Here is a 64,036-nt window from a genome sequence, read left to right as displayed (position 1 = left end):
GCAGGCGTCGCTGCAGTGCGCCGCCGCACCGAGGGCGTTGGAGCGCCGGTGCCATGGCATGTGAAGTGAGTGTGGCGCTGCCTTCCTTCATCTTCTCGCTCGTCGTTGCAGAGGATGAACACAGCCCAGAAGCCCGAAAATCCAGCCAACGCCTGTCCCTCCCCACGGACGGTGCCAAAATGTCGTGGGGATTCTAGGGGTACCCACAGCCGGGTGGCGGAACGCACCCGCCTATTCCCAGTGAGGGAGTACTCGGGGAAGTACTAGGCAATGGGGCTAGATCTACGCTGAGAAAGGGGACTCAAGAACACACGATTTAGAGTGGTTCGGGCCGCCGGAGCGTAATACCCTACGTCCACTGTGAGATGTATTGTTCTTGGTTGTGTATGAACCTATCCTCTGCTGGCCTTGGTTCTTGCTCAGCCTGAGGTTTTCTAGCGGCGTCCTCCCCCTTTTATAGATCAAGGGGGAGCGGATACATAGGGCGTGGATGCCCCGACAGGTGGGCCCAACGTGACTGTGGCTACAGCGGTAGCGAATCTTTACTGCTGCTCTCCTGACTCAGGGGGGTCTTTTCTTGTCCCGTCAACTAGGCGCTCGTTGGAGTAGCGTAGCTTGCGGCGTGGCCTGCTGAGGCTATTATGTAGCGTCATAATGGGCGAAGCTGAGCCGTCGTATCCATCTGGCAGACGCAGTATGGGCGGCGCCAGCGGCTCCACTGCCTTGGTAATACGCGATCAATAGTATCCCCTGGTCAATGAAACGCCTCAGCTTCTGTCATATCAATGCAGACGTTCACCTACTGCAATAAATGCAATGGTGGGTGAACGTTGGTATGGAAACCCAAACGGCCATGTCTTGCAGACACGTGGCGGCCCCGGACCACCCCGACGCGGGGCGTCGATCTCTTCCCTTAGCGAGGGGTCCGGTTATTATACAGGGGGTCCGGGACCCCATGTGGGGTCCGGGACCCTGCGGGTGTCCGGTCTCCTCGGGGAGGTCCGGAGTCCCGACTGCTTGCGCACATGTTCCTGCCTTTTCCGGGACACGTGGTGTCTCCGGACCTTTCCCAACTCGTGCGCAAGCAGTCGGGACTCCGGACCTCCCCGAGGAGACCGGACCCCCGCAGGGTCCCGGACCCCACATGGGGTCCCGGACCCCCTGTATAATAACCGGACCCCTCGCTAAGGGAAGAGATCGACGCCCCGCGTCGGGGTGGTCCGGGGCCGCCACGTGTCTGCAAGACATGGCCGTTTGGGTTTCCATACCAACGTTCACCCACCAGTGCATTTATTGCAGTAGGTGAACGTCTGCATTGATATGACAGAAGCTGAGGCGTTTCATTGACCAGGGGATACTATTGATCGCGTATTACCAAGGCAGTGGAGCCGCTGGCGCCGCCCATACTGCGTCTGCCAGATGGATACGACGGCTCAGCTTCGCCCATTATGACGCTACATAATAGCCTCAGCAGGCCACGCCGCAAGCTACGCTACTCCAACGAGCGCCTAGTTGACGAGACAAGAAAAGACCCCCCTGAGTCAGGAGAGCAGCAGTAAAGATTCGCTACCGCTGTAGCCACAGTCACGTTGGGCCCACCTGTCGGGGCATCCACGCCCTATGTATCCGCTCCCCCTTGATCTATAAAAGGGGGAGGACGCCGCTAGAAAACCTCAGGCTGAGCAAGAACCAAGGCCAGCAGAGGATAGGTTCATACACAACCAAGAACAATACATCTCACAGTGGACGTAGGGTATTACGCTCCGGCGGCCCGAACCACTCTAAATCGTGTGTTCTTGAGTCCCCTTTCTCAGTGTAGATCTAGCCCCATTGCCTAGTACTTCCCCGAGTACTCCCTCACTGGGAATAGGCGGGTGCGTTCCGCCACCCGGCTGTGGGTACCCCTAGAATCCCCACGACATTTTGGCGCCGTCCGTGGGGAGGGACAGGCGTTGGCTGGATTTTCGGGCTTCTGGGCTGTGTTCATCCTCTGCAACGACGAGTGAGAAGATGAAGGAAGGCAGCGCCACACTCACTTCACATGCCATGGCACCGGCGCTCCAACGCCCTCGGTGCGGCGGCGCACGGCAGCGACGCCTGCTGTGCGTCGCCACTGCGACACCTCAGAGCCGGCGTGGCAGCGCACAGCGGAGGCGCCGCTGCGCGCTGCCGCCCCTACGTCGACTCAAGGTTTTCTCTCAAGAAACGGCCACGCCTCCTCTGCGGTGGCATGGCGTCGGCTCGAGGCTTTCTCTCAACATGGAGCCTGGAGCCGACGGCCATCCCGGAGGAAGTTGACCGTGTCGTCCTGCTGTCTCCAGCGCCGGAGATCCACCTCAGCGTTGCTCGGCGCTGCTGCAGACAGGACCCCGCCTCCTCGTGCGGGGGCCCCTGGCGCTAGCACCAAGGACAAGCCGGCGAACGACCGCACTTCTCCACGCGTCGCACCGGCCCATCTGCTGCGCAAGCGCTCTTTTTTCCATCGGCAACGGCGACGGCAGGGGGAGGGGGCCTCTCCCATTCAAAGCCAAAGAATTTGTCTCATGCCATGTAAGCATGTGACAGCTCTTAGGCAAGAAGGGGTCCCCCGAGCTCCCGAAGTGATGCTGGATGATGCGGTTCAGGCATGTCCAGGGCGCCTTCACCTCCGAAGAACACGCTGTATAGCATGCAGCCGTAGGTTACTCCTAAGAAAAAACTAAGAGAATTCCTCCTTTGTAATAGCGTGGCGTCTACGTGTGTGCCCAGAGCGGTCAATGTCCGACCTTGTAAACCCGACCTCTGGCCCTATCACACAAACAGGCAAAAGCGGTCCGGAGCGGTGGAGGTCCGACCTCGTAATCCCGACCTCCGATGTATACCGTGACAACCACAATAATAAAGGAGACTTTCTTATTCAGTTTTACCTAGGCTCCACCCTGATTACATCTATTCGCCTTGGTTTAACTATTCTTTTCTCTTGACCGGAGTTTCCCTTATTGCTAACAATCCAAGTTAAGTTGCTGGCTTGTGGTCAGGTGAAGACACCCCTTCTAGCTAGAAGGCGGTCCGGACCCCTAGGGACCTGCTCTGGGGAAGTGGTATTTGTATCCTGGGGTAGAGAAGCTCCGCGTGGCTTAACCTGGTAATGTACCCTAAAGTTTACGTACTTCACTACCCTGTTACAAGTACTCTAGTATCCAAGACTGCTGTCTTTAGAGGTCCCGGGCTCTCTTCTAGTATAAGGCTTGGTTTCTTTGCACCTTACTATGAGGTCCGGTAACAAGCTTCATCGGATTGTCAGCAACGGTCGCTCCAAGTCCACTCCGGTGGCCCGCTCCGGCGGAGACCGCTCGCCACGGTCGCTCCAAGTCCACTCCGGTGGCCCGCTCCGGCGGAGACCGCTCGCCACGGTCGCTCCAAGTCCACTCCGGTGGCCCGCTCCGGCGGAGACCGCTCGCCACGGTCGCTCCAAGTCCACTCCGGTGGCCCGCTCCGGCGGAGACCGCTCGCCACGGTCGCTCCAAGTCCACTCCGGTGGCCCGCTCCGGCGGAGACCGCTCGCCACGGTCGCACCAAGTCCACTCCGGTGGCCCGCTCCGGCGGAGACCGCTCGCCACGGTCGACAAAAGCCAGGTCCGGGAAGCGGTGCTTGCTCCCTGGGCGATCCGAAGTCTGTGTAGCCGCTTAGCTTGGTTCCGTACCCTAAGCCTACACCTTCGTCGCCCCATGGAGAGCACTCTAGTACCTAAACCTAGCAACAGGCATACCGGCCTCAGGGGTCCGGGATGCCCGCTCTCTCCGTGGGCACACCAACGCAATCAACTTGCGTAGGAACTCATCACGATGGTGGCCCCACCTGCGGGTTCGTACCTCACCCGAGGCGGGCCCGGGGGCCACTGTCGGTACCCCAGGACTGGGGTACCCCCTCTTGCTGTGTCTAGGCAAGGATCTTATAGTTATCCTTAACTACATCCAAACAACCGGACCCCTGCGGTCCGGAATCCTGTTCTCCCAGCAGCGGCCTGGGCAGTTCCTCAGTTGGGAAAGGTCCGGAGACACCACGTGTCCCGGAAAAGGCAGGAACTCGTGCGCAAGCAGTCGGGACTCCGGACCTCCCCGAGGAGACCGGACCCCCGCAGGGTCCCGGACCCCACATGGGGTCCCGGACCCCCTGTATAATAACCGGACCCCTCGCTAAGGGAAGAGATCGACGCCCCGCGTCGGGGTGGTCCGGGGCCGCCACGTGTCTGCAAGACATGGCCGTTTGGGTTTCCATACCAACGTTCACCCACCATTGCATTTATTGCAGTAGGTGAACGTCTGCATTGATATGACAGAAGCTGAGGCGTTTCATTGACCAGGGGATACTATTGATCGCGTATTACCAAGGCAGTGGAGCCGCTGGCGCCGCCCATACTGCGTCTGCCAGATGGATACGACGGCTCAGCTTCGCCCATTATGACGCTACATAATAGCCTCAGCAGGCCACGCCGCAAGCTACGCTACTCCAACGAGCGCCTAGTTGACGGGACAAGAAAAGACCCCCCTGAGTCAGGAGAGCAGCAGTAAAGATTCGCTACCGCTGTAGCCACAGTCACGTTGGGCCCACCTGTCGGGGCATCCACGCCCTATGTATCCGCTCCCCCTTGATCTATAAAAGGGGGAGGACGCCGCTAGAAAACCTCAGGCTGAGCAAGAACCAAGGCCAGCAGAGGATAGGTTCATACACAACCAAGAACAATACATCTCACAGTGGACGTAGGGTATTACGCTCCGGCGGCCCGAACCACTCTAAATCGTGTGTTCTTGAGTCCCCTTTCTCAGCGTAGATCTAGCCCCATTGCCTAGTACTTCCCCGAGTACTCCCTCACTGGGAATAGGCGGGTGCGTTCCGCCACCCGGCTGTGGGTACCCCTAGAATCCCCACGACACTGCCTTTTCCGGGACACGTGGTGTCTCCGGACCTTTCCCAACTGAGGAACTGCCCAGGCCGCTGCTGGGAGAACAGGATTCCGGACCGCAGGGGTCCGGTTGTTTGGATGTAGTTAAGGATAACTATAAGATCCTTGCCTAGACACAGCAAGAGGGGGTACCCCAGTCCTGGGGTACCGACACTTACGTCAACATGGGCCAAGCCGTTGGCCTTGATTTTGTCTTTTAAAAACAATCATGCCAAGATTTTATTTCGAATTGAATTGCAGTCGACACTCGCTACTTTCGGCATAAGTACGTGTGCCAAACCATGAAGTAAAGAAAACTCACTTCAAAATTAACATCTCAAATCAATACTATGAGATAACAAGAAATGTGCCTAATTGACTGAAGACTGAACACTAGAAATATAAACTAATCTCAATCAAACTCAGAAAACGTAGCAAATTGAATCTGCTCCCTACAAATACAAGGTTACAATAAAGAGGTTAGAATGTACCCTACGCTAGGATGCATGAATTTCATGTGGTTTTCGAAAAAGCTCTGAATTTCTAAAAATTAAGGAAAATCTCAATATTCATTGGATATGAAGCAGTGCCATAACTTTGTATATGCCAAACTTGACGGCTTAATCTGTTACATTACATGGATATAAATTGGAATCTCGCCTGAATATCTAGTACGCACTATGATCATTAAATTTGGATGCTAGTATAAATCATTACATGAGAATAAGCATTGATTATGGCACAACCCAATATCGACCGTTGGATTGCAGATCATATGGCGCGTTGGATGCTTCACCAACGAAGAACGCCCGGATATGAATTGGAAATCTCGCATGAATATCTAATATGCACTACATTCATTAAACTTGGGGGTACTATATCATTGCATGAGCATTATTAGCATTAACTACGGCACTACTCAACATCGACCATTGGATCGCTGATCAGACGGCTGTGCTGGATGCATCAGCAGAGGTTCCCCATCCAAGATCCAATGGCTCCAAACCACCGGAGGTGTCTATATAAACCTCCTCCCGGCCCGGCTTCCTCTGCACTGGTAACCTCCACGCCTCCTTCCTCGCGTCTCTCTCGGCAGGCGAGCCTCGCTAACACACCACTCTTTGGCGACGCGATGAAGCACGCCGCGAAGCTCCCGTCCCGTGGCTCAGCGTCGTCGTCGCCCGCGACGTCCGCGCACAGGCTCTCCCACTCCATCGCGAAGCAGCCGCCGCGGAAGATCAGGATCATCCACGTCCTGGCGCCGGAGATCATCAAGACGGAGGCACGGCACTTCCGCGAGCTCGTTCAGCGGCTCACCGGGAAGCCCTCCCCGAACGGCTCCGGCGCGGCGGCGTCCACCGAGGACGCGTCGTCGTCCCCGCCGCCTCAGGACTCGTGCGACTTGTCGGCGCGCAACGAGGGCCCCGGCGCCGGCGCCGCGTCGCGGATCGAGTTGGAGGTGAAGGAGGAGCCCGAGACGTCGTCGGGTGACGAGGGGGGAGGGTTCCTGCGCGCACTCGAGTTGGACGGCTGCAACAACATGTTCTTCCAGGGGCTGGAGGATTTCCTCTTCAGCTCCTGTGACATGGAGTCCGGTTTCAATTTCTGATCAGGTGCATGCGTTGGGGAAGCTGGGCATTTTTCTCCAACCTCTTGATCTGTCATTCTCTTCCTGCATTACAGAAGAATTTGTAGTTATGAGATGAGGATCTCGAGTTTGCTCAGTCTGCAAAGATAAATCATCAGACATGCTTTCCTCTGTTCGTTTGTTTCTCTGTTCCAAAGCTGTTTTTTTTATCGTATCATGAGTAGAATGGAATGCCATTTGGTTAATTTCTTTCGATGTATTTAGCCTTGTTTGATTCCAACATTGTTCCACTACATTTTGGTAGTAGGGGGAGTGATGGTGATTGGAGACGCTGGCTCTGATCTGATTCTGAGGCCAGTACAGGGAAATCTCTGCACTTTTGCAGTGTCAGTCTGTCAGGAGTCAGGTGTCTGAAACAGAAGCACGAAACTTGCCCCGCACGTTCAGAGGCAAAACGAAATGCCCACATGAAACAGAATGCACAAGTTCGCATCTTGCTGTCCAACATTCTTCCGAATTCATCCTTTGCCGATCAAACATAATGAATTTTCCTTTGATTCTTATACACAAGATGGCCACTGTTTGAGGCGTCATTCAGCCTCTAATGTTTCAACAGAGTGGTTGCAGCGGTCCCCACTGTTGCTGCACATCTGCCCTGCTGATGGGAGCACAATAGCCTTTATATAAGACCATGATAGGACAAGGAACAAACGGGCATTTTGATGTGCACACTAATCAGTAATATCCAGCTCTTAGCTTGGAATCCACCAAGAAGATATATAACAATACAGCTGATTTAAAAAACCTGGCAAGGAAACCATCCTGTAAACTTAAAATGCAACACCTTACTTGATTACTTCAAGAACTACTGATAGCCATTTAGAGTTGATTGCACTTAGAATTGCTGAAAGGAACGTGAGTAAGAATATTCAAGTGTTTGTCAATGTGCAAGACAGAAAATAACCAAAAAGGAAGAACAAAGAAACCATAAACAAGAGCTATGGGTGCAGTTCGGTTAGTGCTGAGGCATTAGCTTTCATATTCTGATATCACTGCATCTGCTGCGCCATCAATTGGATTTGGTTGTGGCCCCTCCAGTCTGGTTAAGACATCAGGTGCTCCAGCAGCATCTCTGATAATCTGAAAAAGATGACAGCACAACCATGAGAAATTCTTTTTCCGTACTTCAGAAATACTCAAGGAAAACAACGTGAGATTTAAATAGTTCATTTGTGTATTCATGCAGCATGGGTAAACAAACAATTCAAATCAAATACTCCGGGGCATAAGTTGTGCCCATCAATCTGGTGGATAATGATTGACAGGAACAGTTTGCACCAGAAAGACAAGAGCAGGCAATCGATAGTTAAGCTAAAAGGCCGATAATTACAAGCATCTTATCTGTGGCCAATATAATTAAAAAGGCCTGTATTTCAAATGTGCATAATGACAATAAACAATCCTTTGCAGCATTCCGACTCAGTTGGCCATCACCCTTCAACTAAATGTGTTTAAGAATTGAAGTTCGATAAGAGAAGAACCAGAAGCTTAATAAGTGCATGATAATAGTAGGAATTCAATATGTTGTGTTTATTTTGTTTATGAAGAAAACATTTCAATTTTCTTTAAATAAAAGGTAGGAAAAAGTCCATTTTTGACCCCTCAACTATTGCGTTCGGCCAACTTTGACCCCCAACTACAAAACCGGACATAATTAACACCCTAACTTCTAATACCGGGCAACTTTGACACCTGCGCTCGGTTTAGCTGGTTTTGGGCTGACGTGGAGCGGATTTGACCATGCCACGCTGGCGTTGACTACCACGTAGGATGCTCTCTCTCTCTCTCCCTCCCTCCCTCCCTCCCTCCCTCCCCCCCTCCCTCCACAGCCAGGCCACCGCTGACCGCCGCCGCGCTTGCCACTAGGACTGGATATCAAGCCGGCTCGGCTCGGCTCGGCTTAGCTCGAGCTGGCTCGTTAGGATAACGAGCTAGCTCGGCTCGGCTCGTTATCGTTGCGAGCCAGAAGATAGGCTCGGCTCGACTCGTTTGCCAACTCGAGCTGGCTTGTTAGCTCGTGAGCCAGCTTGAATTAGCATCTGGGCGTCACACGGAGGCGGAGCGTAGGCCGCCGCCGCGGTGCGGAGCCATGGTACGGGGGTGGTGGGGGCGTCGCGCGGGGCGCGGAGGCCGTCGGAGGGGGCGTCGCGCGGGGCCGCCTGCCGGGGCGCAGAGGCCGGTGGAGGGGGCAGCGCGCGGGGCTGCCGGCCACGACGCGGAGCGGCGGAGGCAGGCGGACGGGGCGGCCCGCGAGGCCGCTAGCTGGGGCGCGAGACAGGCGGACGGGGCGGCGCGCGGGGTGCCGGCCCGGGCGCGCGGCAGGCGGATGAGGCGGCACGCGGGGCCGCCGGCCACGCCTCGGAGGCAGGCGGACGGAGCAGTACGCAGGGCCGCCGCCCGCAACGAGGAGCCACGGGATGGAGGCGGACGCTGGCAGTCTGTCGCCTGACGACCACCTACCAACCTGGGCGGACGAGTGCTGGACCCAGAGAGAGAGCGCTAGAGAGAGAGCCAGAGAGAGAGCTCGTTTCGGCTCGCGAGCCAGCTCGAGCTGGCTCGTTAATGAGCCGAGCTAAATACTTGGCTCAGCTCGCTAATATTTCCTAACGAGTCGAGCCGATCCGAGTCGAGCGAGCTACCGAGCCACGAGTTTTTCGTCCAGCCTTACTTGCCACCTTAGCTACCCAATAGAGCGGACGCCACCTGCTCCTATGCCTGCATGAGGAATGGGAGGAGTGGAGGAGCAGGGGACGAGGCGGCCCCATGGAGGAGCAGGAGCTGCCGGATCTGCTCGCTCGCGGAGCCGAACGACGACGCCGCCGTCGGCTCATGCGCTGGTGTGCTCCTCTGCTCACCCGCCCGCTTACGCCGCGCTCCACTCGAGCGGCGGCGCCGACGACCCCGCCTGCCACTGGCTCTACGACACGCTCCTCTTCCCCGACCCAGACCTCCGCCTCGCCTCCGCCTCGCTGCAGCCCGTATGGCAGGCCGCCGCCGCCGTGAGCTTGGCGAGCCTATATGGCAGGGCGCGTGCGTCACCGCCGCCGAGCTCGAGACACAGGGCGAGGCGGCTGGCGGACGGAGCTCCAGCAGTGGGGCAACGCAGCCGGTGGCGGCGCTGGCATGCAACAGCGGCGGGGGAGCGGCGCGGGCGTTGACCAGCGACCTGCTCAAGATGCAGGGGAGGGCCACTCCGGCGGCAGGGGATGGCAGGCAGCGGAGGTGGACAGCGGCGGCGAAGGGAGAGAAAGAGATGCTCGAGCTCGGCGGTATCCTTTAGACCCGGCCGCGTCCGACCTGGCGGTCTTTGCCAGCGAGGCGGGTCAAACCCGCTCCACGTCAGCCCAAAACCAGCTAAGCCGAGCGCAGGTGTCAAAGTTGCCCGGTATTAGAAGTTAGGGTGTTAATTGTGTCCGGTTTTATAGTTGGGGGTCAATGTTGGCCGAACGCAATAGTTGAGGGGTCAAAAATGGACTTTTTCCTAAAAGGTACATCAACCAACATTGTCTTGAATGTGAGTGTGCATAGATAATAGTAGATATCAGTGCATATGACTTTGCTATCACTGCAACCATTAAAGAAACATACCAATATTTCTTCATCCAAGTAAGAGATCATGAATAAGCGTTGGAACGTTCCACCTGTAATTGAACAAGGGCATGTAATGTAACTACATGATCCAGGGAATGCAAATGTCATGATGGCATGAAAACGGATGTAACTACAGTACTACACTGACAAACTATAGTCCAATCTCCAATCTCTCATGTCCAAGCCAATCAAATTTTGAATCAACTCAATATTGCAACAAACTAGAAGGAAAAGGCTGTGTTAATAAACAGGGTTCCAAGAACCAGATAGCAAACTGCCAGTTTCAAGAAAGCCAACCAAACCAGACAGGTCTGTTTTTTGGTAACTGTTTCAGTTCAATAGGCTCACCCAAATCAACCTTTGAAATTCAACATATACACCAATAAATTAGTAATCATAATTAGTTTATATTCCATACTTCAACTTCTCAAAGAAAAGGAAGGTATATCCAATTTTTAAAAAAATCATAAAAGGTTTCCTCCTATGACCTTAGAAATCAGAATCAACTGGCTGTGCCTCCAATTTTGGGGCTGGTTCCAGTTTCCTAAACCTGAACATAAGCCATGGAAGTATTGTCACTGTTTAAAGTAGAGAATGTTTTTCCAACTCAAGTAAAAAAGAACAGTAAAACATATTCCTCTAAAATTTAATATTTTGGAAAGTTGGCAAGATTTCCTGACAAAAAGAATGGCCATAACAAAATGGATTACTAACAAAATTGACTGTCGCTTTATCTGAGCAGACATAGGTCCCCAGAAACTGCAAGCATGTGTGCTTAACCTATACAAGTCCAACAGTGGTAGTATCCTAAATAGCATGCAGATACATGAGTGATTATGCAATAAAACCATGTGTACTTACTAAGTGGCAATTTAAGCCCCTCTGAAACAGCATCCCTAATAGGGCTAGGAAGTTGTTGCAGAGCTCCTGCAGTCTGCCCAAGCAAGCCCTTTAATTGCTCAGGCAACGTTTCTTCGCTAATTTTGGGAATCTCTATAAGGCCCTCAACATATTCCTCTTTCATCCTGACAGGGCCCTCAACGGATAATTGTGTGGTGAGGAGGAATTTGCTTTGTATCTGGAAACAGGGTTAAAAGACATTGCCGAATTGTGAGAACGCAGGTGTAACGACAAAGTGATCCCCAATCATACAGAAATATTCAGCTTACAGGTAATTCAGATATTAACAGGCTGCTAATAAATGACCTCAGTATAAATGGAGTATTCTCAGATGATGAAAGCTTTTCCACACAATCTATTACTAACAGATCTAGACAAAGAATGGCATACTGAAAAAAGATTAACCCTGCATCTTGTAAGAGATACTGACTAGCCAGGCACATAAATGCATAGAACGAATAATCTTAAGAAAAATGAAGATAAGAATCCCATTAATTGTGCAAAAGTAGTAGGCACCCTCCTACATCTTCTGACATTACCGTATTTAAGAACTTGAGGTTAGATGAGAATTTGGTGTATCCATCCTTGATCAACACGTCAAGTCCCATAAAGTGTGCAACAGTTGTAGGTGATCTCCTATAAAATATAACACACTTGCAATGGGAAAAGCGAGGAGAATCTTGACAACTGACAAGTCAAAAGAAGTTATGACTTGCACCAAGCAAGGAGCAACAGGGACATACTCAAACAAAAGCCGGGCTGCAAATGCTCCAGGACTGCTGTCACCAAACCATTCAAAGTTCCATCGACCTTCCAGGAAGGGCGATCTGCGAAGTGAACAGATGCTATGAAATCCAGGCCAATGTGCCAACACTTACAGAGTAAGCTTTTTCAGTAAAAAATGAAGCAAGTCCATCTCGTCTTAGTGCTTATATTCATTTAAAGCTTTTTCAGTCAGAAATGAAGCAAGCCCATCTCGTATTAGTGCTTATATTCATATAAAGCTTTTTCAGTCAGAAATGAAGCAAGTCCATCTCGTCTTGGTGCTTATATTCATTTAAAGCTTTTTCAGTCAGAAATGAAGCAAGTCCATCTCATCTTAGTGCTTATATTCATTTAGTGTTGTTGTGAAAAGTATCTCAAATAAGCTGCAGTCATAATTCATCTTCTTTAGCTGTAACTTACGTTGTGGGGCGTGGTGTGGGGTTCAGCCGTTCAAGTCCAACGATCCGCTCGTTGACATCGATCCTCTGCATCTCTGTGGTCTTACCGCTAACCAAGGCCTCGAATCCCCCAGCATCTTTAAACTGATATTGATACTTTTCAGATACCATAGTTGAGAAAAGAGAAATACCTTGAAAGCTGAAAGTTCAGGGTCAGCTACTCTTTTCTAATTGTTGACTCAACTGTCGTTTCACACATCAACACAAATACGGCAAACTACTCTTTTCTAATTGTTAAGTGTGCGCAAAAAAATTGTACTAAAACGTATATGAAAATTGCAGGTTTGGAAAGCGACACTGGCGCCTCCAATCTGGCTGGGCAGTGGTACTCCAATACAACGACCAGTAAGCCAGGTTGTGTAACTAGGGACCAATCATTTCGATGAGAAGACTGAATAGGAACAGGAGGCTCCCGCAGGCACTATCATGGCCTCATGGGAAGGTCAGGACTCGAGGAAGTACTAGGCGAGAGGCTGAGAAGAGGCGGGCGAAGAGAGGGAGAGCTCACGGCTAGGAGGAGCGACTCCTTGGCGGAGAGGCGCTCCATCTCGCGGGCGTAACTGGCGGCGGGCCCACCCTGAAAGGTCTGCGCCATGGCCCTGCAGCTCCCAGAGTAGCGGGGGCGGGGGCGTCGGGGCGAGAGGCGCACCCGGCCATCGCGGCGGCCGCGGAAGGAAGGGAGACGGGCAGGAGAGGCCGTCGTCAGCGCCACGGCGGCCGCCATGCCCGACGAGCTATAGCCTGTAGGTTTCTCTCTCGTGCTACAGTATACCGTCCGCGGTGGTGGTGGCGACCCCCGTGGAAATCGAGAGAATATCTCCGAGGAGGAGATCAAAATGGGCTTCATCTACTTATTTCCCCCCTCAAATATTCTTTCACGATTTACACAAACAGCGGTAGGAGAGTCACACACTCACACGGGTTTGCTGGACAATGGAACCAGTTATATCAAAAACGAACTATGGATGCAGGCTGCTATGTGACCAATAAAATGCTCAAAACGTACACGGGCATGGATTTCTTTCCAAACATATTTCAAAAAGGCTGAAATCTAGAGCTTAACAATCCACTGAAATCGCATTACAGCAGTCTAAGTGCCTAATAACGATGTAAAGAGCAGTAGCAAATGGACAGTCAACACGGGTCGCCCGCCCAAGATGCATGTACATCTCAGCCTAGAGCACCTCAGCTCTCAAGCCGCACCTCTCCGCTGCTCGTTCTCACCATGGGCGAAGTGGCACCGCTCGCCGAATGTGCAGGTACCCTTCACGAAGTTCTCACATAGCTTCGTCTTGTAGTTGCTCCTGCCCCCAGGGGCACCCCCTCGGCCTCCTGCTGGCGCAGGGTTTTTGGGTGGCATGCTGGCGCTGATGGTGGCAATGAGGTCGCTCACCATGTTGCTGGCTTGCTTGATCTGGTCGAAATTGCCTTCCAGCTCGATGTTCTTCAGGTTCGGATCTGACTCGTGGTCGCGGATCGAGAGCTTGACACCCGTAACTCGGCATATCTGCTTTGTGTTGACCCCACCCTTACCGATTATGCCGCCAGCAAGCGAGGCATCAACACTGATCTTGGCAGTAGCTGAGGCGCCAAAGTTCCCTGCTGGAGGACCCATCGCAACTGGCGGAGGTGGTTCAGGTCGGCCTCCAAACCGACCACCCATTGGAGGGGCTTCATGAGTCATGTAAGCTGGCTTGCCAAGTTCTCTCTCGCTATGGGCAAAATGGCACTTATCACCAAATTTGCAGCCTTCAACGGTGTTGTATTTGGTGCACATGCGTGTCTTGCCCGTCGAAGCTGGATGAGAGTTAGCAACAGCAGCATGATCTGCAGGAGCTCTTGCTGGTGCAGATACAGCAGGGCTGCCTAGGTTGAGCATTTTTGCAACTGCTGGGTATCCACCAGGGACAAAGTGCAGAAAATGACATCCCTCACCAAAAGGGCACCCAATGGTACTGCAACATTCAAAACAAAAACAGATTATCTACAAAGCTGCATTTAACAATTTCAAGTATGCAGGAACTTGGGTGAGAATTATAACCAAACTATTCAATAACACACCCTCAAGACCTAAACCATATGTATAGGAATGCTCAAAAACCAATAACGATCCACAAGAAAAAACCATACTCATGAAACACGTACAAATTGAATGTGCTCACGTGAATAGTTCCATTGCTAAATTTAACCTACCACTCGATCCAAAATTGAAATGTTATAAACTATTCAACCTAGGTCTAGAGAGAATAAAAACCATGGAGCAAGAGTGATTTGCAGCGCTTACAAGTACCGTGTTCATCTAAAGTAACCACAGAAAACAGCAAGTAGTTTGATGCAAAAGACTAGCTCATGTATCACAGTTCACAATATTTTTATACCTTCTGCATTGAAGTAAAACTTACATAGAATTTTGTTTGTAACTGTAAGAAAAGGTGAAAATACGAGTTACCATTCTGATGTTATTTCAGGTAGGTTAGGATTATAACCTGAAAAACTTGGTGCAAGGCTTCGATTTGCTTGATTGACCAGTTTGAAATGACTCCGTTTCTGTTGCATAAAATTAATTACATTTTCTCATGTGTTAGAAGTTTGCATTTCTGATCTTCTAATCAAGTAAACATATGTAGAATTTTCTAATGGATAACAAAATTTTATAAGATATAAAGATGATATTCCGTGGTATTTATCCACTTATCCTGCAGAAAATAGTAGTTACATTGAACCTGATTCAAAAACAAAGGACTAGCAAATAGGCTCCCCAGATTCTATACTGGCAGATACCATGTGTCTGCACTTTTCTTCTTGTTGGTTCAATTGGTTATCTGTCAAAAAACCACATTGTCGTTTGATCCATATTCACGAGTGAAAAGGTGCCATGATTTCCAAATATGCTTTCCACTTATTCCTCTTTTCTAACATATAATGTTCTTTCTGAGAAAAATCATCTAGATCAACCTTTGATCATTATAATAAACAAGTTGTTCCGACTTTCAGCTTTCGAGATATAACTACTGCACTAGACTTTCAGCTTCCAAGATATATCTACTGCACTATTTTACAATGGGATAACATGCTCGCTGTGAGAGACAGTCAACACTAGATCCATGGACTAACAGGCGATAGCTGTACCATAGTCACGAAGACAGATGTGGGATATGCCGTATATACCAGTAATCTCAACCCCTCATATCAAACATTAGCAACCTGCTTTTTTCTATCAATGCTCATATGCATTTATACAGGAAACAGAATCTTATCTTGAGGCACCTATCATCGCTAATACATTACTCAAACACAAAGCTAACCTTAGATTCCACTAGACCAGTTTGGGCATTTGGCATAGCCATGGAAAGATACAGTCAAAGTTCAGGCAATCGTAACCTTGATGTGTAAAAGGGAGAAAAATGTTGGCTTGCAAAATCAAACTAGGGCTAATGAGCTAGTATTATTCCACCAATCCACACCATACCCGAAACAAAGCAATTCTGAAACAAAACGAGACCAACTATAGCCACTCAAACCCTAAGCCGCCACCGCCATAATGCGCATCTCGTTCTGCGCTTGTCACCTAGCGGCCACCGCCTGCGCACGCTTTCATCATTCTCACGGACAAACCCATAAAACCTACCCTAACAACATAGGTGCCCGCAGATCCAGTCCCATATCTCACACACGGCATAAAGAACCAAAATCTAGCAGCAAACAGAAACTGAGGCGCACGAGAGGCCGAACAGACGGGAGCACGACGCCTCACCTTTCGAGCGCTTCCCACCGGCTGCGGCCCCGTTGGCCGTCTCCGGCCGGGATCTCTTCCGGGCCGCGGCGGCTCCCTCCATGGCCAGCCCTCACGTCTGGAAGGAGGCGCGCCGGAACCCTAGCTTTTTTTTTTTTTTGAGCAGCGCCGGAACCCTAGCTCCCAACTTGCGACGGAGCAGAGGAGAAAAGAAAGATTGCGAGCTCGTGGGGGTCAGGGGTGGGTGGGTCGACTCAAGACGTGGGGGAGACGGGTGCTGTCTGGTTTCTTATGAAGATTGGGCTTTGGGCCTCGAGTCGGATTGGTGGTCGCGAGGAGTTAGTGTCCTGGCCCAACTAGTGTCCACTGGGCCCGGTGGTTTCCATTAGGAATGCAAGATAGTCTTTACCTATTTTTAAAGAGCGGACCGATTCTGTGATATTTTGACTTTTGATCCGTCCTTACAGGTGGATCCCACCTGTCAGCCACAGTCCACCTTTCTTCATCGTATACGTACGCCGTGACCATGCCTCATCGGTTCGCATCTACAACTTATGCAAGAACAGAGGATAAATCAGCCGCTCGCCGGAGTCGCGGCCGCCTGTTGTGCCTCCGCACCAGCGCGCCGTTGCGTTCGTTGGAGTTGGAGCCACGGCCGCGGCCGCCTGCGCACTCCCGCTCGTGAGATTTGCCGCTCCCACTGTAAATTTCGATAAAATTTTATTGTGTGAACGCAAAAATTTATTTATAGGATCTGGCTCTTGATATGGGATCCACATGTAATTCTAGCAACATTGTTTTGTACAGAGTAGCTACTAGTCATATTGTGTCATCTTCAATAATTTCAATCAATATTGATTAAATTTTATAGCGTGAACGCGAGACTTTATTTTTAGGGTCCCAATCTTAATATGTGACCGATATTTATATATAATCATATTATTTTGTATAAATATCCATTTCAGCTCAGCCCAACCTAAGCCAACTTGTATTTATATAGAACTTCTCCGTCCCGTCCTATTACCTACTACAACTCATTTTGACCCACCCAAATACACTCTATATCAAAAACCAACATGTTAGTCATATTTCAACCCAATCTATTTTCAGAGCTATGTATCACGGAGCAATATTCTACACACATATAGAGACAGAGATACAGAGAGTAAGGAACAGCCCGATCGGTTCCCGTAAAAGTAGAGAGAAAATCTCGCGTTCTATAGATGGCTCATTATCCTATGATTGTTTCTTTCCTACTATCTTCAGCCTATGTGAAATTTTATCCTTGAAACATACAGCAACAAGTTTCACACCACAGCGAAAGCACACATGTTTTTTTCTCGAATCTCGAATCGAAGAAACTAAACAACCAATCGCAAATCGCAAACAGCTGCGCCATGCGTGAAATTACATTGCTGTTCTTCAACCTCGCCGCTGGCTCGACATAACTCGAATTCTACCTAGACTTGCACAGAATTTATTCAGATCGGGAAAACAAATTTTCTAATTTGCATTTGCATCCTGATGCATGCCGCCCGTATGCATCAAGTGTCTACGGGCTTCAGATGCTCCTGGCTATGATCTCCTGACACCTCCGGTCGTACGACTCCTGCTTCTCCAGCAAGAAGTTGGCGCGGCACCTCGCGATGAACTTCTCCGCTAGAATGTCGATCTCATTCCCGCCGCCGTCGACGTCTTCCTCCTCCTCGTCATCCTCTTCTTCGACGACCATTACATCATCCGGCGGCATCTCCTCCTCGAGCCAGCGCAGGTACCCACAGTACTCGGCCGCCGCCGCCGTCCCGTCCCCGGCGGGACCCGCCGGAACCACCGCCGCGTTCCACGCCGACTCCAAGGACGGGTACACGTGGTAGCTCGCGTCCAGCGCCGCCGCTCCCCGAGCTGGCGACGACGACAATCCGCCGGGCCAGGCGAGATGCGGCTTCGTGAAGACGCTGGCTACCTGCTTGCTCCTCTTCCTCGAGCGGCAGCGGATGGCGCGCCTCTTCTTGGCCCGCGCGCCCCTCTTGGTCTCGCCGAGCGCGTCGAGGAGCAAGGACTTGAACCTGGCGAGCGCGCGCAGGACGCGGCCGACGCGCGGGTAGACGTGGGATTGGAGGATGGTGCTGATCTTTGGCGAGATGGAGCTCGGGAGCAGCGCCTCCATCTCAAACTCGATCAGGGTCTTCAGGGACAGGGAGAGAGGTTACGGCCGGGCCGGTGAACGAAGTTGCTGCTCGATGGCGCATGCGCACGCTGGTGCGTCGTGCCGCTTTATAAAGGGCGAAATGTGCCACCGTGGCAGTGCCACCGTGGCAGTGCCACCGTGGCATCTGCCCTTGATCTACATCCATCTACGCGTCCATATCTTGTTCTTGTCCACAATCCCACAAATCACTCTTGATCACCGTCGACTGTTACAGAAAGTAATCACGTTCTTTTGGGTGAGTTGTGCTGTCATCTCGCTCTGTGAGATTGTGACGCATGCAGTTCTTTTTTCTTCCTCTCTGTCCCATTGCCATTCCTTTTCTTTGCTATCTAAAACAGAAACCAGTCATCGATCATTTTCGCTGATTTCTTCCCGTTCCTATTGCTACCATGCACCTGGGCCAAGGCCTTTCCAATTATATTTGAGATTACAATCACTTGGAGTCTGATCCGTGAATGCGTGTGGAAGGCTGAGATGCCGGCCGAACAACATTGTTAGTATTCCAATTAAGAGAAGTAAGTAAGGTTTAGTGTGTTCTTCTCTCTATGACTCGAGAAGTAATAGTATGGCACTGAACCTGAACTTTTTTTTTTTCTGGAAAGGCACTGAACCTGAACCTGGATATGAGATACGGAGATAGTGCCTTTTATTTGTCAGAGCATTGCTATCTGCAACATGGATAGGCATAGGCAAGAGCAAGAGCTCATCATCTGCAGCCTGATAGCAGGATGTGCAGGACAGCTGGACCCCTGGCTAGATGAAGCAAGCAGGCCGTATCAAGTTGCCATCCTCGCTGTGATCTATCCTGTTTCAGGAGCAGCAGAGCTTGATCACGAACCGACGAAGAGTTTCTCCTCCGCGGCATGTGGCGTGGCTCCTCAACACTGTCCGTTTTCAATCCGCTCGGTTCGCATTACCCCGAGACGCCCTGCGCACGCTTTTACAGGACACCGTGGCTCCAGCCTGGCGCTGCTCCCATCGTCTTCTTCCTCCCACTCCTGTCGCGGTCAGTCGCCGGGTGACGGGAGGTGCCTTCACATTATTGGCCATGGCTCGCGCAATTCTTCGGCCGGATAACAACCGGGAGAGGGATCGGCCGCACGCGCGTGACGCCACGGATGCATCCATTTGAGCGCTCATGCTTCTCGTGTGCACCTGCCGAGAAGCCCGGCGAATCCAGTTGTTGGGATACTCGGGCAAGGGGAGCTAGGGAGACGCCCATCCCATGGCAGCGCAAAGCGAATCAATCATTCGTGAGCTCGGCTGTAACGACGCGGGGGGATACCATTGCATCACCCGTGGATTCTTGACATGGACCTCTACCGAATCAACATGCCCTCGGCGAGGTCGATCATGGCTGCCGCCGACGACGACGGGGGAGCCTGTGCGGGGCACACGCCACGGTTACTCGCGGGGGCTCCTATATAATTTCGGGAAGATACATATGCTATACATCTATAAAATCTATTAGATTCAAATTAACTTCAACATTTTGAAAAATAATTCAACATTTAAAAATCGTATATTCAACATTTTTTATATATTATTTCAACATCTCAAGAACATAAATTCAACAAATTAAAATCTACATCAATATTTTTCTCAATCCATCTTCTCCGGCTCCGGCGAGGAGCGGCGCCGGCGACGTGCGCGCAGCAAAGCAGCAGCGCAGCAGCATGTGCAGCAGCAGCAGCAGCCTGCAACAGCAGCAGCGCAGCAGCATGTGCAGCAGCAGCAGCGCAGCAGCAGCAACAAAGCGCGGCGGCGGCGGCGCGCGGCCCGTCGGGCCCAGCACTCGCGTCGACGGGCGGCGGCGCAGCAAGCTCGGAGGGCGGCGGTGGCGGGGAGCAGGAGGAAGAAGAAGATAGAATTAAGAAGATCTAATGGATGAGATGATTTGTACGAATCTCAAACACTGTAAAGTGGGGGAAACAAAATTTCCGAAAGATATATAGAATTTCCGGTTACTCGCACGGCAGCAGCATCGGTGAGAGGTCCCGCCGGATTTTGTATCGCGACACAAATAGGCCCATTGAGAGCGATCCAAATCATCCCATCGTCATTTAATAGCCCAAGAGGCCGAGATACTGCGAGACGGAGCCCAAAGCGTAACTAAGCCCATGTTCCCGTTACGGCCGGAAATCCTATATATCTTCCGCAAAAAATTATTCTACTCATCTTCTACTGTTTGAGATCCGTGCAGAATATGATGAACGGATCAGATCAAAAGCTGATGAAAGAGGGCTGGTTGAGCGCACGTGGTTGCATCAGAAAAAGCGGAACACGTGGTGGCATATGGCTGGCTGTAGCAAGCTGTAGCAGGTTAGTGGTTGACGAACTTTCTTTTGACTTCAAAATTTCAGATTCATTTTTTCTTCAAACCATAAATACGTTTCAAATTCTGTTTGAACCATGATGTTTGTTAGAATTTATACAACAAATCAAGGTCCATTATGAATATATTTAAATGTTTTAAATACTTTTCAAAAATTAACATTCAAAATGTATTATTTCAACAAATTGTGTTTATGTGTTCAACATTCTTGACATACTGCATCAACATTTCACATAAAATGTTGAATTAGTATATTTAAAATATTGAACTAAGTCTACCTAGATGTTGAATTAAGTATTTTTAAATGTTGATTATATTACTTTAATATTTTAAACAAACTGATCGTAAAATCTTTAGCAAAATAACACATTACAATCACATATTCAAAGAAATAACAAAAAAACAAGCATAATATACTTTCATTACTTTGTCGCTGCTGCTATTGCTATTGTATGTCCTGCTAGGTCAGTGGTAGCTGCTTCTGGTTTTCACTTCCACATGTAAAGAAAAATAGCAGGCCGACAACGTGTCTTCCTCACTTAAAGGAAAAATAGTAGGCCGGCAACGACGTAGTGGGCCGTAAACAGGCCGTGCGACATATACCTTATGCATCTTCGGAATATAGATAGGTGCCCCCGTTACGGCGGCTCCGTCCAGGCTAAAGGGTATGGCGGCGCCCCAGAGACCAGACCAGACCAGACCTCACACTTGCGGTTGCCCCCGCCGGACGCGAGCTTCCAGGCCAGGCTCTTGTCACTGCGCCACCGAGGACGAAGCATTGCAGCATGCATCCAACCGAGGAAGCATGTACGCTGGCAGGCGGACGGACGGACACCCGAATCGATCCTCCAGCAGCAATGCGACGGCGGAGCAGATGCTCCGAGAGAGACGACTGCTAATCGCCGCGAAGCCGTCAAGCTAATCCATCCCGCCCGGGAGGATTAACTTTACTTATCCCCAAGGCAAGATGCGATGCGATCGGGGGGATTTGCGTTGACACAGGGGGCACCTGCGCCACCTGGCTCCCCGTGTCGTTTGCGCTGCCGAGCCATGGACGAATCCGAGGAATTAAAAAGGGATTGCACTTGGGAGTTCGGGGAGCCGATGAGCCGAGCAATCTCCCGCAGCAATGGCCCTTGAGGCATTCAGAGGACGACCAGCTCCGCTGCCTTTTTCTCTGCCTCCTACCCTACCCCGGCCCCAACCGGCGAGGCACCAATCCGGCAAAAGATACACACACACATGCATCCGGATAAGGTTGTTAATCGCTTCCACGTTGGCACGCCTGCCCGTCCAAATCCCGTCGTCGATCTGCATAAGTTTCATCGTCCACTTGCTCGATCTCCTGCTCCTGCTCACACTAATTCTGCTCTTCTTCTGCATCCGGCTACATGCGTGGACAAAGCAGACCTACGTCAGCGAATACTTCAGCGCCGCAGGTGGTCTTTTTTTTGTCAGTCAGAATTGAGATTCACAGTCTCATTATATGCTATCTATGCGACCGGGACGGCAGCTTCTAAATTGATCTCTCGTTCTTGTTTCTGATCATGGAGATTCCCTAGGCGCAGGGAGTCCAATGCTCGCCAGACAGCTGCAATTCCTTTTTTTTCACGGATGATTGGTGACCACTGCCAATGGATCCTCCATTGAACGGAAGTGATGATTGTCCCTTCAAAAAAAAACTAAAGTGATGATTAGGTCCATTTTGTGTATTTTAGGCCATGTTTAGATCCCAAAATTTACATCCAAAAACTTCACATCGAATATTTGGACACATGCATAGAGTATTAAATAACGTATATTTACAAAAAAATTTGCACGGATGGATTGTAAATCGCGAGATGAATCATTTTTATGATTTGCAACAGTGATGCTATATTAATCATCTGCTAATTATGGATTAATTAGACTCATTAGATTCGTCTCGCGATTTACAATCCATCCGTACAAAAAAATTTGCAAATAGATTTTATTTACTACTCCAAAATAACAAGATTCTGTTTCAAAATTTCTACCCCTAAAGTTCTAAAGACTGCCTCACTTAGTTACAGGGTTAATAATCCCGACCGGTCCGGTCAAACCGCTGCCCTCCGGTAGCGGTTTACCGGACCGGTTTGACCGGAAACCGGTTGAATTCAAATCCAAATTCAAAATCGCATGTGTAATCGGTTTGAATCTGTATACCGGCCGGTTTGACCGGTTTGAATTCAAATCCAAATTCAAAATCGCATGTGTAACCGGTTTGAAACGGTATACCGGCCGGTTTGACCGGTTTACCGGCCGGTTTGACTAGTTTACCAAGTGGGCCTTAATGGGCCGTCTCATTTTTTCCTTTTCTTTTTTGGTTTAACTTTAAATGCCCGAAAAGTATGTTAAATGAACGAATTTTTGAGAAAATTTGACACCATTAGATTCGTCGCACCTTGAAGTATTTTTATGATTTTTTTTGGAATTTTTCATTTTTTGAATTCAAATTTGAATTTTGAATTTGGGCCGATTTGGTACCGGCGCAAATCGGAACCTGGTTCCCACCGGTTTTGTAAACCCTGCTTAGTTACCGCTTTCCAGCAAGAAAACGGTGAAAGCTCTGCTTAATTTCCTTTCTTTTGTAGAATCTGCTGAAGAATTCTGTCTGTTAGCTACGTTCTTGTATCTCGGCTTAATTTCCTTTCTTTTGTAGAATCTGCTGAAGAATTCTGTCTGTTAGCTACGGTCTTGTATCTCTACATTAATCTGAAGTGCACCTACTGACCTACGTGTGTACATACTTCACCAACCCAGTGGTCATTTGCTGAGACCTGTAATTAAGATTTGACAGTGTCGATGCGTCATTGGCACGACCTGGCGGCAGCTTCGACAATGATTTTTCATTCCTCTTCTCGGATCAGGGAGATTCCAAAAAAAAGCAACCAATCCAGTGAGCGCTGGATACCTGCACATCTTTCTAACCACTGATCGGCGACTACTCCTAATGGGTTCCCCATTGGACTAAAGCTTTTATTGGATCGATTTAATGCTGATTTGATTTTGTTTTGTTATCGGCTAGAGACTGATGAAAGCTAAGCTCAAGAGAAGTGTCGTCTGCGACTGCTTGTGCTTGGATATGTGGTTCAACTCAAAGTTCCGCTATAAGTTGTTATGTCTTCGCAGGAAGAGTTATGATCAGAGGAAGAGGTTACCACAAGACAATTAGGCAGCCAAGGCTTTCGAATTAACAGGATGAACCAATGAAGGGAGTGGTTGATGCTGAACGCTGCACATTCACGGCAGTACTATGGTGTAAAAAAAAACTTCTTTATGCAAAGATCAAAATAAATCATGTAATTGAATTCCACCCAAACAAAGTCCTTGCGATGAATTTTTCTTAATCTGGATTATCCCTTGGAGTGTTTAGTCTAAGCCTACCCCAAGTGACGGAAAACATATGGACCGGCCAGGCATTAATTAGGGAGGTACTAAACAGATACATGTCCATTATCCATTAAAAGATGACTGAAACAAATGAAAGTTCTTCAGCAATAAATGAAAAAAATAAAACAAAAAAGGAGATCGATGTTACCGTGCTATTTGATTGTTCCCCACCAAGAATCACAGGTTATGTATATCCATCCCACATTGTAAAACATATCTATTTGTTTGGCATTTCATTTTTTACTACCTCGTCCTTTTCATGGTAGGTATTGTCCACTTATTTATTTCTGATGTAGGACAAATTAACATCACATCCAAGAAGGTTAAAATCCGAAATTTTGTCGGTTCAGCATAGGGGTGCCTATTCATCTCTTGTTGGGATATCAAAAGACAAACAGGACATAAGGGTTCAGCATAGTGATGTCCCCCCTGATCTTTACTGTAATCTTGTATGCTTTCAGTCCAGCTAGGAATGGGTGTGCCATAAGATCCATGCAGAGACGGTGAAAGCATCAAAGCCCCTGTTTGTCCCCTAGCCTTGTGTCTGTACATGCAAGCTTGCTCTTCATATAGTAGGTGGAGATATCTTTGCATCTTATTATTCTTTGTCAGTTGCTAGCTGCTTGGCTTCAATCAGGAGGCCTTGGCCCCCACAGGGAGGACTCCATATTCCAATTGGGATGATCAGGAGCCCTTTCTGCATCCACTCCTCATTCCCAATTCTCCTGCAGACTCCAATCCTTCCTCCAGATACAGTGCGAGGGAGATAATTGCCAGGAAGTCTTCCGTGCTGGAAGCTACTGCACATGTGATGCCTTCAAGTTGTAAGTTGCTCTAACCACGTCTGCTGATGCACATGCAGCTATTCCTTCCCCCCTACTTGCTTGCATTGCCGTGTTCTTGCTTCCTCCACCTCCGGCGGCCGCGGCATGCTCGTCGGCAATTGCCGGTATTCGTGTGTTGTGCTCCGGAGGCACTCACCGCCGTCGAATTATTCTCATCACGTTGCTCGACACGCCACCGGGAATCTGGACCGGTGCGGGATCCTATTCGGCCACTAGAACCCAAGCTTCCAATGGATGGAAATGGAACCTTTGCATCGGCCCTATTTAAGCATCGCCGCTGCACTAATCCTTCTCCTCTCCTGCTCCAACTGTCGCCTTAATTCGTTGCTAGAACCTGCTGATTGAGGTCTCACATGGATAATGCTTAAATAAGTTCTCTATTTACAATGAACTGTTGATACATTCAAGTTCATCGATCGTGAAACAATTGACGAGTTAGTTGTACTTGTGTTTTTCTGCCAGCTTGTTCAGATCCAAGACTTCGTGATCTAGATGATGAACGCCAAGAAGATTAAGCTGCACGACCACCACTACGGATCGCCGCTGTGCGACCCACAGATGTTCCCGGCCGCCGCCGCCGCCGCTGGGCTCTCCTTCCACCCGGGGCTCGTGAGCTCCTTGCCGCAGCAGCACGGCGGCTCTGGCAGCTGGCTGCACGAGGAGTACACCCCGACTCCGAGGACTGCCCCAGCGACGCAGGGCAGCTGCGTCGGCGCCGACACCGCCGCGTTCTTCGCCACCGAGCACCTGCTGGGCATGGTGCGGTTCGACTTCCCTCTCGGGACGACGACGCTGCCGGCGACGATGACAACGGCCAAGACGCCGCCGTTCATCCGGTCGCCGGAGGCCGAGCAGCTGTACCGGCCAGTCGGCCCGCTGCTGCACCGCGACAACTCGGTGAGGACGTACTACGTCAGGCCGCAGCATCGGGACGCCCCGGAAGCGCCTCCTGCGCTCAAGCTGCCATTGCAGCAGCAGCAAGAGCAAGGGCATGCGCTGTACGGCAACGGTTCCACCGGCAGGCTGCTCGGCGGCGAACCCAAAGCCCACTCATTTTCACCTCATGTAAGTGACACATGGTATTATGGATAGAATTCTTCTCCCAAATCATGCCATGACCAGCAGGTTCTGATACCGATTCCTCCTTCCTGTTTGGCCAAACCCTGAAGGTTACGGCCAACACGCTTCTCCCGGCGATGGAAGCGCCGGGCATGCAGAGCCCAACTGAGAACCCGCTGTCCAGGAGCTGCAGTATCGGTGCGCCGGGGACCCACACCGGGAACGTCGTCGCCGCGCCCGGGCACGGCGCGCCGAGCAAGACGCGGATCCGGTGGACGCAGGACCTCCACGAGCGGTTCGTCGACTGCGTGAACCAGCTCGGCGGCGCGGACAGTAAGCGTCCTTGATCTGAAAAGTCCTCTATTCCTGTCGTCGATTATCGTTGCTGCTTAAATTTGTTTTGCTGGAAAGGCTATTAGTTTCTCACAGTGTGTAGTCTTCTCTTTGTTGTCGTGTTGACACTTGCAGAGGCGACTCCAAAGGGGATTCTGAAGCTGATGAACTCTGGTGTCCTCACAATCTACCACATCAAGAGCCACCTTCAGGTTGATGAATTTTCGCAAATCAAAAGATACTTTTCGGAACTTATCAACTGTGGAGAGTATCAAATTTAAACATACAAACTTTTCGGAACTTATCAACTGTGGAGAGTATCAAATTTAAACATACAATGTTGTTGTTTGACAATTTGTAGGATGACCTAGTTGAATTTATCTAAAATTTTGCTTTTCTTGGATTTCAGAAATACCGCATAGCCAAGTACATGCCGGCATCGACATCCGAAGGTAATCCTGCAAGAATTTAGTACCCACTTGTTCAGTACTATTATTCTGCGAACGTGTCAACGCCAAGCTTTATCATTCCATCATCATCTTGACATGCCTGACTGACACATATTGCCATTGCGTGGCCATTCTGCTTACATTCCGTCCTATCGCCGGCTGACACATGTTGCCATCCTGTTGTCGAATTGCAGGGAAACAGGAGAAAAGAGCCACCGGAAATGACGCGCAGAATCTCGACCCCAGCACGTAACTGTCCTCGTCGTCTACCTTTTTTTTTTTTTTGCGAGAATCCTAATGGCAACCAAGTGCATTAACATGGACTAATAGCAGGACCCCTTTTTCTGTTGCAGTGGAATGCAGATCACTGAAGCACTACGCGTCCAGCTCGACGTGCAGAGGCGCCTCCACGAGCAGCTCGAGGTGCTCTGTCTATCCTTCAAACACTACAGAGAAAAAGAAACCTCGAATCCTACATGGATCCTTTCTAGATATATAAATCTGCGTTTGTGTTGATGGCATCAACCTTTTGCTGATACTTTTTTTGTGTGTGCAGATCCAGAGGAATCTGCAGCTGAGGATCGAGGCGCAGGGAAAGAAGCTGCAGAAGATGTTCGAGGAGCAGCTCAAGGCGAGCAGGACCGTCAGGGAGCCGCCGGAGGAGCAGCCGGTCCAGAGCGCCGGCGCTGCCGCCTTCGCCGGCGTCGGCGAGCAGGACGACGAGGACGCGTTCGACGACGTGCAGCTGCTGTCCGTGGCCGGCAGCGGATATAACGATGCCAGGTTCCCGTCGAAGATAAGCTAGCGTCTGCTGCCTGCCTCGTGCCCGTTAGTCTGCTTTGTAATCGTAGGATTTGACAGCAAATATTGGTGTAGTTGTCCATGTATGATACGCACAATGTCGGGGAAGGAGTGCCTTTGTTTTTGCCAAATCGAGCAGTGAACTTTTCTTTTTTCCTAATAAAAAAAATAAAGTCTTAGGGGATACATGGGAGGATTCTCGTCCTCCGAGAAGTTAAACCCACGAGTAATTTTCAGTTTGCTTTCAGCTTATTCAAATGAGAAGTTCAAATGGCGATATGCTACCATGGGCAAATTGCAAAACTCTATGGTGCACCATACAAACTCAATTGAGTAGTGAATTGTCCATATTTTACTTCAGTTTAGTTTTTTTCTATGTTGTCTGTCGATGCCATGCATAAATTAATTATTTTTATTAGATTTATCTCACGAATTAGCCTAAAGATTCTAAATAATAAGATTTGTCTTGCGAATCTAACAAGTGTAATTAATTTATTATTAACAGATATTTATGTATCATCACTGTAGCAAATCAGAAATTAATTAGATTCATCTCGTGAATTAGCACCCATTTATATGTAAAAAATTTATAATTAAATTTTATTTAATACTTCTAAATAGTAATATCAAGATTTTTTTATGTGGTAGGGTTAAAGTTTTGATGTGATGTGAATGGGCTAAAGTTGAGGCCTGTGTGCCGCATGTGACAGTCGCAGTTGCCGGCTTCGCCGCTGCCCGCTGGGCGACTGCGGAGCTATTGGTTACTTGGGTACAGAGCTCTTGAATAATGTTGGCAACTGAAGCATCGAATAGCCGTTACTTTTTTTTTACTTTGACATTTCCCATCCAACCACCAGGCCCAAGTCAAGCAAGACTCTTGGACGCACAATCTTTTCTAAAAGCAAAAAAGAAGACAAAGAAATCTTATGCTACTCTTGGAAGAAGAGACCTCTGCAAACCACTTGGACTGGTGGGCAGTTAACTCAGATTGCCCTCATGGCCCCAATATGGAAAAACAACAGTACAATTAAAGTTTATAGCATTTTAAGAGTTCAACCTGGCACTCAATTGAAAGCTTAACTTTACATAGTCAGCATGACATTTAGACATTTAGGAACTAACACTACGAATTCAGTAAAGGTTACACCAGTACCACAGCGGTGGCCTGAATGAATAACAAACTACAGGCTACCACAATAATCTGATCTTTGCCTGACAATTCATAATCCATAACATTGAAGAAATACATAAGCTATGCTGTCCATTCTGTCAAGAACACCATATGGTAATGTTAGGCCTATGATATCTGCCACACTGCAAACCTAGATCTGCACACAAGAAAAGAAAATTACCAAATTAGAACAAAACAAAGCACAACCTTATCAGATTATGGTTACAATACTACAATTCAGATCATCGTATAAAAACTCTTCAAAAGCGTCATGCAATCATTTAAAGATATATTACGGATGATGCCATCACCATCCCTGAAGTCTGGGCTGAATGTGGTACTGTGAAAAAACTAACCTGTTAATGAGGATTTGCTATGTCTTCTTGATGAAGTGGTGACCAAGCATTTCTGATAATCCTGACATAGGAATGCTTTCACAGCCAAATAGCTCTTGAAGTTTTGAATCACATAATATCGATCCATTGATGACATCCTGCGCAAAATCAAATAGAGCAATTGATGTTTGTGGTATTAAGTGTATATTTCACTGTTTATAGTCTCATTCACTTGATAATCCCATGACCTAAGGGAAATAATATTAGGAACCTTAGATGCAAGTTAAAGAAAAAAACACACACACCACAATCCAGGCATTTGTTTCCTTGCCTGGTATTTCACAACTGCTAATATAAATTGATGCATTGTGGCCACACTCTTCCAACCTCAATCTAAGATTCCAGGGTATCTGAACCAATGAAGATATGCAGATAAATAAATGTCTACACAATGTCAGAATGGTTGTCTCCTCCCAGGAAGGATGCTCCTAGTTCTCCAGAGAACTTATGAACAACTCTCATACCTCATACGCCCCCCCCCCCCCCCCCCCCCCGCGAAACACACTGTAGTGATGTAGCATACCAAACAGTCAGTTCAGATATGGGGGTCTACAATTCAAGTTTGTAGCACTAAAACAAATGGTGTTGAATGTACCAGGTCATTCTTCAGCTTTCCTTGTTAGACTGCTTTTGAAAACCTAATTAAAAGTGTTTTCCGGAACTGAATTGTCTGCAGCACATGCACTCAATGTACCTCTAAAAATGGACAGTGAATGTAACAAAAAGGTAGGACAGAGCCATACCTCGAGTTGGTTTGCCTTTATGTAATCCCAGAGGTATTTCAGAGCATCCTCTTGAGGGAATGTTCCATCAGTTCCAATAAACTTTGCTAGCGCGTCAGAAATAATCACAGAGGGTTGATTAATGAGTTGTCCATGTTGAGGAGTCTCGGTGGGAGCCTTCATTCTTTTCACGTTGCGAATTTGATCTTCTGCAATGCCATGACAAAGTACTTGAGAAGATTTCCATGGAGCAAAGTTTCACAGATGCAAATATAGATAAGCATATATTGACCAAAAGAAATAGAAGCCTGTACTTGGATCAAGTGGGGTAATGTGCTTAGCCAACAATTTGTTCATCTTAAACATGTCAGTGGTGTCAGTTCCAAAAACCACACGAAGTTCATCATTGCAAATGATCTTTCTTTTGTCATCAGGATCTTGAAGATTATTCTGCCTGATATATGCCCACAGCTGCTTCACAATCTGAATGAAATTTTCTAAAGACATCATTCAAAGAGTACTGAACAGCGTAGAGTACATTTCTATCATAATGAAAAGTAAGCAGTACCTGAGTTCTTGACATAGCAGTCTCGCCAACAATGGTCTGAAGTTCAGGTGAAATTGCACAAACTTTATTTAAACCACCAGGTCCACCCCTTTTCCGCTTAGAAGCACTAGGAGAAATTGCACATAATCAACAATCAGTGTGTTTCATAAAAGGAAAAGCACAGGTACTATAGCAAAGTATAAATCAGGTTACACACTAGAGTAATAAAGTCTCTAAAACTGAACAGTGGTCCTGGCCAGAAAAATGAAAAAACTTCTATATAAATATTGGTCCTTGGGGTACAAGAGCCCAAGAGTTTGGTCAACATATTGTCCAAGCAAAATAAAATAAATTTCGGGACCAGCTTCCATATCAGTGCTGTGTGACATGGTTCTAGGGTACAAGCTAACCAATACCCCTCGAAGAAGAAACAAGACATACATGCAAAAAGGTGCGTGCAAGCACATTAAGTTAGCCAGGAAAATGAATCTAAAAAACAAATCCAAAGAAACAAGTACTGAGGCTAAATACAGCCAGCAGCTGCAAATAGAAATAGTACTACACAAAAACTGAGATGACAGCTTATTGGTACAATATTAAAATACACACATGTACTTATGTTCGAGGGAACAGCTTTTCATGAGAGAGAGGGAGAGGGATTTGTAAATGTCTGCAAATGACAAGAGCAGTCTACAGGGACCATTAAGTAAAATGAGAAATTGGAAAACAAGACTCAAACAGACAAGGAAAACAGTTAGTTATATTCAATTGTTCTCAGGAACCAGGAAGTGGTGATATAAATCAAAATAAATTCATGAAACACAGCACATCTACCTTCCTTGGTAGTTTGTATGTCTTAGTAAACTACTAGTCCACATGCCCTTTTTACCTGAAACGTATCCGTAGAATTGACCTTTTCTATTTCGCAGAAAACTTTTAGAAGCACAAAAGGCATAATACAAATAAAAGCAGTCAACACAACCGTGCCTGGATTCCTATCTGTTTGACCAATACTTTGAGTTAACAGAAATTGGCAACAAAACAACAACAGAGCAGTTACTAGATAACTATCTACAGTCAAAAAAGGCAGAAAATGCCATCCTAAGCAAACCGTCCTGAACACTACAGTACGTAAAAACCACTTGTATAAAGTGAAACCTGACAAATCAGCTAAGAAAGTTTAAACTAAACCCTAACCCTAACTTTGCCAGAATAAAGCCAATTCATGATTCCGAATAGACATCATCTGTATTGGCATTGAATCATCAACATTAGCAAAGCTAGTCAAATAAATCGACCAACTAGAAGTCAAAACAAAGTAGATTTCACCGCCAATTGTTTGAGATACTATAGCCAACTCAATCTGGGGAACGGAAACCCTAATTTCACGACAGCTCACCTTTCCTTGTTGTCGCCGGCGACCTGCGATGCCGCGGTGGGGAGAGCAGTGCCCCCGACTCCAGGGGCCGGCTGTTGGAAGGAGACGGTCCCACCCGTGGCGGCCCCGCCTAGGCCGGTGGTGTAGCGGAAGGCGAGCGGCGGCGGCGGGTAGAAGGCCATGGCTGGTACGGCCGGCGGTGAGGACACCGCAGGGATGGTGGCTGGGGCAGGGAGCTGAGGCATGGCCTGGAAGATGAGCTGCGGCTGGAGCGCCGCGAGCTGCTGGTGCTGCTGCGGCTGCGCCTGAATCTGCTGTGCAAGAGGCGGGGCCTGCGCCTGCTGCAGGACCTGAGCCTGGGGCTGCGGCACGGAGGCCGCGGTTGTAATAGCCTGCGGCGGAGGGGCCGCCTGGGGTTTGGGCGGCGGCTGCGGCTGGAGGCGCGGGCCGAAGAAGAGGTCCATCTGGTCGCGGATGAACTGCGCCTTGTGGGAGAGGTCCGTTCCGAACTTGGCCTCCGCCTGCTGCAGCACGGCGGCAAGCGAGGCCTCCCCGGACCCGCCGGCGGAGCCGCGGAGGAGGGACTCGACGCAGCTAGCGATCTCCTGGTCGGACACCATGGCGGGAGCGTGGGAAAAACTCAAATCTCGAAAAAAACCCCGCTTCCCTCCCGCGATTCCTTCCCCCCTCCCTCTCTCTCTCCTCCGCCCCTCTCTGTGTCTCTGGCGCTTGGTCTCTCTTTCTCTCTCCTCGCCTCTCCCCCTCACCCTTTCTCTCTCCTGGCCCTCGGTCTAGCCTCTCTGCCGATTTGTTAAACTAGGGCACATTTCGTCGGGAGGGGAGGAAAAGATGGGAAAAGGACAGGTCGCTTACGCAGCCGCGGATGGGGAGGGCTAGGGGAGGATGGGCCCACGTGTCATGAGAGTGGGTGGGGAATGCTGCGTGTCGAGACGGGGAGGATGCGACTATGCGAGACGACGGGCGGAATGACGAGAGTGCCCATAGTTTTGGATGCGGTTGTGACTTGTGAGCAGGGATTTTTTTCCGGACCGTTGAGTACGAACCGTGGGCGCCCGGTTCCGGCTAATCGGTCATCGATTACCGGTAAAAATCGTTTAACTCAAATTTGAATTCAAAACCCGCAGTAATACCGGTTTCGAACGGCTAACCGGCCGGTTTGACCGGTTTACCGGTCCGGTTTGACCGGTTACCGGTCGGTTTGAGTGGTAACCGGTCGGTTTGAACGGTAACTGACCAAATTCAATTTTTTTTCTTTTTTAGTTTAAATTCAAATGCCCGCAAAGTATACTAAATGAATGTTTGTATAATATGTTTTAGCCTAAATGAACCCTCCAACCCTTTTTTGTACTACTTTTACATTGTATTTGTATACTTTTGTATGCACGTTTTTTTTAACTTCAAATGCTCGCAAAGTATACTAAATGAACGAATATTTGAAAAATTTGACACCATTAGATTCGTCACAACTTGAAGTATTTTTAAGAATTTTTTGGGATTTTTCCATTTTTTGGAATTCAAATTTAAAATTTGAATTTGGCCCGGTTTCTAACCGTCCGGATCCGGAACCGGGCCGGGCCGGGCCGGTTAGACCGGTAACCGCGGTAACCGGTCCGGTTTCGAACGGTTTTTTTAACCCTGCTTGTGAGTGGGTAGGGGGCGCGGTTTCTGCGCCAGTGGACCCCCCGGAAATTCTATTCATCGCGTGCGCGTGAAACAGCGCGGACACGTTGCAGAAGGCGCCGACGCTCCCTGCAAGTGGGGCCGCACACACTGTTCTTCTTCCTCCTCGCGATTTGTGGTGGCCACCGGGTCCGGGGGTGGTTGGGGGGCGTCGGTGAGGTCGCCGGCGGGCGGGTGGTGGCGGAAGGCGGCGGAGCTTTAGGGTTTTGGGTTGCTGGGGGCTGGGGCGGCCTCCATGGCTGCCGGACTTAGAGGAGAGGGCCGGGGGCGGCGGCCCAGCGGCGGTTCAGCCGGCGGAGGGCAAGACGGCGCTCCGGGCAGGGTAGGACCTCCGGTGGGCGGAGGCCGCCGGCGGGGGCGAGAGAAGGCAGCAGCGGTGGTGGATCAACAGCACGGCGGCGAGATTGGTTAGCGTGGTGGTGGTCGAGGACGGCGGCGGAGGCCGCCGGAGCCGGGGAGGTGGTCGACGGCGGGGGCGGCGGGGGGTGCTCGCCTCTGCGATGGGTTCCCCTAATCTCGCATAGTGCGAGGAATAGACACCCCCGTGGACCCCCGCCCCGGGACGCCTTGGCAGTTGCTGAGAAGAGCGATCGTGGGCTAGGCCGAGACGGGCCGCGTGAAAGGCCGAAGTTGATCGGAGATGGGCCGCGTTTAGGGGGAACCCACATTTCCATCCTTGTTGGGAATCATGCCCAAATAAACCGTGTCAGCTATCAATTATGACTTCACAAAAGAATAACTTCGTAAATGTTTGATAATCTGCTTCCGTTTTAAAATTGACTGGATACTTCATATACTTTAACATGCTTGTTTCTAAATATATTTTATCATGTGTCGTTGTTTAACCTCTTTTTTTAGCATTTGATGCTTGATATAGCAAATATTTTTAAAAGATTCATTACAGCATAATTAGAAATGAATACTACTTAAACAAATAAATACATACGTCTAGAAAATCCCCAAACTTTCTCCATGTCACTAAGATCATTCATTCTTATGTTACATAGACAAAAATGATGATGTGAGATGCAATTTAAGATCAGTTTCAGTGCATGGTTTCATTGTACGGTTACCTGGAGAAAAACTAGGTAACTAAACCGAATAAGTGTCATAGGAATGAAACTATGTCGTATTTCATGAAACTTTTCCATTTCTCCCCTATGAAATATCCTACCACATCAGCAAAATTAAATTCCATAAAACTCTAATAAAACTCCATTGAGATCGATCTAAGAAGAAAGAGAAGAATACAGGTTTAGGTGATGAAACATGGTGTACACAGTTACCAAGAGCTATAAAATTGGAATAAAAACTCTAATGAGAGGATTTAAGTTTCATCTACAGTTCATCAATTTCTATTGGTCACATGACACATTTGATCATTAATACTAAATTAAATGTGACCGCTTATATATGAAACTTTGTATTGAGAGAGGTGGTTTCATTCCATTATCAAGCTGACATAGCACTCTTGGTAATTATGCAATGATACTGTGCACTGAAATAGTTAAAAAAAATCCCAAATAAATCATTCTATAACATATTAGTAACATACTGAATTTCACAAAAAATTCAGTAAGACAACAAAACCCTCCAAATTCTCAAAACCCTAGACCAGTTCAGATCCCATCCCCGCTTCACGCGCCCACCTCTGACCTCCCCGTGCCAGCATTTCGCCACCAACGAGGGGAGCGAGTGGCCATGGCCTCGCGCGGTGCTGCCTCCTCGGCTTCCGCCCTCGTCCGCCTTCCGGGCCGGGCTCACCTGCGCGCCTCGCCACGAAGCGGGTGGCGGGACCACAGGCGGCCCCGCCGCACGACCGCTCGGTGCTCGTTCGCGCCGGTGGAGACGGCGAGGATAAAGGTGGTGGGCGTCGGAGGCGGTGGCAACAACGCCGTCAACCGCATGATCGGCAGCGGCCTCCAGGTAGCGGCGGCGCTCCCTGACCCGTCTCATTCGGGTTTGGGCTTTGCTTTCTATGCCGTTCATAACAGCGTGTAGATCTATTTGATGGAAATTTAGAAGAATATATACCCTCCTCTCCATCCAATTCCATGAAACTGTTCATAACAATGCCATTGTTAGGCATATGATTTTTTCTGGAGTAATACTTGATAATCTGATGGGAACTCTAGAACAGCAGTTTTCGTTCTCGAAAAATAAGTTAGTAGTTTTTTGAAACAAAAAAAAAGACTAAGTTAGTAGTTTGATGCTCGACCTTGCTTATTTCCTCCCCATCCAATTTCATACCTGCCACAGCCCATAGAACAGTGCTTTAGGCCTTGTTCGGTTGGGCATGGATTCATTCCGGGCCGGGAATGATAGAAACAATAAGAGAGATAACAAGAGACCGGATTTCATTACGGGTCAAAAACTAATTGCAACACAATAGACTCATAATAAGTACAACAAGAGACAAGGATTGATTCCACACCTCTAGACTCGTGGATTGACTCCATGTCTTTTAATGTAGCTATCATAAGCATATTTTATTGCAATTAGTTTTCGACTCGGAATGAAATCCCGGTCTCTTGTTATATTTCTGATTGTTTTTATCATTCCCGGCCCGGAATGAATCCATGTCTAACCGAACAAGGCCTTAGTTTAGTGTAAGAGGATTTGCTTAGTCATCTGTTTTTTTTATGATATGCTAATCTGTAACTATTGGAACATCTATGCAATCAATGTTGAGGTCCAATTTATTATTTATGATTTAACGGTGACAATCACTCTATTTTCATCGTTGCCTCCTCAATTCTGATAACTGGACTATATGATTTCAGGGTATTGAATTTTATGCTATAAACACGGATTCCCAGGCCCTTATTACTTCACAAGCGCAGTATCCTCTGCAAATTGGGGAGCAGTTGACTCGTGGACTAGGTAATATTATATGTTCCTCCTTTAGTTATGCTTTACATGTGTAAAAAGAAAGTTTTCATGCAAATGTGGCACCTCTTCAGTTTGTATCATGTAGAAACATGCACCGAGAATATAGATAATGCTTGGAAGCGCCTTAGTATCCTGTTACAGATGTACTGTGTAAATACGTAAATTTCTACTGAAAAATGCTGCGGAGATTAGCTAGATTCACTAAATATGATAGCTCATGACAGGTACTGGTGGAAAACCAAATTTGGGAGAGCAGGCTGCTGAGGAATCAAGAGAAGCCATAGCCACTGCCCTGAGGGATTCAGATCTTGTCTTTATAACAGCTGGAATGGGTGGAGGTACTGGATCCGGTGCTGCTCCAGTTGTTGCCCAGATATCAAAGGAAGCTGGTTATCTTACCGTTGGTGTTGTCACCTATCCATTCAGCTTTGAAGGCCGTAAACGCTCTCTACAGGCAAGTATCTGAGGTCCCCTCTCCTGAATTCAAATTATTTGCAGTAGTAACAATGATAATTTACAGCATTTCTTGCTGTCCATATATGAACTTGAGCATTTCTTGCCAGCACTTCTTGCTGTTCATATATGAACTGGATGTCAGATATAGCATTACCTGTAGTTCCTCTCATCAACTTTAGTTCCTGCCTTTATATAAACTGGATGCCCAAAAGTAATTGCAAGTATCTGGGTGGCTTGTGCAGTGTGAATTCATTTAGCTATTGGGACTTCTGAATTTCTATGAACGGTTTTTTGGCCAATCAACCACAGTTTCATTTCCTAATACAGTTTTTTTTCTTTTCTTTAGTTACTTGACATCATGACTTGTGTATAACCATTTCAGGCACTGGAAGCACTAGAGAAGCTAGAAAAGAGTGTAGACACACTTATTGTGATCCCAAACGATAAGTTGTTAGATGTTGCCGATGAAAACACGCCCTTGCAAGATGCGTTCCTTCTTGCAGATGATGTCCTTCGTCAGGGTGTTCAAGGAATATCGGACATCATCACGGTGGGTGGTTTCTTCCCCGTTCTGCACTAAATTAGTTGCAAATTGTGATAATAACTTATACGGAAACTTTGCAGATACCTGGACTAGTAAATGTTGATTTTGCTGATGTGAAAGCTGTCATGAAAAACTCTGGAACTGCCATGCTTGGCGTTGGTGTTTCTTCCAGTAAAAATCGGGCCCAAGAAGCTGCTGAGCAGGCAACACTTGCTCCCTTGATTGGATCATCCATTGAGGCAGCTACTGGCGTCGTGTACAATATCACTGGTGGAAAGGACATCACTTTGCAAGAAGTGAACAAAGTATCCCAGGTGCATCTACATTTCCTTTAATGTTTTTTCAAAAATTCTGGGAAATGAAGAAATGTTGGGTATCCTCAAGTAGATTAGATGGATCAGATATGTGAATGTTTAATGTCATAGTGATGATGTAGTTTCACTGGGATCAAGCTTGTAGGTGTATGAAGTATTAATTAGCGAACATACATCCTAAAAGTAAGCACTCATTTACCTTTTGCAGATTGTTACAAGCCTTGCCGATCCTTCAGCAAACATAATTTTTGGTGCTGTTGTTGATGACCGCTACACTGGTGAGATACACGTGACAATCATCGCAACAGGGTTTCCACAATCCTTCCAGAAATCCCTTCTGGCTGATCCCAAGGGAGCACGGATGGTGGAAGCCAAAGAGAAGGCATCAAGCATCGCCCATAAAGCAGCAGCAGCTGCGGTTCAACCAGTGCCTGCCTCGGCTTGGTCCCGAAGACTCTTCTCCTGAACTCAGTTCGTTAGGCAAACTTCCTTGTGGAGCTTGTGATTTGTGGGGCATTAGAGGGTTGGCATCTGGCTTGTCATGGCAGCCCCAAAGGCGTTCTTTAGCTATCTGGAGATTTATAGATTGGTTAGTGTTGGATAGTGGTAGGCAGGGTTTACAAAACCGGTGGGAACCGGTCCGGTTACCGGTCAAACCGGACCGGTCCGGTTCGGTTCCGGTTTGGGCCGGTACCAAACCGGCCCAAATTCAAAATTCAAATTTGAATTAAAAAAATGAAAAATTCCCAAAAATACTTCAAGGTGCGACGAATCTAATGGTGTCAAATTTTCTCAAAAATTCGTTCGTTTAACATACTTTTTGGGCATTTAAAGTTAAACCAAAAAAGAAAAGAAAAAAAATGAGACGGCCCATTAAGGCCCACTTGGTAAACCGGTCAAACTGGCCGGTAAACCGGTCAAACCGGCCGGTATACCGTTCCAAACCGGTTACACATGCGATTTTAAATTTGGATTTGAATTCAAACCGGTCAAACCGGTTGGTATACCGGTACGAACCGGTTGAACTGAGTTTTTTGAATTCAAATTTGAATTCGACCGGTACCGACCAGTTTCCGGCCAAACCGGACCGGTATACCGGTACCGGACCCCGGCGGTTTGGTCGGTCCGGTCGGTAAATGAAACCCTGGTGGTAGGTTCAATTTCAGTGTATGTATCGTTTGATTTGTTTGATTTTGAGGTTCAGCACAGTGAGGTGGAGTGAAATGCTCAGCGTTGGACTAGTTCTGCTGAAGATCTTGAGCACTTTTACTGCTCGCTGTCGGGCCAGACGTGGGGGTAACAATGGCTCTTCCTCGCAGAGGAAAGTCGATGACCTCGTTACAGTGCCGTCCCTCCTCTAGGAGGTGACGCCACGATCGCTCCTATCTAACTCGAAGTTTGATCTGTGCGAATGCAAGTTTGAACTGAAAATGCTTCACAATGTTTGTGAAAATCCAATGGAACATTCAGAGGGGGCATGGAGTCTTCGGTAGAGAAACAAGGCGACCGTTCTATGAGGAAAACCAAGTAGCTAGGTAACATGCTACAGCTGAAAGAAAGAAAGAGAGCAACATGAGTCATCGTTGGCAAGTTTGTTACAACAGCACCTACAGATTGGCACACCTAGACTAACAAATAATCTTTCGACATGAAGCCACTGATGGGTTTTTCCAGTTTTATATTAAAGTCACAAACAGGGCAAACGTGATAAATGGCCCATGTGTAGCAGAAAGGCGATAAATTACCAATGTGAGTAGAGTTCGTCATTCCAGACCAGCTCATACTGCATCAAAGGTGAACTTCCACTTCCACAGGGCACGGCAGGAAGAACAGGCGGATGTAAACCACAAGAACGCAAGATAATACTTTGGAGTAAAAGCGTTCCAGAAATAAAATTTTATTTAGCAAATCCTCGTGTCATGACACCCGATGACTCTCAAAATACATCTTTGCTCATCAGATTCGCTCGCCAAAGCCATTGAGCTAATGAGCTGTGCTCGGACCTTACATCTCCCTCAACCTAGAGACTGATCTACTATTTCCTACCTTGCACAACTTATAAAGGATCATCACGAAACGAAAGACGCTGTGATTTCACTCGAATCAGGAAGCAACTTATTGCACATCACCAGCAGATTGCTCAGGGGGAACGCCACTGTTCACCCAAAAAGTGATCGGCTTTTATTCCATTCAAGCCGAGCCTCCCTCTGAAAAATATTGAAACACAAAGGACATGAGATAATCAACATTGTGAAATAAATGAAGAAAAATGCGGGAATCAAACAAGTGTGTATACAGGAGTGTTACTTGGAAAACAGTACCAACTGAAACACTCATGTTTAAAGAAAAGTTTGGATACACTTTAGTTCAGATTAATGAATCAAATAACCTGGGTTTTTAGTACCTGCAAATATGATAAATAGCATTTCGATTTATTAACAAAATCAGAAATACAACTCACTGGGCATGCACAATTATATTAATTATTTGTTTATCCGGACAACTACTACAATAAAATTTGCTACGGTGCATGAGCGGGGTATGATATGAGTTCATCTGTGAGACTGTGACCTTACCCAAACCTAACTTTTTGTGTATGTGTCAAGACAGCATTTACTGCTTTTAACATCGGAAAAGGATAGCTCATAAAGAAAAGGCGGGAGGAGGAGGTGAGGGGGGAGAAAGGAACAATGCTTTTGGGAAGGTCAATAAGCACTATAGGAGACAGGGCCATAAAAATGGTAAAATTGTAAGTAAATGACCATATGATGATTTAGATTTAGTATTCAGGCCATTGCAGTAAAAAATTCAGACTTTGGAGCAGATCTTGGTGGTGGGTTTTATAGCTAAAAGTTACCAAACTCTAGTCCTTTACTTATGTGCATCCAACTGTAAGGTAGTATCCAAGGAGGAACAGAGCATCAGTCATAACTCAAAACATTATAATCGCTACAGTCAGGATACTGGATGGATATGGGGTGAAGCTATATGCAGATGGGGCAACAAATGGAAAAACAAGGCTAAAATCACCGAAGTGATGACCCTAGAAACGTTGGTGCTACCAATATGAAAATCAGCTAAGCTCGTCAATCAAATGCACCACACAGAGTTTTGAACTCAACTAAGCACATTTGGGATGCTACATCTCTGTGCCCAGTTCTGCACGTTGATGCCATCATGCCAAAGTTACTAGCTTACTGCTGATGCATTTTTTTCCTTGAATATCTAAAGAGTAAAGCACGCATTTTACAGCAGCAAGATTTTCTGAAAAAACAGTTCCCCCCATTGGAGTACAGGTAGCTACTGTAGGGATCTCTGTTGACCAATATGACATGGTTAAAAGGCTAGTGAGTCTACTCCCTCCGTCCCAAAATAAATATAATTTTATGGTTCAAAATTTGTTCCACAAAGAATGCAATTTTGACCTAGCAACCATAAAAGACAAGAGTCTCCGAAAACTTCTCATACAAAAGACAAGTCAATGTCTAGATTTTTCTTGCAAAAGACAAGGGGCGATTTAATAATTTTGCACCTAGCATTGTTTTACGTGTCCCGTCCTAGAATTGCATTTATTTTGGGACGGAGGGAGTATGTAGTAATCATGGGTGTCGTTGGGCTGAAGCTTCTTGGACAACTAACAGAGAGTGAGACTGTGTGGAACAACTGAGTCCATCTATCGCGTATCACCACCAAGTTTGCGGAGGAATCGGGAAGACAAAAGACAAACCTCTTTCTTCTTGCACTCCTTGTAATCGTCGAACTGCTGCTGGCACTTGCTCTTGTCCTGGTTGGCCTCCAAACCTTAAGAAACAACGATAGCATCAGCGAGCGACCATACAGTGCAGCTGTACAAAGGAAGAGCTCCCTAAGTCCCTAGTGAACGTGGAAGTGCGAAGGGATCGAGGAGAGGAGGAGATGGCGGCGGCCAGATTGGGGATTAGGGCGGTTGGATATAGTTGGGCGCATACACTTGAGGGAGGCGGTGTACTGGGGGAAGCAGGAGGAGTCCGCGATCCTGGCGGCGCTGGGGTACGGCGGCTGCGGCGGCGACGTCCCCGGGGACGCGCGGTGGTGGGTGGGGGACGCCGAGGCTGCCTGTGCCGTCGCCATGGTGCCGCGTCGTCGTCGTCGTCTCCCTCTCCTCTTTTGGGCTTTGTTACAGTTTGGAGGAAGAGAGCCCCTTTTCTTTCTCTTTTTTCGGATAGGCTTGGAGCAGATCATAGTGGGCCGTGTATGTGCGTATTTCTATTGGTGGGCCGTGCGTGCGGATGGGCCATTGTTTATCTACTGTGGGCCAACAACTCTCTCTCCCTCACACAGAGTGCTGTGACATGGGCCAAAAGGCGCTATCCTCTTGCATCAATCAGAAGCCATCGTTTCACCTGAAGATGTACTAAGAAGGATGGTGATGAAATCTCAAAAAAAAAAAAGAATGATGGTGATGTGAAGTTTAGTTATTGAGGACCAAGTTCAGTCAGGACAAAGATCATGGATAAATGCCACTTGTAAAAAAGAAAAGAAAAAAAAAGGTGGCTTCCTCTAACGTTTAACAACTCATGAAAGTACCCAGCAGGCCAGCAGCTGATCAGCAACTATATTCTATTTCCTAGTCCTAGTTGGCCAGATGCAGAAGCAACCTTCGCGCATCATTTGACTAGGAAATCATTAAGAGAACCACGACATTAGCTTACAAGTAATCTAGATCATATATTCAGACCATCAGAAGACTACAAAGCCCTGAAGCATCCCCAAGAAATAGCCTTGTCTTGTGCCTGAATGGCGTGCATGAGCATCCACACACCTCTGATGGTCTTACAAAGTTACACTGTTATCAAGATTCAGTGTTCAGTAATACGTAAAGCAGATCAGTAACCTATGATCTATCGGCTACCACCTCTTATTCGTGATGGTTTCCAGGTAACTTTGCGTCAGAGAAGGGATCACTTGCGGCGGAGTAAATGTAGATCCCGTTCGCTAGGCCACGATACTGAAATGTCGTCTGGCCGGTGGTGACCTTTAAGAAACGACCTGAACCGGTCCCGATCGGATCTTGAAACGAAAGCTCCAGTTTTTTAAGAGATCAAAGCTCAACAACAAAAGGATGGAATCTAGATCGCTCGCACATCACCATTCCATGTGCATCCGAGGAAAGCACATGTCTAATGCTAACATTTCGCACTTTAAAATTGCACACTTGCTAACAAACTTTTAAGAATTCAGACTTGGGATGCTATTTATTCGGCACTCTTGAGCGAAGCAGGAGAGCAGCCAGAGGGAGGTGACCCGTCCACTTTGCTCCCGTCCCCCCTGGCGACCATGGCGGGGCTTCCTCTCGCCACCGTCGCGTTCCATCTCTGCCTCCTCGCGTCCTCTTCCGCCGCTCTCCGGCTGGCCCCCGAGACCACGGGCGAGGGCCGCCATGTCGGCAGGACGGCCTACCACTTCCAGCCAGCCAAGAACTGGCAGAACGGTAAGCGCGCTGACTTGTCTTCAGGCGTTTGTGCAATTCCTTGATCTAGAACAGAATTAGCTGAACTTTCGATCGCGTGGCGAACTGCTGATCCCGATGGATTCTTGCGGATGATCGCGGCGCCGAGCAGATCCGAATGGTGCGTTCTGCTTCTTGGTCCTCTGTTCTTCTTCCGTTCTCTTCTATTACTACCATGTCTGACACCTATAAGATTGCTTTGCTCTGATAAAGCTAAATTGGGATCACTTTATCTTGTCTTGGGTGTATCTAGTTGAACCGTACAAATTAAACTCCATTAGTTTGGGTGGGATGATGTCCTGGGAGGAACATAGTGTCAGAAGCTTAAACCTATCCATAGTTGATAAGAAAAAGCAGACAAAGAAAGGAAAAATCAGGGAAAGATGCTTGTGTGGCCCCAAGTTGATAGGGTAGATTGGACTGCCAAGTGTGCCTGCCACCCTGCACCTACTTGGAGTGTGGGTGTGTCTCACATCTCTGAAGACATGCTTGCACGTAAGCTTTCTTTGCCTGTTCCGTGACATGAGTGGATTAGTAGCAACCCGGAACAGAGAATATCTTGTTCCACTTCAGTAAAGAACAACAAATCTTTGAAGATTCAAATAATTCAGTTAAGGGAGCTATGCAGCTCTCCAAATCTTTTGCCTAAAATCACCAGACCAGACCATGTCACTCTCAGTGTAAAACTGAACTGCTTCTCAGTGTAAAACTGGACTGCTGCCAAACCTGTTGATCAGTGATCATGACATACTTCCGGATACTGAAAAACTGACGGTTGCTTCCGGCGTTATACACGAACAGGGCCCATGTACTACAACGGCATGTACCACTTCTTCTACCAGTACAACCCACACGGCGCGCTCTGGGACATCGGCAACCTCTCCTGGGGCCACTCCGTCTCCGGCGACCTCGTCAACTGGGCGGCCCTGGACACGGCGCTCGACCCGACGGCGCCATTCGACATCAATGGCTGCTGGTCGGGCTCCGCCACCATCCTCCCCGGCGGCACCCCGGCCATTCTCTACACGGGCATCGACGCCAACAACGAGCAGGTGCAGAACGTGGCGTTCCCCAAGAACCCGGCCGACCCGCTCCTGCGCGAGTGGGTCAAGCCCAGCTACAACCCCGTGATCGCTCTCCCGGCCGACGTCCCCGGCGACAAGTTCCGGGACCCCTCGACGGCGTGGCGCGGCCGCGACGGGCTCTGGCGCATCGCGGTGTCCGCCGAGGTCAGCGGCGTGGCGTCCACGCTGGTGTACCGCAGCGCGGACTTCCTGCGCTGGGAGCGGAACGCCGCGCCCCTGCACTCGTCCCGCGCCGCCGGCATGGTCGAGTGCCCGGACCTGTTCGCGGTGAAGCAGCACGGCAAGGACGGGCTCAACACGTCGGCGAACGGCCCCGGGGTGAGCCACGTGCTCAAGCTCAGCGTGATGGACACTCTCCAGGACTACTACATGGTCGGCCGGTACGACGACGCGGCGGACACCTTCGTGCCGGCGGAGCCCGAGCGCGGCGACGACGTCCGGAACTGGCGGCGGTTCGACTACGGGCACGTCTACGCGTCCAAGTCCTTCTTCGACGCGCGCAAGAACCGGCGCGTGCTGTGGTCGTGGGCCAACGAGTCCGACAGCCAGGCCGACGACGTTGCCAGGGGCTGGTCCGGCGTTCAGGTCACCAATCTGACGCATTCTGCAGCTCCTGTCATCGATGATCCGATCCACTAGCTGCTCACTAGCTTGTGCGATGCAGACGGTGCCGAGGAAGCTGTGGCTGGACAAGGACGGGAAGCAGCTGCGGCAGTGGCCCATCGAGGAGATCGAGACGCTGAGGAGGAAGCGCGTCGGCCTACGCCTTGACACGGCGCTGAACGCCGGAGCCATGAACGAGATCGTCGGCGTCGCGGGCTCGCAGGCGGACGTGGAGGTCGCGTTCAAGATCCCGAGCCTGGAGGCCGCCGAGGCGCTCGACCCCAACTGGCTGCTGGACCCGCAGAAGCTGTGCGGGGAGAAGGGCGCCTCCGTGCCGGGCGGCGTCGGGCCGTTCGGGCTCATCGTGATGGCCTCCGGCGACCTGCAGGAGCACACCGCCGTGTTCTTTCGGGTGTTCAGGCACCATGCTGACTACAAGCTCCTCATGTGCACCGATCTGACGAAGTCATCTACTCGAGCTGGGGTGTACAAGCCGCCCTACGGAGGATTCGTGGACATCGACATCAAGGAGCACAAGACCATCAAGCTAAGAACCCTGGTGAGTTGAGTTCTGCTGCTTCACCGATTTGCTTCTTTAGTAAGGTGCGTAAGAGGAAATCGACAGACACGGTACACTGAAACAGATCGACCATTCGGTGGTGGAGAGCTACGGCGCCGAGGGGAGGGCCTGCATCACGGCACGGGTGTACCCCGAGCACGCACAGACGAGCAACAGCCACATGTTCGTGTTCAACAACGGGACGGACATGGTGAAGGTGACCAAGCTGGAGGCGTGGGAGCTCGCGACGGCGACCGTGAACGTTGCAGACGAAGGCTTCATTCTTTCTGAATCCAAAGACGAAACTGAATCATATTAGCTTCACGTTACGCCCTTCGTATGCGACCGATTGTTTTCCTGAAGGCCGGTTTAATTTCGTGGATAGAGAGAGAGAGAGAGAGAGAGAGAGAGGAAGGAAAAGGTGCATTTCGAATAAGAACACACCGGCGAACAGAATTGTTGTTGAGAACATATTAATTGATTTTGGCAGAAGGAAAAAAGAATCAAATTCTCCTAGGGGTAAAAAAAGGGTGAAAAGTCCGGTTTACACCCTTACCTATCATAAAAGTCCGATTTTCATCCTTCAACTATAAAACCGGATAACAATGGTCATCCAACTGATGAAACTAGACAATTTTTTCCCCTTAGGTGCTTTCCATTTTATGAGAATGAAAAATATTAAAGTTAAATTAAAAAATTTATAAATAACTTAATTTAAATAAAAGAATATGAAAGGTTCAGTTATTCAGCTCAAAACTACCTATCTATTGGCATGATACTTTTCAGTTATTCAACTCAGAATTTTTTATTTCCATAATATTTGGTTGATTGTATTTATATCTATTATTTTTAAATAACCAAGGTTCAAATAGAGCAATAATAGGTCGTTAGAAAAAAAATTGGCAATAGTTTCATTTTTTTATAAATTAGATTTTATTTTTTAGATCTAATTAGATTTTTTATTATTTTTAAAATACAAAACCACTTTGGAAACTATCAAGGACCAAATTTGCCCGGCTTCGATAGTTGGATAGTCTATATTATCCCATTTGTAATTAAAAATTGAAAATCAAACTTCTATTTTTTTTGAGAAAAGGGTAGGATTTTATTGATATAGTAGTTTTACATCCAAGCCCCTGATCGGGTACTTCTTAAAAAAAAGAAAAAATACACATAAGTCCACAGGAGAAGTAGCCGGTGCTCTTCGCCATCTCCGATCATCGCTGCTGCAACCTGGTTCTCCTCCATCTCCCGCCATGAAGAAGCTCCAGGAAGACATTTATGGCCGACTTCCGATTTGATGAAAAGACTTCAAATTTTAAGCCCATCAGTAGCACGATGTGCTGTTGGATCGTTGAATGCCCCGGGCAATCCCCATCATTACCGGAACACAGATGCCAGACACATCTCCAGCAATCTCCGGCCAACAAACAGCAATCCCACGAAGGGGATCCATGAACACCAGCCCCCAACCAGGGGCAAGTGGACAATAAACCTCACAAAGAAAACTCCTTGGAGGTACCAAAATCCGATGAAAACATCACCGGTAAAAGCTCCAATCCTCCAGGCTTTGGATGCCAATTCGTTAGCAGCCAGGCCAGCGACGACGTTGAAGTCGTGGGCATAGCAGGCACAATGAAGCCCACAAAGGATCTGAACACCGATGCGTAAAACAACAACAAAGAAAACATCGTCGAAGCTAAATCCTCCGCATAAATCAGCACTGCCATGCTCCACCAACCCCTCAGCCATCACCAGACTCTCTCCTCTGACACAGACGACAGCCGAAAAACCCAAGAGGAAGCAAAAGATTCCCGGTGAATTCCTCACCGAGAAGAGATCCAACTCTAACCTAACGAAGGGTAAACTGAAGATCCCCAATCCATGAACATAAAGCTGGAGATACACTAACCTTAGAGTAACCATCCTCCAATCATCAGCGCCCGTGATGTCGCTGGGGCTGAGAGAGACCCCCACCGACCGTCGGAGCACCATGACAGAGGAAGCCCTAAAAAAACCCTAACTACACCTAGATCTATAAAACTAGGCTAGTATGCACAACCGGGGGTCAATTCCCGGTTCCCCTTCGTCTCCGGCGCCGAACGGGTCAGTGGAGAAGAAAGGGAACCATTGGAATCGGCCCCGGAAAGAAAATCGCTCTCCTGTCGCCTCCGCTTTACTGTAGCATCGAGAAAGAACGAGAGGGGAGAAGAAGCGCTCGCACTGAGTCTCCTGGTTTGGTTCGCCAACAGGGCCACTGTGGAAGAATTTTGAGGACGTTTTGGGCTGGCCTGTCAGTTCCCATTGCATAAGTCCGGCCCAAAAAGTGGCCTGCGGGCTGACACGGATTTGGGCGCTTTTTATTTTTTTATTTTTTATTTTCGTTTTTTTTAAAAAATATTTTTGATTTGAAAATTTACAAAAATATACCTCGGCCGCCCCGCTGCCGGGCGGCCGGAACCTAGCCGCCCGGCAGCAGGGCGGCAGAGGCATTTTTGAAAAAGTTTTCATAGAAAAAATTACACACAGGTCCCAGGGGCCGGTCGCTTGGCGGCGGGGCGGCCGGCCCCCAGGCCGCCCGTCTGCGGGGCGACCGGCATCCCATCACGGCACCAAGCGCACGGGCCGATGCAGCAGGCCAGCGCTGCCTCATCAGGGACGCACGACCAGGAGCAGGCAGCCCGCGCAGCTTCAAGCTCAGCAGCAAGGCAAGGTAATTTTCTATAGCTAATTCTCATGTCGTGTCTCTTTCATGCTACAGGAATGTTCAGTTATTTAATTGCTGCATGTTTGCTCTGGCCGGCTCTTCTGAGTAATGGATTAGCTTTTGCTCGATAATCTTTGCTAGTTTTTGTTTGCTTAATTAAGAGGGCTCTTTTATAGTATCTAGTCTATTTATTTTGGTGAGTCTCTTAATTGACGTTTTAGTTTAGCTTTGCTTCCACTATTTATCTGTGACCAAGCAGCCTTTGGTCACAGATAAATAGTGGAAGCAAAGCTAAACTAAAAGGTCAATTAAGAGACTCACCAAAATAATAGACTAGATACTAAAAAAGAGCCCTCTTAATTAAGCAAACAAAGAACAGCCTTTGGTCAGATAAGTAGTGGAAGCAAAGCTAAATTAAAAAGTCAATTAAGAGACTCACCAAAATGAATAGACTAGATACTATAAAAGAGCCCTCTTAATTAAGCAAACAAAGACTAGCAAAGATTATCGAGCAAAAGCTAATCCATTACTCAGAAGAGCCGCCAGAGCAAACATGCAGCAATTAAATAACTGAACATTCCTGTAGCATGAAAGGGACACAACATGAGAATTAGCTATAGAAAATTACCTTGCCTTGCTGCTGAGCTTGAAGCTGCGCGGGCTGCCTGCTCCTGGTCGTGCGTCCCTGATGAGGCAGCGCTGGCCCGCTGCATCGGCCCGTGCGCTTGGCGCCGTGATGGGATGCCGGTCGCCCCGCAGGCAGGCGGCCTGGGGGCCGGCCGCCCCGCTGCCGGGCGACCGGCCCCTAGGGACCTTCGTGTAATTTTTTTAGAAATGCCCTTGCCGCCCCGCTGCCGGGCGGCCAGGTCCCGGCCGCCCGGCAGCGGGGCGGCCGGAGTATATTCATGTAAATTTCCAAATCGAAAATATATTTTTGTAAATAAAAAAAATAAAAAAAATAAAAAACCGCCGGATTTGGAGCTTTCCGAATTCTGTCTGACCCTGCGATGGCTGCGAAAATGCGAGGAGCTTTCTGACCCTGACGTTTCGTCAGTATTGATTGATTATTGCTATGGAGAAGATAGAGCGTTAAACTTACAACAGTAAACAATTCCTGGATTACTCAGCACCTCATCCGCTTAGCACCACTTTATCGGTGCTTAGGCACGAATCAAGAGATTGACAGTTTGACACAAACCACCCACACGCAGTCAAGTCAAAAACAAGTGCTAAACTTGGAGACTTGGTGGACTGTTGCGGCTGAAGTCTTCTGCAATCGCAAGCGATCCACAATTTTCAGTAGCTATAAAACACCCTCATCCGGCCATGGCAGCGGCGTGCAATTTCACTCTCGCCTTCTGCCGTCCATGTCTTCGTCGTCCACGACTCACGCCATGAACGGCAAGCAGCACCTGCAGCATGGTCGCCATGGCAGGACTGCCTACCATTTCCAGCCTGCCAAGAACTGGATGAACGGTACGCACGCCTTGCGCTTGATCACATCAAAGTCACAGAATTCAGGAGAAAGAAACAGACTGACTTTTTTCCGTTTTCAATTGCATCTGGTTTCCTTCATTTGCTGGAACGGATGGCTTTGAACAGATCCAAACGGTACGCAATCTTTTTCATGTCTCAGTTCTCTGCCAATAATTTCACTTTTTTTTAAATAAAATAATTTCATTTATTCTTGGGTTCTCTGTTCAGTATCTTTGGACAGCATTCAGTCTAATCTTAAAGTTACTCCAATTTTAAAAGTTTTTTTATTTGAAGAGACTGAGCGTGGCAGCCATATCCTCCTGTTCTGTGGCAGGGCCTTTGTACCACAACGGCATGTACCGCTTCTTCTACCAGTACACCCGCATGACCCGTTGTTCGGCGCCGGCAAGCTCTCCTGGGGTCACTCCCGTCTCCGGCGACCTCGTGAACTGGGCCTTCCTCGGCACCGCGCTCGATCCGACGTCGTCCTTCGACGTCGATGGCTGCTGGTCGGGGTCGACCACGACGTTGCCCGACGGCCGAATCGCCATCCTCTACACCGGACGCGACGCCGACGAGGTGCAGGTGCAGAACGTGGCCTTCGCCAAGAACCCGTCGGACCTGCTCCTCCGGGAGTGGGACAAGACCAGCTTCAACCCGATCATCCCGCAGCCGGCGGACGTGACGGGCAACAACTTCCGCGACCCCACCACGGCGTGGCTCGGCCGCGACGGGCTGTGTGTAACACCAGGTGTTAATTATCTATAATTAAAACTAACTTCGATCATTAGCTTTAAATCTTCATAGTTAAATCGCTAGAAAAAAAATTCTGTCAAAATTTTGTTAGCTCGGGCTAGACCGGTCCGACCGGTCTGAGCGACCGGTTGGGAGTCTTTTTAATTTTTTTATCCTCCCCTGGTATTTATCTCTTTCACTCAGCTCTCTCTCTTCTTCCTCCAGACAGAGACGAGCAGAGCTCGTTCCACCGCCGCCCCTTCCATCGATCTCCTCACTCCGGTCGCCTTGCTTCGATCCCTTGCGCATAAAAGTTCCCCACCACCTCCTCCACCTTCCCCAACCTCCAGCCTAGCCTCTCCTCGGCCGAATCGGCGAGAATCGAAGCTCCAATCCTCCATGGACAGTAACTCCGCCCCTCACCGTCAATCCACCTCTCCGGTCGTCCTCCGCCCAAACAAGTCCCCAAAATGGGTTCGTGGTGAGTTCCTCATCCTCCTCGGCCTCTTTCCCCATGGATTCCAGCGCCGAGCCGCCCGGGACGCCGCCGGCCATGGCCCTGCGCCATGGCTCGACTATGACCGGTCTGACCGGTTATAATAACCGGTCTGACCGGTGGAGCCTTTTAATTCATTTGACAAAATTTGCAGGTTACCTAACAAATTAAGGAAAAATCCTAAAAATACAAAATTAGTTTTGTTTGAATGCTTAGATCTAAATCTCCAGGGGAAAAATATTAATTCTTGTGAAATGACCTTTTTGCCTCTGATAAAGTTTAGGTTGTGTTTTAGAATTGTTTAATTATTTTCGGTAAATAGGTTAGTCCAAAAATTATGAAACTAGGGCAGTGGCTTGCTTTAGGAATGTGTAGTTCATTGCAAAAGTTACAAGTCTAGAAAACATCGTTTAGTATGGTAATCAATATATCCGTGTACTAGTATATTTATTAGATAATAATTAGTTTATGTTTAAAAAAGATATTGGCGCATACAATTAACACATTTTATTGGTGTAGTGTCATGCTAATTTTTGATTCATCATTAGAATGCACGGATACTCCAGAAAATTTGTACCCGGACAATCTGGGCTAAAACCCGGAGTCTCCGGACGTGTGTGTTTGTAGCTTCTTAATTGTTAAGTTCATCATGAGTAGGCTTAAATAAATAGTCTTAGTAATAAGAACTAGCTTCTTATATGAAAATTTAGTACTTAATTATGAATTGTTCCTAAACTAGCATATTTCCCAATTTAATTAAAGTTATACTTTTAAATAATCTCATAGAGTTGTCTAACTATTTTAGCCTCCTATGTATTACTTCTTTGAATTCACCCCGAGGTTGATTGAGTAAAGAAAGAGTCTAGTAGCTGTAGCTTGCAATATATATACTTAGGACATTGCTCGGTTAGGACTGGTCTGACCGGTCAAAAGGACCGGTCTGACCGGTAGCGTGCTTGGGGTAATCTGGACCGGTCTGACTGGTCTGTTGGACCGGTCTGACCGGTGTGGCGGCAGCTGAGCGGGTAGGGTTAGGGTAGTTGGTCCGAATAATTAGCAATTCTCCTCAGTTATGGTTTATTTTTGTAAATATGTAATTCATATATACATTCTCTCATATCATATGCATATGCACACATGTAGATTCCGGTGCATGCGATCTCGTGACTGTGGAACAGGCGTAGCCATGAAGCCCAAGAGCTAGCGAGGCAGGATTGAGAAGGAATTCGTGAAGACCCGGCCCAATGGTCGGAAGGGCCCAAGGCCGAAAATAATATTAGCACTAACTTAGTGTTACCCTCAGGCAAGCCCCGGTGCATGTCCTATTATTTTAAATTATGATCCACTATATATATGTTTTATCTATTACTTGTGCATTATGTATTAGGAATTGATTGGAACCCTAGCTGTATGATCCCTAGGTTTTCTTGAGTTTTTACTAGTATGTCTAGGTCGATAGTGGTGCCAGGCTAAATAAGTCCGGTAGAAGTCGGGTGACTTCGTGTCACTCGCGAGACACAGGAAACTTTAGAAGCCGAGTAATTGCAGGTTACTCGCGAGATACATTATTATCTTTATACTTCAGTATTTGAGATATGAATTGAAATGGATAGGGAGATGTGAGACCGGGCGGGGATGATGGTATTAGGTTTGGCAGCAGGATATGGTTCCTGGGTGTCTTAGCCCCGTCCGTGTCGGTTAAGGACCGGTCGTTGTGGCAGTGCTGATCGGGGATTGAATTGTACTAACCGCATGCCAGGAGTAGGAGGTAGTCGAAACCGGTAAGCCGAGTACTGCTTTGCTTCGAAAGTATAGGAACCCGCACCCAACTCCCGGGACGAGTTGAGTAGTCGCGGAGAATTGGGATGCATATGTTTACTTTTGGTGGTCTCACGTTGAGCTCGGCTGACCATATGTCGTTGGGCTGGTTCCTGTAGTTCGAGGCGGGGAGGGGAAATGTTGGTGCATGGGGTCCGACGGGGCTTTTGCGTGCCGTGTTGGTTAGGTCCACCTTGCAAGGTTAAATCGGATCGATTCGCCGTGTCTCGCGGATATGAGAGCCTTGATCTCTTTGTCACCTCATAGCAAATGAGTTAGGATATTAGAGATATAAAAATGGATACAATTCTGAATCTTAATTGGATGCTCCACATGCGTGTGTAGATAGGCAAACATTAGTGAGAGTCTATCTATATAAAATATACGGCTAAAATATTGAAAGTAAGGATACACTTTTAGATGCTTTTTCTGCAAAACAAACCACCAGCCAAATGTCGTGCATGTCTAGGTATGTGGGCTAAGTTATACCCACTGGTCGGGTAAGCCTTGCTGAGTATTAGTATATTCAGGGTTTGTTGTTAAATTGTTTTCAGGTGTAGAAGCTAACCAGGATTCTCATCGGTGGCCTTGATGTGACGTCCTCGTGCCGTCATAGTTTTTCTTTACTTGATTTCATTTGATTTTCCATTGAAAATTTTCCACAGGTTAGACTCTCTCTTCCGCGGCTATCATTTCTTATGTTAATTCTAAATTAAAAGCTGTTTTGTAAGCAATTTAAAATTAATTACTATTTTTAAAGAATATTTCATGCTGGTACCTTCTGCGCTCGCCTTCGTGCGAGACTTCTGGTGTGTTTCGATCGGCCTGTGAGTTGGAAACAGCCTGTCAAGTTCAAGATTTTAAATAACCGGCTATAGCGGCAGCTATAGCCGGATATAGCCTTTTGGGAGCATAAATGCTAGGAGAAAGTCCATTTGGCGCTAAGCAGGATAGTCCGCTAATAACCCGCTATAACCAGCTAAATCAGCTAAATTACCATCTTTTAGCCAGCTAAATCAGCTAAATCTGCTGGTGATGATTAGACGGGTAGAAATGATCAGATGCCACTGATGTGTATCAACTTCATATTTATGCTTTCAGTTTGTTTGTGTGAAACTGTGAACTCATTTCTTCGTCGGTCTGTCGTTTGTGTTAGACTTATGGTTGTTGCATCATCTGAACTTTGTGTTAGATTTGTGAAAGCATGAAGTTGAAGTCCTATATTGTTTCTCTACATGATGAATTGATGATGTACTGAATATTCTGAAACTGTGAATTTGATTTGCAAAACAACTAAATGGATTAGCTAAGATTATAGCCGGATATAGTCTTTTCTTAGCCTTCGAAAAGGTAACCGCTAAGGACCTTAGCAGGATATTTAAAACATTACTCAAGTTACACTTAATTAAACTAATGTGTCAAATGATTGTGGTTATGTTTAATTAAATGTTTTAACTCGACGGATATATCACACTGTGGAGGTTCGCCATCGCCGCCGAGGTCGACGGCGTAGGCTCCACCTTAATCTACCGAAGCGCGGACTGTTGGAGTAATGGGCTTGGCCCATTTATTCTAAAGCAATAAAAGAATTTAAAGCCCACTATTAATGCTAGGGAATCAATGTTTAATTCCGTACCGGGAATTGAGGAGGATCTCAACCGACTTAAAAGGTGGACTTCTTGTACACCACTTGTGAAGCCGGTAAGAGGAGGACGGTGAACCACACGCGCGCGCGCGCTCGCTCGCCTCGCCGAGCCGGGCCGGGCCGTGGCCGTGGCCGTGGCCGTGGCCGAGGCCGAGGCCGAGGCGCGGTGCGGCGCGGCCGGCCGGGCGGTGCGGCGCGGCGCGGCGCGGCGCGGCGCGGTGTGATGTGATGGCTATTTTGCCGTTGACAGCAATTAATCGTGCGATTAAATGTGCAATTAAATCTGTAATTAATGGCCATAACCGCATCACCTAAATGACTCTGATGGTGTCCAGGTTCAACGAACCTGAGCACCTGAGTCACTATATAAGGAGTGCCATGCCCCTCATCCATCCTACACCAGAGCACTGAGGCAACTCGGCTCCTCTCTTCTCCCTCTCCAGTTGCAACAACTGAGTTCCCCAACGCTAATCTCTGCGCGCACAGAATTAGCGTGAGCAGGCCTCCGAAACCTTGCTCGCCTTGAGATCCTGCACGGGATAGGCGGGCAATCAGGTTTTTGGGTAACGCTTTAGCGTGACTGCTCAAAAATACTAAGGCTTTGCCCGATTGTACGACTACTTCCTGGTGGACGAGCCGAACAACTACGTCGACTACATTCTGGTGGCCGAACGACTACGTCAACTACATCTTGGTGACCGTTCGTGGGACTGCACTGCGAACATCTTCCTGCACCGATTTAGTTCGACTACTTCGACTGAGGCCAACCGAGTAGATGTCTACTCCAGTTGGTAACAGCGCAGCCAATGCCTCCGGCAACGGCCCCGCTTTAGGGTACTCCCTAAAACTTTGGTTATTTATATTGTTTATGCTTATATGTGTGATAAGTATAAACATGTTCACATGTTTTCTTTTACTCCTTAAAGTCATAGAAATATTGCTAGTTTATACATCTAATTTTGGAATTAAAATATACCGAAAATTGCCTAGATTTCTAACAATCCAAAAACCTGATTGTGTTAATAGGCTTTCGGTATCTAGCTTTGCTGCATCAATCAAACCATCACCTTTTGATGGTTCAAATTACAAACGTTGGCAAGAGCGGCTTATACTGTGGTTAACACTATCGAGAGTGATCCATGTGAAAGAGGGTAAGCCTGAACAATTCTCTCCAGAGGAAGGGAGTGCGTTCGATGAGGCTGATATCCTCTTTCGAGGCTTGATCATTAGTGTTCTCGGTGATAACCTGGTGGATTCTTATATCCGGCTGCCAACTGGCAAAGCTTTGTGGGATGCTCTTGAGGCTCAATATGGAGTATCTGACGCCGGGAGTGAGTTGTATATCATGGAGCAGTTCCTTGAGTACAGGATGGTCGAAGACCGTTCTGTAGTGGAACAGGCTCATGAAATACATACTCTGGCAAAAGATCTCAAAAATTGCAGCAAAGAGTCCCCATGTGTGTTACCCAATAAGTTTGTGGCTGGAGGTATAATCTCTAAGCTGCCACCTTCTTGGAGGGACTTTGCTACTTCTCTAAAACATAAGAGACAGGAGTTCACAATAGATGGACTCATAGGGACTCTTGATGTCGAGGAGAAGGCGAGAGCAAAGGACATACGTGGGAAAGGAGTTGTTGGTGCTTCAAGTGCCAATCTTATTCAGAAGAACAACTCCAACAAGAACAAGAAAAAGCCACCGCAGAACCAACCAAAGACTAAGAAGACAACCACTTTTAAGAAGAAGAAGAAGACGGGAGCTTGCTATGTGTGCGCTAGTACGGATCACTTTGCTGCAAAGTGTCCGAACCGCAAAGGCAACAACTCCGCCAACATGGTTATTAGCGAGCCTGGAGGAACTTCGGGGTACGGTAATTTATTACCTACTGTTCTTTCAGTCTTTGGTTCACCCGAGTGGTGGGTTGATACTGGTGCTAATATTCATATTTGTGCTGATGCTTCTTTGTTCTCTTCTTACCAGACCGGCGGGACTTCCTCCTTGCTGATGGGGAACGGATCACATGCGCGTGTTCTTGGTGTTGGTACGGTAAATCTGAAGTTTACTTCGGGGAAGACCGTGTAGCTGAAGAACGTGCAGCATGTCCCCACCATCAAGAAGAATTTAGTCAGCGGCTCTCTACTGTGTAGAGATGGTTTCAAATTAGTCTTTGAGTCCAATAAATGTATCTTGTCTAAGTTTGGTACTTTTGTTGGAAAAGGTTATGAAAGCGGAGGTTTGTTCCGTCTTTCTTTGTCAGATGTTTGTAATAAAATTGCATACAATGTTATTAACGTTGATGAAACAAATGTTTGGCATTCGAGGCTTTGTCACGTTAATTTTGGTTGTATGATGCGCTTAGCTAATTTGAGCTTAATTCCAAAGTTCACTTTTGTCAAAAATTCTAAGTGTCATGTATGTGTTGAATCAAAACAAACTCGTAAGCCTCATAAGACCGCGGAGGCAAGGAGCTTGGCACCCTTAGAATTAATTCATTCCGATTTGTGCGAAATGAATGGAGTGTTGACAAAAGGTGGTAAAAAATATTTCATGACTTTGATTGATGATAGTACTAGATTTTGTTACATCTATTTGTTGAAGTCAAAAGATGAAGCTTTACACTACTTTAAAATCTATAAAGCTGAAGTAGAAAACCAACTTGAGAGAAAGATCAAAAGAGTTAGGTCAGATCGTGGTGGTGAGTATTTCTCAAATTTATTCACTTTATTCTGCGAGGAACATGGTATTATTCATGAGAGGACGCCTCCCTATTCACCTCAGTCAAATGGGGTTGCCGAAAGAAAGAACCGCACTCTAACGGATTTGGTTAACGCCATGTTAGATACAGCGGGACTTTCCAAGGAATGGTGGGGTGAGGCTATATTGACTGCATGTCATGTCCTAAACCGTGTTCCTACAAAGAATAAAGAGATAACTCCTTTCGAGGAATGGGAGAAGAAAAGGCCAACACTGTCATACTTACGTACATGGGGTTGTTTGGCAAAAGTGAGTGTGCCAATAACCAAGAAACGTAAGCTTGGACCTAAAACTGTGGATTGTATCTTTCTAGGTTATGCTATTCACAGCATTGGATATAGATTTTTAATAGTGAAATCTGGAGTACCTGACATGCATGTTGGTACTATAATGGAGTCCAGAGATGCTACATTTTTTGAAAACATTTTTCCCATGAGAGATGAAACAAGTTCATCTAGGCAAGAGTTCATCAAGGATGATGGCTCTGCTGAGCCGATAGAACACAATGAACATACACTTGTAGAAAATCCTGAGGAGGATAACAATGATGCTCCGAGAAAGAGCAAGAGACAAAGGACTGTAAAGTCTTTTGGTGATGATTTCATTGTATACCTCATAGATGATACACCCAGAACCATTGAAGAGGCATATTCATCTCCTGATGCTGACTATTGGAAGGAAGCAGTAAGGAGTGAGATGGATTCTATTATGTCTAATGGAACCTGGGAGATCGTTGAACGTCCTTATGGATGTAAACCGGTTGGATGCAAGTGGGTGTTCAAGAAAAAGCTTAGGCCAGATGGTACTATTGAAAAGTACAAGGCTAGGCTTGTGGCCAAGGGTTATACACAAAAAGAAGGAGAAGATTTCTTTGACACTTATTCACCAGTTGCCCGATTGATCACAATTCGAGTGTTACTTTCCTTGGCAGCCTCTTATGGTCTTCTCGTTCATCAGATGGACGTTAAGACGGCTTTCCTCAATGGAGAGTTAGAAGAGGAGATCTATGTGGATCAGCCGGATGGGTTTGTATCAAAGGGTCAAGAAGGAATGGTTTGTAAGTTGTTAAAATCTTTATATGGTCTCAAGCAAGCGCCTAAGCAGTGGCATGAAAAGTTTGATAGAACTTTGACCTCTGCCGGCTTTGTTGTGAACGAAGCTGACAGATGTGTGTACTATCGCTATGGTGGGGCTGAAGGAGTGATTTTGTGCTTGTATGTGGATGACATACTGATCTTTGGCACTAGCCTTAATGTGATTAAGGAAGTCAAAGAGTTTTTATCTCAAAATTTTGAGATGAAGGATCTGGGAGAAGCTGATGTTATCCTTAATATAAAGCTGGTAAAAGAGATCAATGGTGGGGTGATTCTTACACAGTCTCACTATGTGGAGAAGGTGTTAAGTCGCTTTGGTTATAGCGACTATAAACCTGTCTCAACACCATATGATGCCAGTTTAATTCTTAGAAAGAACAAAAGGATAATGCGAGATCAGCTGAGATATTCTCAGATCATTGGTTCATTAATGTATTTAGCGAGCGCTACAAGACCTGATATCTCGTTTGCTGTAAGCAAACTGAGCCGGTTTGTTTCAAACCCGGGAGATGATCATTGGAAGGGTCTTGAAAGAGTAATGCGCTATCTGAAGGGGACAATGAACTATGGAATTCACTACACCGGGTACCCAAGGGTACTAGAAGGGTATAGTGATTCAAATTGGATTTCTGATGCTGATGAGATAAAGCCACAAGTGGTTATGTGTTTACACTTGGTGGTGGAGCTGTTTCCTGGAAGTCTTGCAAGCAGACCATCTTAACGAGGTCAACTATGGAAGCAGAACTCACAGCATTAGATACCGCCACTGTTGAGGCTGAGTGGCTTCGTGAGCTCCTTATGGACTTGCCGATAGTTGAAAAACCGTTACCGGCAATCCTAATGAACTGTGACAATCAAACGGTAATTGTCAAGGTGAATAGTTCAAAGGATAACATGAAGTCATCTAGACATGTGAAAAGGCGGTTGAAATCTGTCAGAAAATTGAGAAACTCCGGAGTTATAGCCCTGGACTATGTTCAGACGGATAAAAATCTGGCAGATCAGTTTACAAAGGGTCTTTCACGAAATGTGATAGACAATGCATCTATGGAATTGGGCTTGAGACCCACGTGAGTCATTCTATAGTGGAAACCTGTCCTATGTGATCGGAGATCCCGTGAATTAGGATGGTGAAACAAAACTAAAGTCTGACTGTGAGAAGAGAACCTTTGTGAAAAGGGCTCATTCCGTGTATAAGGTGCATTTCTCTTCTAATCTGTATGGCAGGTTGGTCTATACCTTAATGTGTGCCAGGTGGTTTCTTTTAAACAAATGAGTTGTTTTCTTGAAACAAAAGATGTTGTCCTACAGAACATCTGAAAGGAACACACCTATATGAGTTTGACCACTGGTCATGGTCTATGAGAATTGGGTATTCTCTAGAAACTCATGATGGGCCTGGAGTATGACTTATAAGCTCCAAACCGCGGGGATGCTTTTGCAGCCTAGTACCAGTGTAGGGCTCTGGTCAAACTTGTTTGCACAAAACTGGCAATTCAAGGCATAGTCCATTGCACAGTTGTGAATAAGTGTAGCCTTTGTCCTAGATGGAAGTTCAACTTAACAGTCTCTGTCGAATACTGGTATATCAAAGAGAGAATGAGGGTATTTCTAGTGTGGCTTGAATTTCTTGGTGGGGATTGTTGGAGTAATGGGCTTGGCCCATTTATTCTAAAGCAATAAAAGAATTTAAAGCCCACTATTAATGCTAGGGAATCAATGTTTAATTCCGTACCGGGAATTGAGGAGGATCTCAACCGACTTAAAAGGTGGACTTCTTGTACACCACTTGTGAAGCCGGTAAGAGGAGGACGGTGAACCACACGCGCGCGCGCGCTCGCTCGCCTCGCCGGGCCGGGCCGGGCCGGGCCGGGCCGTGGCCGTGGCCGTGGCCGTGGCCGTGGCCGAGGCCGAGGCCGAGGCGAGGCGCGGCGCGGCGCGGCCGGCCGGACGGGCGGTGCGGTGCGGCGCGGCGCGGCGCGGCGCGGTGTGATGTGATGGCTATTTTGCCGTTGACAGCAATTAATCGTGCGATTAAACGTGCAATTAAATCTGTAATTAATGGCCATAACCGCATCACCTAAATGACTCTGATGGTGTCCAGGTTCAACGAACCTGAGCACCTGAGTCACTATATAAGGAGTGCCATGCCCCTCATCCATCCTACACCAGAGCACTGAGGCAACTCGGCTCCTCTCTTCTCCCTCTCCAGTTGCAACAACTGAGTTCCCCAACGCTAATCTCTGCGCGCACAGAATTAGCGTGAGCAGGCCTCCGAAACCTTGCTCGCCTTGAGATCCTGCACGGGATAGGCGGGCAATCAGGTTTTTGGGTAACGCTTTAGCGTGACTGCTCAAAAATACTAAGGCTTTGCCCGATTGTACGACTACTTCCTGGTGGACGAGCCGAACAACTACGTCGACTACATTCTGGTGGCCGAACGACTACGTCAACTACATCTTGGTGACCGTTCGTGGGACTGCACTGCGAACATCTTCCTGCACCGATTTAGTTCGACTACTTCGACTGAGGCCAACCGAGTAGATGTCTACTCCAGTTGGTAACAGCGCAGCCAATGCCTCCGGCAACGGCCCCGCTTTAGGGTACTCCCTAAAACTTTGGTTATTTATATTGTTTATGCTTATATGTGTGATAAGTATAAACATATTCACATGTTTTCTTTTACTCCTTAAAGTCATAGAAATATTGCTAGTTTATACATCTAATTTTGGAATTAAAATATACCGAAAATTGCCTAGATTTCTAACACGGACTTCGTCAGCTGGGAGCGGAACGCCCTGCCGCTGCACGCCTCGCCGGGCATCCCCTGCTGGGAGTGCCCCGACTTCTTTCCCGTGGCGGAGCAGGGCACGGAGGGGCTGGACACGTCGGCGGACGGCGCCGGGGTGAGGCACGTGCTCAAGCTCAGCAAGGCCGCCGACGAGGACTACTACGTGGTCGGTCGGTACGACGACGAGGCCGACACGTTGGTGCCGGTGGAGGACGGCGAGCAGGCCGACGTCCGGAACTGGCGCCGGATCGACCGCGGCCACCTGTTCGCGGCCAAGTCGTTCTTCGACGCGCGCAGGAAACGGCGCGTGCTCTGGGCGTGGGTCGACGAGATGGACAGCCGATCCGACGACGTCGCCAAGGGCTGGACCGGCATTCAGGTGACCGCCGCCGGCATGGCATTGGCATGCCTCCGAACAATCTGACAGAAAATTTTGGCTCTGCTGATTGCCGCTTGGGTGACGGGATGTGTGTGCAGTCGTTTCCGAGATCCCTGTGGCTGGACACCGACGGGAAGCAGCTGGTGCAGTGGCCGGTGGAGGAGATCGAGACGCTGCGGAGGAAGCAAGTCACTCTGCTGGGCGCGGTGGTGGGCTCCGGCGGGCTGCACGAGATCGCCGGCATCGAGACCCTGCAGGCGGACGTGGAGGTGGTGTTCGAGATCCCGAACTTGAAGGAGGCCGAGCAGCTCGACCCCAAGTGGCTGCAAGATCCCCAGAAGTTGTGCGCGGAGAAGGGCGCCGCCGTGCAGGGCGGCGTCGGGCCGTTCGGGCTGATCGTGATGGCGTCCGGCGACATGCGGGAGCAGACCACCATCTTCTTCAGAGTGTTCAAGCATGACGACGCGTACAAGGTTCTCATGTGCACCGACCTGACAAGGTTCTGCCAACTCTTGTAACTGAATGCCTCTGGGATAGCAATTTGTTGTTCTAAATAAACATAACAATTATTTATTGTGCATTGCCTTGCAAAACATGTATAGGTCATCGACCAAAGAGGGGGTGCACAGACCGATTTATGCAGGATTTGTGGACATGGATGTGGAGAAAGACAAGAGCATATCGCTGAGAACACTAGTGAGATCTCTATGTCCCATACACTATTCAGTGGCAGTAGAAAACATCTCTTCCTTACAAAAAAAAAAAAGAAACCTCTCTTGCTTTTTAGTTGAACTTTTTGTTATGTATACACCTGAGGATCAACAGAGCTAAGAATTATTACTCGACGAAATCCAGATTGACCACTCTGTCTTTTTTTCGCGAACGTGTCTGAGCACGTATTTCATTAAGAGAAAAGCAATACGACCATTACAAACCTTAATAGGCAGAGACTATTAAGGCGAATACAAGCACCACTAAACAAGTGGCGGACGACAACATAACAGACAAGAACAGCAAGAACGACAGGGGAGGAGACTCACCCGACCTACGAACCTAGCACAACCATACAACTGAACCTGCAAAGTAAACTACAACGACAAGGGTGCAAAGGTCTACAACACAACAACGGTGGCAAAGCATCCACCCAACCAACTAACCACGGCGGCAAAGCATCCGCTCGAGGTGATTTTCAACCAACACAACGACAGCGGCAAAGCATCCGCCAGAGCAACGGCGGCAAAGCATCCGCCAGATGACGACCGACGCAACCCTAATGATGTAGATGCAACCGAGCGAAGGAAGGCGCAGAAGCAAGAACTCTCCGAAGAGAGCAAACGACGACCACCACCGGAGCGGAGAGGAGGGACGAGGGGGAAAGATGACGCCCTCAACAAGGTGATCGGCGCCCAAGGGCGTCGCCGTCATCAGCCCGCAAACGGGTCCATGGCTTTCGCCTCCACCCAAATCCCTCCACAAATCCGACACCACCGCAGCATAGGAGGGTACGCCGGCCGGCACCGCGCCGCAGGAGGCCACCAGGAGGGCGGCCAGCGGGGGCAGAGCAAGGATTTTCATCCGGAGAGCTCATCAGAGAGGAGGGACATGGGGGACGATGACGCCTTCAAGAAGGTGAGCGGCGCCCTCGGGTGTCGCCGTCATCGGCCCGCAAACGGGTCCATGTCTTTCGCCTCCACCCAAGTCCCTTTACAAATCTGACGCCACCGCAGCACAGGAGGGTATGCCGGCAGGCACCGCGCCGCAGGAGGCCACCAGGATGGCGGCCAACGTCCAGCGGGAGGGCAGAGCAACCCCCAAGACGAGCGGGCGATGCAGGCCCGGCCGGGCCAAGGGAGTGCCCGGCGCAACTGCCTGGGAGCCCGCCCAGGAGCGACCAAGCCGACGGCGGCCCCTGACCACCAACCAGCCGGCCAGGAAGGGCCCCGCGACCGGGGTGAGCGCCGGCGACGGCAGCACGGCCGCGCGCCTCCACACAACCGACCCCCCAAGGCACAACACAAGCCGGCAGGGAGGGAGGGGCGATGATGGATCCGGCCCTGGGGACCCCGGATCCGGCGAGGAGGGGGCCGGATCCGGCCCGGCGACCGGCAGAGGAGCGCCGACGAGCAAGGTTGAAGGCCGGGGGGAGGGGGTTGGGGGGAGGCGGGAGGAAAGAAGGAGGAGAGGGGAGGCGCGAGCAGAGTCGGCTTCGACTCGGCCGCGGGCCGCCGCCGCATCCGGCGACGGTGGCGGCCCGGGGAGGGCTAGTGGGTGGCGGCGCGGTGAGCCCCCCGTGTCGCCTGGGATAGCGACGCGGGGGGGGGGGGATTAGTTCCTGTTTGGCCCGCGTCTGATTGACCACTCTGTCATTGAGAGCTTCGGAGGTGGGGGCCGGACTTGCATGATGGCTCGAGTGTACCCTGAACACGTCGCAACAGGCAGCAGCCACTTGTATGTGTTCAACAATGGGTTGGACACGGCGAAGGTGTCCAAGCTCGAGGCTTGGGAGCTTGGCACGGCAAGCGTCAATGTTGAAGATGACGGCCTGGTTGCACTGCTGCCACCGGTGGTTCCAATCTTATCGGATGTCGCTGAATAGGCGCAACTATCATCATCATTTGGAGTGAAACATGATCTCAAATAAAGCAGTAGTTTGTTCCGATGTGGTTGTGCTGCAGATAGATTGGCATTGGTTATTATTATGACCAAATAAAATCATTATTCGTGGTCTCGTGTCTGAAAGATGTAGCTGCTTTATTTGATTGCCTGAAAGAGCAAGGGATTTTCAGCCAGAGTAACTGAACACCATTGTCCAGGGCAAAATTTAAGGGT

The 64,036-nt window shown here is 48.4% G+C and overlaps 9 protein-coding genes and 1 pseudogene across 15 annotated transcripts; 5 read left to right on the top strand and 5 right to left on the bottom strand.

Moving 5' to 3' along the window:
* The first annotated feature begins 5,756 nt into the window (after positions 1 to 5,756).
* LOC120680845 (VQ motif-containing protein 25-like) lies at positions 5,757 to 6,681 on the top strand. The gene has a single exon (XM_039962419.1). The coding sequence runs from the start codon at positions 5,884 to 5,886 to the stop codon at positions 6,529 to 6,531; it is 648 nt and encodes a 215-aa protein (XP_039818353.1). The 5' UTR covers positions 5,757 to 5,883; the 3' UTR covers positions 6,532 to 6,681.
* A 654-nt stretch (positions 6,682 to 7,335) lies between these two features.
* On the bottom strand, positions 7,336 to 13,194 carry LOC120680843 (probable plastid-lipid-associated protein 13, chloroplastic). 4 transcript variants are annotated; one of them, XM_039962415.1, is made up of 7 exons: positions 12,793 to 13,194; positions 12,247 to 12,368; positions 11,805 to 11,888; positions 11,601 to 11,697; positions 11,023 to 11,239; positions 10,159 to 10,211; positions 7,336 to 7,650 (listed from the first exon to the last, which is right to left on the bottom strand). In XM_039962415.1, the coding sequence occupies exons 1-7, from the start codon at positions 13,129 to 13,131 to the stop codon at positions 7,540 to 7,542; spliced, it is 1,023 nt and encodes a 340-aa protein (XP_039818349.1). In that variant the 5' UTR covers positions 13,132 to 13,194; the 3' UTR covers positions 7,336 to 7,539. The 4 variants fall into 4 exon arrangements, with proteins under 4 accessions (XP_039818349.1, XP_039818347.1, XP_039818350.1 ...); XM_039962413.1 differs by having other exon boundaries at positions 12,247 to 12,380; positions 12,793 to 13,139; XM_039962416.1 differs by lacking the exon at positions 10,159 to 10,211 and having other exon boundaries at positions 12,247 to 12,380; positions 12,793 to 13,157.
* A 50-nt stretch (positions 13,195 to 13,244) lies between these two features.
* Positions 13,245 to 16,294, bottom strand: LOC120680844 (zinc finger CCCH domain-containing protein 31). 2 transcript variants are annotated; one of them, XM_039962418.1, is made up of 4 exons: positions 16,193 to 16,294; positions 16,039 to 16,157; positions 14,771 to 14,831; positions 13,265 to 14,239 (listed from the first exon to the last, which is right to left on the bottom strand). In XM_039962418.1, the coding sequence occupies exons 2-4, from the start codon at positions 16,118 to 16,120 to the stop codon at positions 13,477 to 13,479; spliced, it is 906 nt and encodes a 301-aa protein (XP_039818352.1). In that variant the 5' UTR covers positions 16,121 to 16,157; positions 16,193 to 16,294; the 3' UTR covers positions 13,265 to 13,476. The 2 variants fall into 2 exon arrangements, with proteins under 2 accessions (XP_039818351.1, XP_039818352.1); XM_039962417.1 differs by having other exon boundaries at positions 13,245 to 14,239; positions 16,039 to 16,264.
* Positions 16,295 to 17,443: 1,149 nt separating this feature from the next.
* Positions 17,444 to 18,217, bottom strand: LOC120681493. Its single transcript, XM_039962998.1, has one exon. It carries the CDS (start codon positions 18,182 to 18,184, stop codon positions 17,579 to 17,581), a length of 606 nt encoding a protein of 201 aa, XP_039818932.1. The 5' UTR covers positions 18,185 to 18,217; the 3' UTR covers positions 17,444 to 17,578.
* Positions 18,218 to 24,538: 6,321 nt separating this feature from the next.
* LOC120682193 (protein PHOSPHATE STARVATION RESPONSE 1-like) lies at positions 24,539 to 27,682 on the top strand. Of its 3 annotated transcripts, XM_039963986.1 has the most exons (9): positions 24,539 to 24,796; positions 25,280 to 25,882; positions 25,987 to 26,209; positions 26,345 to 26,421; positions 26,619 to 26,661; positions 26,853 to 26,907; positions 27,012 to 27,081; positions 27,215 to 27,441; positions 27,510 to 27,682. In XM_039963986.1, exons 2-9 carry the CDS (start codon positions 25,310 to 25,312, stop codon positions 27,514 to 27,516), a joined length of 1,275 nt encoding a protein of 424 aa, XP_039819920.1. In that variant the 5' UTR covers positions 24,539 to 24,796; positions 25,280 to 25,309; the 3' UTR covers positions 27,517 to 27,682. The 3 variants fall into 3 exon arrangements, with proteins under 3 accessions (XP_039819920.1, XP_039819918.1, XP_039819919.1); XM_039963984.1 differs by having other exon boundaries at positions 24,543 to 24,796; positions 27,215 to 27,678; XM_039963985.1 differs by lacking the exon at positions 24,539 to 24,796 and adding an exon at positions 24,869 to 25,163 and having other exon boundaries at positions 27,215 to 27,678.
* Positions 27,683 to 28,467: 785 nt separating this feature from the next.
* Positions 28,468 to 32,485, bottom strand: LOC120682194 (forkhead box protein D2-like). Its single transcript, XM_039963987.1, has 6 exons — positions 31,694 to 32,485; positions 30,316 to 30,421; positions 30,062 to 30,230; positions 29,769 to 29,956; positions 28,987 to 29,123; positions 28,468 to 28,787 (listed from the first exon to the last, which is right to left on the bottom strand). The coding sequence occupies exons 1-5, from the start codon at positions 32,290 to 32,292 to the stop codon at positions 29,004 to 29,006; spliced, it is 1,182 nt and encodes a 393-aa protein (XP_039819921.1). The 5' UTR covers positions 32,293 to 32,485; the 3' UTR covers positions 28,468 to 28,787; positions 28,987 to 29,003.
* A 2,505-nt stretch (positions 32,486 to 34,990) lies between these two features.
* Positions 34,991 to 38,182, top strand: LOC120683123 (cell division protein FtsZ homolog 1, chloroplastic-like). Its single transcript, XM_039965148.1, has 6 exons — positions 34,991 to 35,299; positions 36,157 to 36,256; positions 36,490 to 36,719; positions 37,104 to 37,271; positions 37,346 to 37,579; positions 37,788 to 38,182. Exons 1-6 carry the CDS (start codon positions 35,075 to 35,077, stop codon positions 38,043 to 38,045), a joined length of 1,215 nt encoding a protein of 404 aa, XP_039821082.1. The 5' UTR covers positions 34,991 to 35,074; the 3' UTR covers positions 38,046 to 38,182.
* A 1,260-nt stretch (positions 38,183 to 39,442) lies between these two features.
* LOC120681379 (cytochrome c oxidase-assembly factor COX23, mitochondrial-like) lies at positions 39,443 to 41,800 on the bottom strand. Its single transcript, XM_039962871.1, has 3 exons — positions 41,548 to 41,800; positions 41,307 to 41,380; positions 39,443 to 39,786 (listed from the first exon to the last, which is right to left on the bottom strand). The coding sequence occupies exons 1-3, from the start codon at positions 41,798 to 41,800 to the stop codon at positions 39,739 to 39,741; spliced, it is 375 nt and encodes a 124-aa protein (XP_039818805.1). The 3' UTR covers positions 39,443 to 39,738.
* Positions 41,801 to 42,797: 997 nt separating this feature from the next.
* Positions 42,798 to 45,814, top strand: LOC120683204 (beta-fructofuranosidase, insoluble isoenzyme 7-like). Its single transcript, XM_039965232.1, has 5 exons — positions 42,798 to 43,049; positions 43,180 to 43,188; positions 43,869 to 44,737; positions 44,817 to 45,314; positions 45,400 to 45,814. Exons 1-5 carry the CDS (start codon positions 42,896 to 42,898, stop codon positions 45,631 to 45,633), a joined length of 1,764 nt encoding a protein of 587 aa, XP_039821166.1. The 5' UTR covers positions 42,798 to 42,895; the 3' UTR covers positions 45,634 to 45,814.
* A 3,582-nt stretch (positions 45,815 to 49,396) lies between these two features.
* LOC120681378 lies at positions 49,397 to 63,803 on the top strand (annotated as a pseudogene).
* The last annotated feature ends 233 nt before the right edge of the window (positions 63,804 to 64,036 follow it).

Source organism: Panicum virgatum, chromosome 7N, assembly GCF_016808335.1.
Source record: "Panicum virgatum strain AP13 chromosome 7N, P.virgatum_v5, whole genome shotgun sequence".
Classification (NCBI taxonomy): Eukaryota; Viridiplantae; Streptophyta; class Magnoliopsida; order Poales; family Poaceae; genus Panicum; species Panicum virgatum.
Note: the sequence above shows the minus strand (reverse complement) of the source record. Positions and strands in the feature narration are given on the sequence as shown.

Bases quoted from the DNA above. Each gene is read 5' to 3' on its own strand.
- LOC120683123 (XM_039965148.1), top strand. From the start codon at position 35,075: ATGGCCTCGCGCGGTGCTGCCTCCTCGGCTTCCGCCCTCGTCCGCCTT. The intron at 36,257-36,489 runs GTAATATTATAT...AGCTCATGACAG, and splicing joins GCAGTTGACTCGTGGACTAG to GTACTGGTGGAAAACCAAAT. The intron at 36,720-37,103 runs GCAAGTATCTGA...TAACCATTTCAG, and splicing joins GCCGTAAACGCTCTCTACAG to GCACTGGAAGCACTAGAGAA.
- LOC120680843 (XM_039962413.1), bottom strand. From the start codon at position 13,131: ATGAAGCCCATTTTGATCTCCTCCTCGGAGATATTCTCTCGATTTCCA. The intron at 11,889-12,246 runs GTAAGTTACAGC...TTCACTTCGCAG, and splicing joins CCCACACCACGCCCCACAAC to ATCGCCCTTCCTGGAAGGTC. The intron at 7,651-10,158 runs GTATGTTTCTTT...CATCTTTTTCAG, and splicing joins ACTTGGATGAAGAAATATTG to ATTATCAGAGATGCTGCTGG.
- LOC120683204 (XM_039965232.1), top strand. From the start codon at position 42,896: ATGGCGGGGCTTCCTCTCGCCACCGTCGCGTTCCATCTCTGCCTCCTC. The intron at 44,738-44,816 runs GTCACCAATCTG...TGTGCGATGCAG, and splicing joins GGGGCTGGTCCGGCGTTCAG to ACGGTGCCGAGGAAGCTGTG. The intron at 45,315-45,399 runs GTGAGTTGAGTT...ACACTGAAACAG, and splicing joins CCATCAAGCTAAGAACCCTG to ATCGACCATTCGGTGGTGGA.
- LOC120680844 (XM_039962418.1), bottom strand. From the start codon at position 16,120: ATGGAGGGAGCCGCCGCGGCCCGGAAGAGATCCCGGCCGGAGACGGCC. The intron at 14,832-16,038 runs GTGAGGCGTCGT...TTTATGCAACAG, and splicing joins CGGTGGGAAGCGCTCGAAAG to AAACGGAGTCATTTCAAACT. The intron at 14,240-14,770 runs GTTATAATCCTA...TGAATGTTGCAG, and splicing joins CCTTGCACCAAGTTTTTCAG to TACCATTGGGTGCCCTTTTG.
- LOC120681493 (XM_039962998.1), bottom strand. From the start codon at position 18,184: ATGGAGGCGCTGCTCCCGAGCTCCATCTCGCCAAAGATCAGCACCATC.
- LOC120682193 (XM_039963984.1), top strand. From the start codon at position 25,310: ATGATGAACGCCAAGAAGATTAAGCTGCACGACCACCACTACGGATCG. The intron at 25,883-25,986 runs GTAAGTGACACA...CAAACCCTGAAG, and splicing joins CCCACTCATTTTCACCTCAT to GTTACGGCCAACACGCTTCT. The intron at 27,082-27,214 runs GTGCTCTGTCTA...TTGTGTGTGCAG, and splicing joins GCCTCCACGAGCAGCTCGAG to ATCCAGAGGAATCTGCAGCT.
- LOC120682194 (XM_039963987.1), bottom strand. From the start codon at position 32,292: ATGGTGTCCGACCAGGAGATCGCTAGCTGCGTCGAGTCCCTCCTCCGC. The intron at 30,422-31,693 runs GTGAGCTGTCGT...AATTTCTCCTAG, and splicing joins GCCGGCGACAACAAGGAAAG to TGCTTCTAAGCGGAAAAGGG. The intron at 30,231-30,315 runs GTACTGCTTACT...AATTTCATTCAG, and splicing joins CTGCTATGTCAAGAACTCAG to ATTGTGAAGCAGCTGTGGGC.
- LOC120681379 (XM_039962871.1), bottom strand. From the start codon at position 41,800: ATGATCTGCTCCAAGCCTATCCGAAAAAAGAGAAAGAAAAGGGGCTCT. The intron at 41,381-41,547 runs GTATGCGCCCAA...TTGTTTCTTAAG, and splicing joins GTACACCGCCTCCCTCAAGT to GTTTGGAGGCCAACCAGGAC. The intron at 39,787-41,306 runs GTTTGTCTTTTG...AATATTTTTCAG, and splicing joins AGGAGTGCAAGAAGAAAGAG to AGGGAGGCTCGGCTTGAATG.
- LOC120680845 (XM_039962419.1), top strand. From the start codon at position 5,884: ATGCATCAGCAGAGGTTCCCCATCCAAGATCCAATGGCTCCAAACCAC.